Source organism: Mya arenaria, chromosome 8, assembly GCF_026914265.1.
Source record: "Mya arenaria isolate MELC-2E11 chromosome 8, ASM2691426v1".
NCBI classification, from domain to species: Eukaryota; Metazoa; Mollusca; class Bivalvia; order Myida; family Myidae; genus Mya; species Mya arenaria.
The window spans coordinates 32,471,125-32,523,696 of NC_069129.1; the positions used below are offsets into that span (position 1 = coordinate 32,471,125).

Genomic DNA, 52,572 nt, shown 5'->3' on the forward strand with positions numbered 1-52,572 from the left:
CACTTGACCGGCTTGAGGTCCACAAACCAAACTCACGTTACTCGGACAGATACGATACAAATAAATTCGACAGCAGGGCTGCATCGAAAGTTATATTCTGATACTCACATGCGACACAATCCGCTACTGTTCTTACATCCATTGACGAATGGAGTGTAGCGGAATGAGTCAGTCATGGGTATTCGACGATGTTCCAAACAATGACTTGGGAAATGTTTTGTCAATTCAACCATGTATGATATCAGTGTTTATTCCAGCGTTTGAGATGGCCGGGTGTTAAGTGTTTCGGACCGTCTTGATCGTATGGTTCTAGGTTAAAATCCAACTCAGAGCATCGTGTATACTTTATATTACTGGTTATCATACATATATGACGGTAGGTGTTTCCTTATCACGATGCCAAGTGCATAAGGAAATATTAAATTGCACACACTTATGTTTATCTCTATAAAAGCTATAAAATAGTAATATGACATTAATATGAAGAAATTATGAATTTTAGGTCTATATAACTGTTGTCTTTTCTTTCATTGTCTATTGAAAGTGTCCTATTGCACAAGGGATGTTATCCAAGCAGGTATACATTTTTCGCGTTGTATAATGGTGTATTGTAACCGTAAATTGATTTTTTTTATTTAAATTGCTTTATTATCTCTTTTCCGTCAAATACATCATTAAACTAATAGTTATCATGTGGCAAAATGGTTCATAAATGGTTAGTTTGAAATAAATACAAAAAATCGTATGTATCTTGAAGTCACGTGACATTTTAAGGTAATGGTGGACGAAGTGTCAAAATGGAGTAATCTAGTTTTCCACTTCTTTAAACAGTTATAACATTTATAAAGAAAAGTGAGTCAGATTATATTGGAATATAGCGTCTGATTTCACATCATATTCTACACACAATGTTGATTCTAATGATCTCACCAAAAACGTAGCTATATTTTTGTTTGTTTACGTTTGCCAAAACAAACCCACAAAATCATTGGTGTATGACGAAAACGTGATTTAACCAAGCAGGAAGCTTCAGTTCCTGTGGAAAAACATTATTTGTAGAACATGTTTTTTAAAGGAATCGAAATACATTTTAGAGTAATGACTAGTACAATAGCAGTTGTTAAAACACATGTTTATTTCATTTAAATGATTACGAAATAGCCATATTTAGACTATGTATGTATGTATGTATTTCTTTAGACCTTGCGGTCAAGGATAACACGTGAAAGTGCAAGCACTTATTTCCAACGGGGTCCTTTGTTTTTGCTGAAGGGACAGCACGCTGAAGAGACAGTGGTGGGATACAAGGAAGTCCGGGTGCGATACCCTAGCTCTTTTTCGAAGAGACCCCTTGGTTCTTTTACTTGCTAAGTGTAAAGCACCGATACATGGGGTACAACTTTCCTGGGTTAAACCAGTACTAATAAACCACTTTTCCATGCACTACCCTTTAAATGCCGTGTGCCAGGCAAGGGAGCTACTTGTACCAATTTTTAACGTTTTTGGTATGACGCAGCCAGGGATCGAACCCACAACCTCCCGGCGGAGGCTTAACCACTAGTCCACGGAGACGGTTATTTACTTTATTTCTACTTCTAGGCTTACAAGTTACATGGATTGTACAGTATGTTATTTTCTGACTAGCACGCATGGTACATTTAATCTTGTTCATTTATGCATACTAGAAGTTCATGATGTTCCAAATTCCATCACTAAACCAGCAGAAACATTGATACTGAACTGTGCCAGTTCAGGTTTGTTTGAAATTGAATGTCAAAATGCTGGTGAGAAGAAAAATGAATTTGATCTTGTTTTAAACTTCTATTTGGTGGGTGTGATGTTTACATTTACATTGTTGTAAAATACCCACATGTATAGAACTTTGATGAATATGTGGATTTGAAAATATCTACGTTTGGTGCGTTGTTTTTTTGTCATGACATAGACAGTGTCTGAAAATTAATTGGAATATAGCAGGGCTCTCACTAGGCTGGAAATTTTGGGAGAAGTGACTTCTCCCTTCAGCCAATTTAGGGAGAAGTGGGGAGACTTTAGGGAGAAGTGATACTTTTCGTAACACCTGATACAAAAACTATGCCATACCACTCACCTAAGTTTATATTCACATTAAAATTGATTGCTATAACTATATAAAATGTTCATTACATAATGTATCATTTTTGGCTCAGCAAAAGTGTATTCGTCAATGTCACATAGTTTATCTCAAAAAAGCATCTAAAATGAAACAAACAAAAAAAGACAGCTAAGGTTTCGAAATTATCAAAATGACCTTATAAATGAACTGTCAATATAGTAGGGGAACGAATGTTGTTTTGGTACATTCGGGATAGGCTACGAATGTCACATTCAGCTATGCTGTTATTTACTTGTCTCTTGCTAAATAATTTTAAATATACTGACATTTAAAAAAAAAAGACATTTAAATCAGTGTCCTTGATAATAAAAATTACCAATACATAATGGGAGGTTGAAAAATTAAATCGGAAAATTGTTTTGACAAAATGGCGATCTCGCCGATTTTTTTTGACATCGTAACTGTGACAGGAGAAAATCACTGTAAGTAAACATTTGTGTTTACAAATCAATTTTTATCATGGACATTTCACTAAAACCAATCAAATATTTGGTGATACGTCATGTTATTGATTTTCTTAGCCTACTTGCCGAGATGGCTATATGACCGTCTGCTTCAAAAGCAACAATGTTTAAATGTCTTGCATTGTTTGTTCAATACATATATATTAATTACTTTTTAACTTCATTAATGCTTGACTCGATTTTTCATAATTATGTCGCCTTTTCTATCTCTTTTTAACAAACTTATATCATTTGATCAGGGTCTTCTCAATGTACATTCTTATTGGTTAGCCTTCAATAGCTCCGCCTTCTGACGATGTTTTGGTAATTGGATGACACGGCCCAATTATCGGATTAGGAGATTACCAATTTGTACGAATGACTTAATTATTGTGATGTTTTGACTAATGGGACATTGGCCAAATACTCGCTGATTGACAGATTTACAATGTGCTAAAAGTTTCGGCGAAGTGAATGTCGCTTTGATGATACAAATGGGCGAAGTCTGGGAATTTTAGGCGACCACTTCGCCCAAGTCGCCCCCTCGCGAGAGCCCTGATATAGTCAAATACTGCTGCCTAAGATTTGAATACAAAACACCAGTTTACCAGGTGGGCTATAATGGCTTTTACTAAAAAGACATATAAAGGCGAAGTTATGCTTATATACATTCATATCAGGGCTTCTAAAACCGGCAATTTGCCGGTCTGGACCGATTTTGGCCAAGCCAGACCGATTTCAATTTAAAAAAGTGTAAAAAAAATATTTTCTCTTTTTTTTAGAATTTCGGTACAGTCAAAGTTGTAGAAATTGTAATACACGAACATTTACAGGTCATTCACACATTCAAATCTACCCCCAATAGGTCATAAAAGTGTCTTAGTTACCATGAGACCGATGCGACCAGCTGCTTTTTCCGCTACGCTGAACACTCTAAAGCCTATCTGTTAGCAGACGCTTGCAATCGGTCCAATCACGTGTTTTGGTATTGTCAAATCTTAGTTTGGTACGATTAGGATTGGGTACGAATGTTACATTCAGCCTGGCTGTTATTTAATTGTCTTTGGTAAAATAATGTTTAAAATACTGATGTTTTAGAATAAAATGACAAATAAAAATCACTGCCCTTGCTTAAAAAATCACTTATAAAACATAGAACATTGATAAAATAACTCCCAAATTCGTCCTGACAAGCGGTTTCGGCGAATTTTGACAAGATCGTGGACATGATAGGTAAACACTACATAGAGCATTAGCACATTTATGTGGGTTACAAAGAAATTTTCATCATGAATATTTTACAAATAAACTTTCAAAACATTAACTGAAAAAGTGATGTATTTGATTGTGTTAGCGCCACCTTTCTTATGTTTACAAATCGGCAGTGACCGTCTGCTTCAAATCAGCAATGTTTGAAATAGCGAGTCTCGTCTGTACAATACAATTAACAATTATTTTAAAAGATTTAATTGTGCTTGACAACATTTTTCACCATCCCTTCGCATTTTCTATCGCATTTTGCAAACTTTCATCATTGAATGAACGAATTCTCACTGTATGTTCTGATTGGCTGACATTCAATAGCCCCGCCTCCTGCCGATGTTCCCTATTTGGCTCTTCCTAATTATTAGATTAGATTAGATGACCGATTATGAATACACACTACACAAATACACAATTAGCTGTCATATGACTTGGACAAGGCACATGGGAAGAGGAAAGGACAGTATGGCATATTTTAAGCAGTCAATGGGGGCATGGGACACCAAGCGGGAACACTATTATCATAACTATTATGTAATTTGTCTCAATTATGACAGCGGATTAAGGGCTGCAAATCTTTTATAATGATTTCAATAGTAAAAAGGGCACTAACGGGATAATTGGCACTAATAGAACATTTGTGAAAAGGGCACTACTCAAAAAGGGCGGTAAGAAAAGGGGCACGGGCGCAACGCCATTGAAAAAACGGGCTAGCTGGATCACTGCAATGGAAAGTCCACTTGTATGGTTTCATGAGTTTAATTAAAATTGAGATTTTCTACCCCATGTCATTACTGCAAAGTGCTCTTTGTTAGGCAGCAAAACTCACTCTTGAGGGAAATTAAAAAGTCTTGTGTAACTAACTGTAAAGGAATTGGCTCTCTGGAGGCTGTTCAAACATCAATAAAAGTGTATGTTAATTTTATATTGTTGCATGATGTATCCAGATTGTATGAATGCATCAGGGGAGATGCAACACCAGGAGCAAGTTCCCAACAGTTTTCACATGGATGTTTTATTTTGTTGCAGGTGAACCCATATTGTTTGATTGATCAATGGGAGTGGCAACACAATTCTCACATGTTTACATTGTATTGTTGCATGTGAAGCCATTTTGTATGATAGGATATACTGATGCAGCAACAGTTTTGAATTGTATGATTGCATGATTGGAGAAGCAGCACCTGGAGTTCTCAACAGTTTTCATATGTTTGTGTTATGTTGTTGCAGGTGAACCCAGATTGTTTGATTGTATGATGGGAGAGGCAGCACCAGGAGCAAGTTCTCCACAATATTCACAGCTCAGTATAACAGGTATACAGTAATGTGTATATTTCTTTAGCTCCTCTGGGTTTTATCTAATAAGATTTACCACAATTAATACAATGTTTTAATATATATACCAAAAAGGATGAATAAATGTCGAAAACAATTGCTCTTATGAAGGATACCAAGTTAAATTTGAAAGAAAGGTATAGAAAATATGGTATTTCTACCTTAGGAAACTATAGTAGATCACAGTAATTCTTTTAGCACTCACCAATCATTTAATATTGTTGCATTTTCAGCTATTAAATACATGGTTAAAATCTTGTTATCAGTTATTAATATTTTCCATAAATGCATAATTTAGTAAGAAGTTAAATATTGATCACTCAAAATTTATGTTTGTTATACATGCGTATGTATTGATTTTGAATAAGACTTTAAGAGTGTCACTTTAATAATTGTAAATTGATTTTTGTTGTTTAAAGTTGCATGAATATTAGCCATCACTAATGGAACTGTCCGATGAATATTATAACACATTTAAGTTAAAACCAACCTTCAAGTAACATTCAAACAAGTTAAAGTGTTTATAAAGTAGTAGATTTCTTTTCCGACTTATTCATGTTACTTTGTTTCTCCAGATGTTTTTTTCATGATTGAATATATTGATTACCCCATACTTCTGGAACCATTGTCTTTTTTGTCCTTTGATCTTTCAATTAATTACTAATCGATGATTACTTTCATTTGTAGTTCATTCAGCAAAGCTGGTATCGGGGAGTGGGCTGTTTTCTGGCAATCCTGATACGTTTCTAGAACTGAGCATTGATGGTCAGCCCCCGAGAAAAACTGAAGTCTGCAAGAAATCTACCAGTCCAAAATGGGATGAACCATTCACAATGTAAGCTTAAAGACAAAACCGAAGTTGGAGCATTTACTTGGACACGTTAACATGAGTATTATGAAGCAAATAAAAGTTGTAGTTTTCTCTAGATATAAATCAAGTTATACAAATGTATTTTCTGTTTTTATGCCACCACAAAGTGGCGGCATATAGGGTTGCCCTTGTCCGTACGTACGTCCCGAAGATTGTTTCCGATCTAATTCTTGAAAACCGTTTGTCCAATCCTCACCAAACTTTAAACACATGTTTGTGACCATAATATCTTGATCAAGTTCGATAGTCATGGAAATCGCTTTAGTCATTTAGGAGTTACGGCCCTTTTTTGCCAAAAATTCCCGAAGATTGTTTCCGATCTAATTCTTGAAAACCGTTTGTCCAATCCTCACCAAACTTTAAACACATGTTTGTGACCATAATATCTTGATCAAGTTCGATAGTCATGGAAATCGCTTTAGTCATTTAGGAGTTACGGCCCTTTTTTGCCAAAAATACTTCAAAAATATATGTTTCCAATCTAATTCTTGAAAAGTATGTGTCCAATCCTCACCAAACTTTACATACATGATTGTGACCATAATATCTTGATCAAGTTCGATAGCCATGGAAATCGCTTTTGTCATTTAGGAGTTACGGCCCTTTATTTGCAAAAAAAGACTTGAAAAATATGTCCCGAAGATTGTTTCCGATCTAATTCTTGAAAACTGTTTGTCCAATCCTCACCAAACTTTTAACACATGTTTGTGACCATAATATCTTGATCAAGTTCGATAGCCATGGAAATCGCTTTAATCATTTAGGAGTTAGGGCCCTCAGATTATCCTGAATAATCATTATGGCTTATTTTCTGTGACAAAAAATCGAAGTGGGGGCATCCGTGTCCTATGGACACATTTCTAGTTTTTTTTATACAATTAAGTTGAAAATTGTTATGAGACTAAAAATCAATCTTAACTTTCTTAGTGTTCAGCGGAAAATGCCCCAAAATGCTATTATAGTACCCAGTGGGCATATGCGCGAAGTTCTAAATTACTCACTTAATAAAACTAATTAATGACTTAATGGAAACTGGTTATTTTCGTTACTAAATGGAAATTTGGCGGTTAAAATCTGCTTTATGAATTTTTGGTTGTCAGATCTCTTCTAAATAATTAAATGTGAATCTTTATGACGAACCCATTCAGGGGTCAAAATTTACACAATCCCAATTGTAAAATGTCTTTCGGGCTTGCTCAAATTCTGAATTTTATATAGGAGGGCTTGTTCAAAAGTTTGAAGCTAAGCAATAGTATAGAAAGTGGGGCTTGTTCATCCAAAAGTCTAATTTTGATCACTGCCCATTGGCAATGCCTGAATACGAAGGATGATTCTAGGACCATGACAATTGGATAGGCTTTGAAAAATTTATTACAATTGTTATGGTCTTAATTTTAATTGCTTTTCAACATATTAGTTACTCTTCAAATTAGGTTTAATAGTTTATATAATTTTTGTCACATAATCAGATGAATGTCTTGTCTGCCTTTGTTTAGTGTTCTATATTTTGTACTTTAAAGATCACATTTTATGATTTATTATATAATTTTTATTTCCATGAGAGTGATTTAAATGTTATCATTTTAACTCTATCAATATTAACAACATAACAAAAAAATGAGGAACGCTATTTAGAAAAATTAAGCAATCAATTCATTATTATGATATACTCATGATAAACTCGGTAAACATGTATATATAATTATGTTGAAATACAATGAAAATTTAACTCGTGGATTTTACAACTGATCTTGTGATTAAAATTACTTGTATATATAGTATATTTGATAAACGCAAGGCTTACAAGTTTGTGCTTATTTCAAACACTTTTGTAGCATTTTAAATTTTAAATGATTTCAAAATGATTTTCATACTAAAGAAATTGATATACGTTTCTATTTGTTGTCTATGTTTGGGTTCTACTTTTTAACCCCTATGTAACCTAATTATTTTTCTGTTGAAACCAGGCTCAACTTTTTTAAAGCTGTATAAAAAAAGTGCCTTTGAAAGATAATATACCAGTAACCTGAGTAAATATTGTGGTATGAACACATTTATGAATTGTTCGATTAGAATGATGTAAAAATTGATAGCCTTTCAGTAATTGTTGTTTTTGAAGGTAGTTTTTCTTCGGCCTACTTTTACTGTTTACATTGTTCCTATGATATTATATTTCCAATGATTGATCTTGCTACTTAATCAATGATTTATGGATTCTATATAATGGTAATGATATTCTAGTTGTAACAAGTGTCCCCATTATAAACTGTACTTAAAACTGCTGGCGATATTTGCAAACGCTGTTTAATATTTTGTGTAATTCTAGTGCATTTTTTAATTAAATGTGATACAATCATTTATGCATGACAGACTGAAATCCTTCAATATTGATTAAGATTATTTGATTTACATATTAAATACAGTAATTGTATAGGGTGAAGGGTTCAGCTTAAAAGCTGCACTCTCACAGATTTAATGTTTTTACAACTTTTTTTGCGTAAATATCTGCAAACAAGTGATTAAAGACTACTGACAAAGGATCACATCACAGATTTTCATATTCCAGTTTGAAAATTTATGTTAATTGTTTAAAAGCGTTACTGATGGTTTAAGAAAAAATGCAAAAAACATCAACTTTCGAACTTAAAAATTTGATCTAATTTTTTGTTAGTCTTATATGACTGGTTTACATGCATTTTCCCATAAATTGGCTCGTTTCAAGACAAAAAAATAAAAAAAAGTTCAATCTGCGAGAGTGCAGCTTTAAAAGAGGGATACCAGCCAAGGGAGTAAAGGGCACATTTTATGGGGCTGAATAGTATTTTGAACATTATCATTTTGACAGAAAATGTTATAAATTGTGTTTAATTGTAGTAATAGTAGGTTTCATCTGCCAAATATGTCAAGTTTGTATGTATTTATTGCCATCTTATTATATTCAATCAAAACAAAAGAAATATTTGATTATCTTAAGCATGGCATTCTATGAATGTAGAATGTACATATGCTGGTCTCCATGAAGGCAGAAGGGTAGTACCAAAAAAGAACAGGGTAAATCATCCTTCCTTTACCTCTTAGCTTAAACCGCTTTTATGTCATGCAAGTCAATAGTAGTGATTGCACTTGTTCATAATAAATTCTGTCATTATTTGTCCTTTCAATACTTTGAAATATGAATACACAAATGATCATTGAAAAGATAAAACGGTTTCATGTATTTAAAAAAAAATAGTATTGCTATCTCTTCTGTTTTAATTATTGATTTCATTATCCTAGGAAGATTAACTTTTATCTTTGAATGCCTATTGTGGGCTTTTCACTTTAAAGATGCACTCTTATTCCCAAATAAGATTTACCACAATTAATACAAATGTTTTAATATTCTAAAATGATGAATAAATGTTGAAAACAATGGTTCTTATGAAGGATACCGAGTTGATTTTAAAATAATGGTGCAGAAAACATGGTGTTTCTACCTTATGAGACAATAGTGAATCACAGTAATTCTCTTGGCACTCACCAATCATTTAATATTTTTGCGTTTTCAGCTATTAAATACATAGTTACAATCGTGTAATTAATCAGTATTTAATATTTTCCAAAAATGCATTATTTAGTAAGTAGTTAAAGGTTTATTACTCAAAATCTATGTTTCTAATACATGTCTATGTATTGATTTTGAATAAGAGTGTCACTTTAAAAAAAATCAACTGTACAGCAAACTGATAACTTTAATATAAAGATATGGAAGGCTGATGCACCCTCTCCTTTTTGGTTGTACTTGTTTGCTCTCATTGTGACCAGAATGGGCACCCTTCTGCCTTTATAGAATTAAATGCTTTTGCTAATCAAATATTTCTTTAAATCTGATTATAACTTCATACAAACTTGACATATATGGCAGTTGAAATCTAATATTACTTCAGTAAAGCACAATTCCTAACTTTTTCTGTAAAATTCATTATGTTCAAATTCTTCACCCCAAGACATTGTGCCCTTTTTCTCCCTTAGCACCCTGTCCCTTTTTGCAGCACCCCTGGTCTTTTCAAGACCTGGCTTAAACCTTACAAACCTTCAGCAGTGTGACCTCAAATTGTTCTTCTTTCTTTCAGCCTGGTGACCCCATACTCAAAAATCGAGTTTAAGATATTTTGTGTGAAGGCGTTACGTGGCAATGTGCTGCTGGGTGTGTACAACCTTGACATTCATGGTCTTCTCGAGGAACACAGGGGGAAGCGTATGTATTTGATGTTTTATATGCCAGATATTCTTATAACTCATTATATCACGCTATTAATGTGAATGAAAAAACGCCTTTGTTAAAACTGGTCATTCTGTGACCACGTCATATTTTTCCATTTTGGGTCATCTAACTTTATATCATACTTAAATGACATCTATTTTTCGATTCCTAAGAATAAATAAAACACTCCCCATAAGCCGATCAATGTAAAAGGTTCACTACGTGATGTATATGCTAGGAAATTTGGAACCTCATTATATTAATAGTCATCGAAATAAGACCTTTAGTTGGTTTATACTAATTTCTTTTGGCTCAGTTGTGATGAAAGTTGATAGCTTGTTGAATCAATCTCAAGCCTGTTTCTTTAGTAGAAACTAGTACTGGTGTCCGGTTTGAGAGGCCATGAGAAAGTACCCCTAATGGGGATTTATTCTGCGACCTATATACTTTGTAATAAACAAGTTATTAATCTTAAAATTAAGACATGCCATCAAATTATTTATCAAACCCTGCTATAAAAAAACTTATTGAAAAAATAAAAAATTTGGTTAAGGCTAGAAAGTATATTACCAGTGCATACTGCAGGGCTTGGGTGCGCGTGCTAATTTCAATCACTGTGCAAAGATATGAAATACATGATAGAGTTTTATCTTGAGGTTGGGGGAGGCCATGGACTTTTATCTATTGGAAAGTTTTCAATTTCTGCTGGAGAATGAAAGTTTTGGAGGAAGTAAAACTGCATGCTTTCAGAGATTTTTTAGAGGCTGAATACCTCAATGAACACCGGAAATAGGAACTAAAATACATGCATGTATTAGAAGAAAGTCATGAAGTTGAAGGCCATGATCAGTACTCCAGTTAGGCTAAAATAGCTGGGTGGGGAATCCCACTGCCCTTTTCCAGCACTCTACGGCTACATGTTGCTGTTCCCATTTTTTTGACAGAGTCAATTTTCAGAAATAAGTTTAGAAATTAAAAATATATATACTTTTTTTCACTAAAGTAAAGATAACAGCTTAAGTTTTCATAACAAACTATTAGTATTGAAAATAATTACAGCACCAACACGATAAGAATTGAATATTTGGCCCTTGCAAGTGTCCCAATTGGGCTCATTCAATGCGCATCAAAAGTGCCCTTTCTGACCTAGCACCCTGTCCTTTTCAAATCCTGGCTGGAGCACTGCATGAGGTTTACGGTACATAATTTGCTATCTTTATTGTTATAATTATACATTTTTTTATCCCTCCCAGTGTCGAATCTGCGTAAGTCCCTGCAGCTGACAGTGGAGGGGAAGCCAAAGACTGCTGACCTTACAGTGATACTGGACGGACTCAAGGTCTCCATGAGAAACTTCCCAAAGAAGTCACTGTCTTCAAGCTCTACATCTAATGGTGGGTAGTAGAGTTATTTATTATCTGCTTTTGTTATGTGAATTATATTATGTAAATTCACAGGAGCTTCCAGACACATAGCCACTACCATTTTTTTTCTCAGGTTTTTCAAAAATTTCAGCCTTCACCCATGTAATAAGTTATCCCTTTGAAATACTGGATAAACTTAATAAAATTCCCTTTTTAAATCTTAATCATAGAACAAGGCACCTCCTTGCGAAACATGCATTATTTACATTTGCCTAGACCTTTGTATAGATAAAACTTGACGTTCATATTTTATAACACGCTATGAGTTATGATGTCATTGTTATCACCCTTAAATGGTGGTTGTTGGGTTGTAATTTGATTTGATAGGTCAGGTTACAATTAATGATGTCAGGAATAAAATCATTGACATTATTATCCCCCGCCAAATCGAAGATTTCGGGAGGGGGATATTGTTTTGGCGTTGTCCCTCAGTCATTCCATCCGTCCATCCGTACGGTACCATATCTTGGTAGGCATTGATCAGAAAATGATCAAACTTGGTCAGAATGTTCCCCTTGATCATATCTCGACCACTTTTAAAAGTGGGTCACATGGGATCAAAAACTAGGTCAGAAGGTCAAATCTTAGAAAAATCTTTGGAACATACTAGAGGCATTATACAAGGTCAAATATTCATGAAACTTAATCAGAATGTTTCCCTGGATGAACTTTTGGTCGGAAATAAAACTGGGTCACATATGGTCAAAAATTAGGTCACTAGGTCAAATCTTAGAAAAATCTTGTCCGGAATCATATCATGGTAATGATTGCTCAAGTTATGTTCAAAATTGGTCATGCTGTTAACCTTGATGAAATATGGACTACTTAAAAAAGTGGGTCACATGGGGTCAAAAACTAGGTCAGTAGGTCAAATCTTAGAAAAATCTTTGGAACATACTAGAGGCATTTTACATGGTCAAATATTCATAAAACTTAATTAGAATGTTTTCCTTGATGAAATCTTGGACTTATTTAAAACTGGGTCACATATGATCGAAAATTAGGTCACAAGGTCAAATCTTAGAAATGTTTGGTCCGGAATGGAAATGATTGGTCTGATTATGTTCAAACTTGGTCATGATGTACCCCTTGATGAAATATGGACCGCTTGTAAAAGTGGGGCATATGCGGTCAAAAATTAGGTCACTAGGTCAAATTTTAAAAAAATCTTTGAAACACATTAGAGGCAATATGTATGGTCTTATATTCATGAAACTTGATCAGAATGTTTTCCTTGATGAACTCTTGGAGCTGTTTTAAACTGGGTCACATGTGATAAGAAATTAGGTCACTCGGTCAGATCTTTCAAAAATCTTGTCCGAAAGCTATTTTATGGTGGTGTTTGGTCTGATTAAGTTCAAAAATGGCCAGAATGTTCTCTTAGGTTAAATTTCGAATGCGTTTTAAAATTGGGTCATATGGGTCAAAAACTAGGTCACTAGCTCATATCTTACAGAAATCTTGGGAACACTCTAGAGGCAATACATCTGCTCTAATTTCCATGAAACTTAATCAGAATGCCTCGATGAAATCTTGGAATAGTTTGAAACTAGTAGGTCATGTGGGGTCAAAAATGAGGTCACTGAGTAACCTTGTGGACACTCTAGAGGCTATATTTATTGCATATATCTGGACCAATCTTCATGAAACTTGATCAGAATGTTTGCCTTGATGAAATCTTAGATTAGTTTGGAACTGGGTAACATGGAGTCATAAACTAGAATTCTTAGTCAATTCTAAATGTTACATTATTTACAATATTTTTATTTTATTTTAAACAGTTGCAATCAAACTCAAACTCATATATATATATTTCATCAACAATTGATTTCCATTCCTTGACTAAGCCCAATCAGGCGGGGGATATCAATATAACGAATTTGCTTGTTAACAATAACAGGGCTGCTATTCAAAATGAATTGATTAACATGTGAGTATTTACATTTTGAAAGTTATCATCAATAGTAATGTACTTTTTTTTAACCTAAGCAATGGCCAATATTATGCTGACAACAGATGAATTTAGGAAAAAAAGTATCAGGCGTCTATGATTTTATTATGCCCCTGGGTAATGAGTTATATACACATTATGATAATGAAAAAGGAAAGGAGTTCATGTTAAGCATTAAGATTCAACCACTTTGAAAAAAGTCATAATTTTTTGAAATAGTGAAATAACTATCCCAATTTATCTCTTGCATTCGCTTTCTAGGTCAAGTTGGTGGTGCCACAAATGCTGGCAGTGAGAGGTCAAGGTCAAGACCTGCCCCACCCCGTCCTGCCCCACCAGTGCCGTCGCAGGCAGCCAGTAACAGCTCAAACTCACAATCAAATGTGGCTACAGGTAGGAGCTTATCTCTGTTTATTATATAATTTCAGGTGGTTTATTGAGATTTATCAGTGAACTAAAATTGATATTTCACTGTTTAAAACTATGAAAATATCAAATAGATATGTTTCCTTGTTTGAAATTGTACCCTCCTCTCAGTTCCAAATCAATCATCTTGTATTAAGCTTGATTTTGATAAAAAAAAATTTTTAATATTCACATCATTCCCTAGCTCCTCAAACTAGAGAGTTTAAACTGAGGGAAAACACAAGTTTTGTTTGGTATGATTTAAAATAATCAACATAATGAAAAGCCAGGGCTCCGAAATAAATTGGTTTATATGAATAATTATAACTTAGTAATTGTCCTCTTTAGTCAAGCTAATTTGGCATTTACAACTATAATAATTCTTATCACACAGGAGACACAAACACAAGCACAGCCCTTCCCACAGAAGCACCCCCGTCTATCGATGCCACAAGCTCAGGCAATGTCGATCCTTCTAATAACAACAATGAGCCTCTTCCTGCTGGCTGGGAAATGAGGACTGACCCCCAGGCACGCTGTTACTATGTTGATCATAACACGAGAACAACCACATGGGAAAGGCCGCAACCATTGCCACCTGGGTAAGTGACCTGACTTTGAGGCATGAGTGATTTCATAGGAACGTAATAAAGAGAAAATTTTAAAGTGACACTCATGTTTAAAACGAATATATACACATGTACAGCAAACATAAATTTTGAGTGATAAACCTTTAACTACCACTGAATAATGCATTTATGGAAAGTATTAATTTTTATTAAAAAGTAACCATGCTATTATTATGTGAAAATGCACAAATCATTTTTATTAAATGACTGGTAGGTCCTTAAAGATTAAAAGTAATCAACAACGTCTCCTTAGCTAGAAATACCAAGCTAGAAATACCAAGCTAGAAATACCAAGCTAGAAATGCTTGGGCACTTTTCTTTCAAATAAAACATGCTATCCATCATGAGAACCATTGTTTTCAATTTTTATTCATCCTTTCGGTAAATTAAAACAATTGTGATACATCTTATTGAAAAGTGAGAAAAGTGAAAATAATTTTGAAGATGCACTCTTATTCCCAAAGATGTTTCTATTCTTGTTTGATCGTTATCCGAATTGTGTAGAAAAATGTTGTGGGTAGTTGTGATGATGTCATAAATAGGGGCAGTACAAGTTTTCAATGTCCTCATACAGTAAAATCCCTATGTACGACCACCTCATTTTCTCGACCATCGGGCTAATGAGACTGTTTGTTTTTAGAACCCAACTTTTTCCTCTGTAATTCAATGGTCTTAAACCCTTATAAAATGGCTACCCCATTATTCAGTAATACGACGACATAATCCAGTCCCTTATATATAAAGAAGTTTACATCACCTGTCCAATTTAAGGATAATAACTGAACACTTTACAACAGCTATGTAGCTGCTTAATGATAGAGCTCATGGTTAGAGTGGAAACACGGAAGTGTTTGATAACTGATGGGTTTTTGATTGATTTTAATGCTTTGATTGGATTTTCCGGGAGAATTACTTTGCCTTTGATGAACGTTACTCAGCCATTGTTGATAAACACTCACTAGGATGCACTTAAGTGTTTTTTTTCAATTGAAAATGTACAGAACGAGTTAGGACTAAGGGCTATGCGTAAATTGCAACTGTGTTCAACTTACTGTTGTTTTAATGCAGCGTTATTCATTGAAATTTGAATAATGTATGATGTAATGAATAAATGACAGAACTTTTAATTTATTTTGTCTGCTTGAATAGTATTCACTCGGCCACAATTGCAGTCCCAAATTACAGCTCCATATTTGTAAAATAAAGTGGCACATGTTGCCTGGTACATCACTTAAGATTAAACCAAAACTAAAATATGTACTGTGCAATACCATTACATAGTAAGAATATAAGGTATTCCATCACTTGACCATGCACAACCCTTATCAACACAAACTCCGTTATGAGACCAACCCACTATTACACCATTTTCTCAAGGTCCCATAGGTGGTCTGAATAGAGAGGTTTTAGGGTATATAAAATTTGAATACTGGTCTTAAACAAGTACCTTTAACATATTGATGATAAATTCACAACACCGACATATCAGCTTGTCCGCACAAACAAGGAAATTAAAGCCTGCATGTATTCAAAACATGTCTGTCGATTTGCTATTCAACTTGATGATTAATGTGGTAGGTGATACCCCATCAGGGATGGTATGCAATATTGGTCTTAATTGGATGTAAGAATGATGTAGCTAAGCGGATTACTCAATATTAATAACAGACTTGTACAGTGAATGAAGTCAATGATGTATGACCATAAGACTGACATAAGTTGAATATTGAATACCACCCAAGGAATGATTTAATTGTGATTGTGAATGATTTCGGATCTTAAAGCTGTAATTTTACACATTGATCATTTTGACAATTGTCTTGGAATGAGCCAATTTTTGTGTAAAACTCTGGAAACCTGTGATATCAGAAGGCTGACTAAACTTTGGATCGTAGTTGTTTTTAGTAATGGTCGAAAAAAATTAATTTAATGGCTATAAGTGTTACTAATGCTTTAAGAACATTGAATTTTTGGGCGGTGTTTCAAACAATTGAGATCTCTTGTATTGTGAGTAACCTTGTATGACTGAATTGAAACCAAATCAGCTGATTCTGAGACCCAAAAAAACAAAACTGACAAAACTATCTATCTGTAAGAGTGCAGCTTTAATGAGTGTTTGAGCTTAAGAGTTATGAAAGAGTGCAATATTTCATTGTTTATTAAAAGTTATAATATAACTGTTAATACATACTAAACATATTAGGCAGTTAAAACCTTCAATTACAGGAAATTCATTATGTTCTTCCCTGCGAGATACATCGAGCCTTTTTCTCTCTCTTCTGGACCAACCTACTCTTTATAATCTGGCTTAAACCCTACATTGTATCTTATTGAAATTATACATTATTTTAACAGCTGGGAGCGGCGTGTTGACCAACGAGGCCGTGTCTATTACGTGGACCACAATGCACGGACCACGACATGGCAGAGACCAAGCATGGACTTCGTACAGAACGTGCAGAACTGGCAACAACAATGGAATAATAATCGAACACAGGCGTATGAACAGCTCCAAAATCGGTCCCTCTTTAGCAGTGTAGCACCTGAACAACCCCAGGAAGATTCATTAGGGGCTTTGACTAAGGGATGGGGTAAGAGCAGAATTATTGCATAAACTTAAATTTCATTTTTTATTAGCTCTACTGGCCATAGAGCGTATGCCATGGTGATCGTGATACAGTTGTCAGTTTTGATTCAGTCAAACTAATACAGTTGTTAGATATCCATTAGAGCTTGTTCCTTTCTTAAACATGCCAGATCTGCCTAGCATGACTGCATTATAGCCCTTTAAATGCTACAGATCTAGCAAAGTTTTTTTTCTGATGGAGACAACTTTGTATAGAGTCATGTATTATTGTAGTGGACCTCTTGTTACGAAATACTGTAAGAAACTGTGTGCTTATTGGTCAGTAGCCACGGCTTATTGTCCGTTTTAAAAGGGCGGATTGCATTATCCAATGAGGCACTTTTTTTATTCTTTCACTAAGTTGTTTCTTAACTAAGAATAATACTTTTATTGGTCATTATAATAAGCACATGTAATTCTAAATATCAATGAAACTTCCAGAAACATAATTGTTTAATTTTGTTTTTGATCATTTCAGAGAAGAGGGCTGACGCGAATGGGCGTGTGTATTTTGTGAACCACAGGAACAGAACCACTCAATGGGAAGACCCTAGAACACAGGGGTGAGTGACATTTATCCAAATACTGTATTCTGATGTTAATAGTTTTCGTGAGGATTAGATAATCATAAATTTTGTCAAATCAATCTTTTAGTGAAATTAAAACGTAGAAAATATTACTTATCTGATGTTTACGGATGATATGATGATGTATTTGTGAATCTAAACCAAACAAAACAAAAAATGTCAACGAAGAAAGGGTGTCGCAAAATTTTTACAAGCTTCAGTGATTTTGGCATAACTAATGATATAATAATGGAATAAAAGATATTTTGTTGATATATTTGTTATTAGTATTAAACACTTAAGTTTGCTTCAATTTGGAGTCCATTGAGCCCTAGAAAGGGTTTCTCAAACGCCAGATTTCCTTCTGTGGCAGGGTAATTTATCACATTTGACCTCCATTGGGGGCCTTAAACACAACCTTAAACCCATCATCAAAATGATTTCAGCCCATCAGCTGCCTGGGTAGTCACATCTCTGTATACATGTTCACGAAGTGATGTATGTATGTACCCTTTTCTTTAGGATTACACAGGAAGATCCTCTACCAGAAGGTTGGGAAATGCGATATACATCAGAGGGAGTGAGATACTTTGTTGACCACAACTCAAAAGCAACTACATTCCAGGACCCCAGGGGCGGACCTTCAAAAGGGTGTGTTGTTTGATTATCTATCGAGAGTTTAAATATATCAAAGGTTGGGAAAGTGTCAAAGATGTAATAACATTTTTATTTTAATTAGACTTCAGTGGGTATATGTGTACATGTACAGCATAATACTATCGGTATAATATAAAAATGGATACTTAGTTTTAAATTAATAGTGTATGCGTTTCTAGAGCATGTTTAAAGGAAAGATATTGTGTTATTAAGCTAATTTTAAGCATGTTTTGTGAACAGATTGGGATCTCTTAATATATTGCCACAATATCAAGTAATAATCTATCATTCTCTTCACAGTCCGAAGGGAGCGTTTGGTGTACCCATCCAGTATGAACGGAGTTTTCGATGGAAGCTTGGTCAGTTCCGCTACCTGTGTCAGTCCAATGCCTTACCTGGTCACGTGAAAGTCACCGTTTCTCGGGATAACTTGTTTGAAGACTCGTTTGCTCAGGTAGGCCGTGTATGTTGAGGTTGATTATCATGCAATTTATACTACTAAATGGTCCAATGTTGACATAGTTATAGGGTTGATTGCTCGGAACATTGTTAACCTTGTTAACTGGATCATTGTTAAATTTTAAATCTTTAATACTATTTAAGTTTCATGGTCAAACAAGTGATTTTGCAGACATTCGCAAATCTTTACCAAATTCATCTGCACATAACAAAATATTTCACCTTTCAAAATTAACAATTATGCAGTTTACAACGTTGTGAACAAAGTTCTGAAAAACGGCCCATTGTCTCTTTTGTGTTTAAGGCTATTCAACTCCTGAGTTCATGTGAATAACACAGTCATAAACAATCACAGAATTTTACATTTGCTTTCGATCTTAAATCAATATCTTGCTGGAGCAATCTGTATTTCTAATAATAAATTACTAGGTCCTTTGATAGTATGCCTCATCTCAGGATGTCTGTTTTTGATCTCATCAGATCTCGCATTTTGTGCTCAATTGTGGTCGGTTTGTTATCTGTCATCTGTTGACATCAATTGCTTCCAACAACTTCTTGTTCTATACCACTTGATCAAATTTCACCAAATGTCACACAAATGATCCTTGGGTGATAATGTTTTAGTGTTGTACAATTAACAACATTGTTTTTCTGTTTTGAACTGTGTTACATTAATGTTCTTATTATCCTGAGTTGTGACAATTTCTTTTGTAAATTTGCTTTCATTTATTGCATATAAGCCAAACCTGTGTGATTCATGCAGTATATTATGTTTTGATTTCCAGATAATGCGCCTCCAACCGTTTGACCTCAGACGGAGATTGTACATAATATTCAAGGGTGAAGAAGGCCTGGATTACGGTGGAGTTGCCAGGTATGTAAAACTAGGCAGTGTTGCCAGTGTCTATATAACTAAGACTGCTGTTTACAGACTGCTGACAGGATAATGTACCTTTTTAAGGATCTCTCTTTCAAAACTTTTGACATGAAAATGAAATTACAGGGTCATTATTTGCAAGAAATCTTTTGTCTGACTTAATTTCACATCTAAACATAATAATTTATTATTCAAATAAATGTTACTCACATAATTTCATTCATATATGGTAAAAATGGTAACAAAATATTGTGATAAATAGTTACTGTACAGTGTAATTTGAATCTTCATTTCCAGGAAACATACTGTACAGTGTAACATGAATCTTCATTTCCAGGAAACATACTGTACAGTGTAACATGAATCTTCATTTCCAGGAAACATGATTCAAGAAGGTTACTGTGTATATCTTGCAAAGCATCTAAGGCTCAAAATAACATTTTTTTATTGGAGGAAAAATCTTATATTAGGTTCATTTTCTGTGGCCTTTATTTTGTTACCGTTGGCAACATATGGCAAGTGATTATTTTTATCCAAGAAAAGTCTGCAAGCTCAGACTTGTTCATGATTGCTGGTTACTGAAGACTTAAAATGATTATGACTTTAGTATTAGCCTTTGTGCATAATCGTTGGCTACTCAAAACAGTTAAAGATAATGACATGAAACATAGGCTGAAAAAAGTATATATAAGATGAGAGCAACAATCTCAAAAGTGGGCTTAAAAAAGTATATATGAGATAAGAGCAACAGTCTCAAAAATGCTAGTCAGGGTAGGGACAAAGATTGTTTTTGTTTTTTTTGTTATAAGTCCAGTCAAAACAGAAAAGCAAGTCGCGAATGCTTAACATTATATTTTTAGGCCTTAAAGCAATAAGCACATGTCCATGCGCTCATGGCTTTTTGAATTGATGTGTTATGCTCATTATTTACTAAAAACACAAACCCAGACACACTTAGGAATCTGCTTGAGGTCATCTTGCTATGCTCTAAGCAAAATACTTATGAATACCGTAATCCTATTTCCTTCATTTACAGAGAATGGTTCTTCAATTTATCCCATGACGTGTTGAATCCGATGTACTGCCTGTTTGAATACGCCAGTAACAGTAATTACAGTCTCCAGATCAACGCAGCCTCCGGTGTCAACCCAGACCATCTTGTATACTTCAGGTTTATCGGACGATTTATCGCAATGGTAAGATAACTGTAGAAGCATAATTATGCATATTTTCCTGAGACAAATATCATGTCTATTCACCTCTGTTAAAGTTTATACATGAAAATGAGGCCAAAACATGAAGTGAATACTTCATGAAAGCACAATCCCAGTATTTTGATAGTCCTACAGTTCTGTTCCTCCTATGATGGTGTGTTCAGTAAATTTTGTAGGAAATTTATCATTTCAAGCAGTGGTTAATATTTGTTAAGGACTGTTAAGACACAATAACGATGAAAAGTTTGGGATTGAGACCTACATGAAAAAAATGCTGAATTTCATCAAGCACATGGAGAAAGTTTTAGTAAGAATTGTGGAAGAAAAACAAATGACACAAGAGATGTGAAACTAATTGAATTTCCATGTCCTCACCCGTTGTGTTTCCATTTACAGGCATTATATCACGGGAAGTTTATTGACAGTGGTTTTACCTTGCCCTTCTACAAGCGAATGTTGAACAAAAAGCTGATTTTGAAAGATCTCGAATCTATAGACTCCGAGTTCTTTAGCAGTCTAGTCTGGATTAAGTATGTATACCCTTGTTTTATACTTTACACTTCAGCACACTTAATCTTAAAAAATACAGCTGACATTAATGGTACTGGTTTGTTTCCTGTTAATATCATATGTCAGGTTTTAGCCAGGTTTTAAATGGGGAGGGCGCTGTAGAAGATGGACAGGTTTCTAAGGGTGAAAAGAGCACATTGTTATCAGGCTGTGAAGAACTTTCTTATAAATTTGACAAAAAATGTGGTGAAGTAGTTTTAGATTGCTGCTTGTATGTATTTGCAATTATATAATAAACCAAATAATAAAAGATATTATATAAAGATTTCTAAAACTGCATCAGGGTGCAGCACCCTGATCATGATCTTAAGATGATAGTGGGTCAGGTTTAATGATAAATGATATAGAAAAATAATCATGTTCAGAGATGAATCAATCAGATCGACTGGAAAGTATTTGATTAAGAAAGAATGAAGGTAAAGATGTGTGCTCATCAAAAATAATATTTCTTTTCAGGTTTAAAATTTTAGACTTGCTTCTTAATATGCAATTTAATGACTTTTTGACAGATTTAAAAATTGCAAAGTCAAAAAATATTTTTCAAAGAAACCCCCCAAATTAATATTCTCTCATGTGTGTATTTTACAGGGATAACGACATTGAGGAATGTGGTTTGGAGTTGACGTTTTCTGCTGATTTTGAAGTCCTCGGGAAAATCTCTCAGCACGACTTGAAAGAGAATGGCGCTGATGTAGCAGTTACAAATGAGAATAAGGAGGAATATATAAAGTAAGAAATCTAGATTTTAAAGACATAACATGTGAAATCTAGGATTCAAGATTTTTTTAATATATTTTAAGTGTAAGAAATCTAGAATATAATAATGTGTCTAGGGTTCAAGTGTGAAATATATGGTTCAAGGACAAATCTAGTTGTTAGAGATCTAAGTCTCAAGCAGTTTACTCAAGATTTTTTTTGGCACGCTGGGCATTTTGTCTGTAGTATATGAGGCTTACCCAGGATATTTTTTTCATATGCATGATATTTTACAATGTATAGTAAACTCTGAAATATTCAGAATTTGTGTCATTATGTTAATCTTTTTCCTTGTATTTCAGTTTGATGACAAACTGGCGGTTTACGCGAGGTGTTGAAGAGCAGACAAAGGCTTTCTTAGACGGCTTTAGTGAGGTTGTTCCTCTTCAGTGGCTCCAGTATTTTGACGAGAGGGAGATTGAGGTAGGGGCGGAATTTAGATGTATGCAAATTAATTTGAAACAATAAGATGATGATGATGATGATGATGATGATGATCTGAGAAAAATTATCTGTCATTTCCTTTAAAGATCTTGCCTTAACACGAGACATGTTCTATACTATGTTGTATTAAGTTTATTCAATATAACAAAATCACTGATATAGTATTTAAGAAATATAACACACCACTGAGGGTCATATGACATTATAAGGACTGACTGACCGGTCCTTATAATGCCATATGGCCCGAAGTGGTGTGTTATATTTCTTATATTATGCCGAACACTTTTCATTACAATTCAATATTTTTAAAGCAATTTAAATGTGTTTTATTGAACAAAGCTAATAATGTTTACTTGCGACAAGTTTTCGCCGTTGTGAACCGCCAAATGTATGACGTCAGCGGTCCATATTACATTTTTGGCGAGGTCCGGACCGGCCAAAAATATAATATGGACCGCTGACGTCATTAAACTGGATTTTCATCAAAATACAGTGATATACGGACCGATTGAGTTTATATATACAAAGAAGGGACAGATTTATGTAAGGTATCATATATAACTATATAACATCAACTATCAACAAACAGGGCAGCTTCTCCATGTTGACCAGAATCTGTAAACCTTGTCACAATCAACATCCATAAACCATGGCTAAATGAATGGAAAATTTCCAAACAAATCTGTTCCAGATTCTAATGTTGATTCATTTTGGAAACTTTGTGCTGTTTTGTGGATAAATAACATGACAGTTTAAAATAAAAAAAATGCTTTTGATAAGAAAATATCTGCCTTGATTCACAGTTGACATTGCTTTATTTAGATACAAAAATTGACTTGTAATTTGGGATACAAATAAATTGGCATTGCGTTCCTTGTGTTTCATATCAATAGTAAGAGTAAGCAATACAAAGATTATAATTAAGTTGTTGTTTCAAATTTGTTTGGTGCAAATATTGAAATATCCTTGTTTTCAAGTATGCTACTTATTGCATGAAATCTTGCATACCATTCTCATATGAGAATGACAAAGAAAACTCTCCAATATTGTAGAAGTAATTCACAATGTTAATGTTTGTTCCAGCTGATGTTGTGTGGTATGCAGGAGGTAGATGTTGATGATTGGGAACGTAACACGATCTACCGACACTACCAGCGGAACAGCAAACAGGTCGTCTGGTTCTGGAAGGTATGTATGCACAGTTTATTGCTCTAAGAGATAATGTACGCTTATACGCATTTATTTTAGCTGATATGATAACTTTTGAGTTATTTGCTTGGGTAGAAACCAGTACTGGGGTCCATTTTGAGAGACCATGAAAAGTTACCCCTGATTGAGAACGAACCCACAACCTCTTGGGAGAGGGGGGATACCTATTATACCACAAACGCACTCTCACCATCCTTCTTGATTAACTGTAGTTTAAGTCTGATTTTGATTAAAAACAATTGGCAGAAAGTGTAATATATATGGGAACATTAGATTTTTCCAATGTGAAAGATTTCAATGGAAAATGATTGAAGACAAGATTTTTTCTAAATATTTACCAGATTCTTTTACTTAAGAAATCCTGTTCAAAAAAGATAAATTACAAACAGATTCACATTGTTAGGTTGTACACATGTATATAGATACCTCCATTTTCAGTTTGTTCGTGAGTTGGACAACGAGAAGCGAACACGACTGATGCAGTTTGTGACGGGGACGTGTCGTCTTCCGGTCGGTGGATTTGCTGAACTGATGGGTAAGCTTTGTCTTAAATAATGACGAAATTTTACTAAGCATGAAATGGTCCATAACCATACCAGTAAAATTCTGTTTGTCAAAGGTTCTTTGGCCAAGATGATAAAAGTTTGGACTTCTTGGTAAAGCAGACAGATGTTTTCCAGTTATGTGAGCAGTGCTGAAAAAATCTTTAATGAAGACCCCATGGAAAATGGGTCACCTGCAAAACATGTCCAAGTTCATAATATTTTAGTGGAAATATATTTTCATAATAGGAAGTGTTCTATATTAACTAATTGAAATCAACTGTGATTTAAAATCGCCGGGCGTATTACATCAGTCAGCAACAGTCTGGTTAATTAGGACAGCAGTGAAAGCAAGTTATGGGCTTAAAGTGTCACTAGTTTAGTTTATCTTATAACACTATATTTGTCAGACAGACCTTTCAATGGGTATGACCTAAGTGCAAAAAGCTCAGCTTTTCTCAGACATGATATATACACATACTTTCAAAGTTCAGTAATGTAAGTTTTATATTATATGTATTAAATAATTTTTCAATTGTGAAAAGCTCAGTTATTACAGCCTACTGGCTTTTAACTTACTTTACAAAAAACAATCATGCATGTAATTTAAATTTACTAGACTTAGAAGCTTCTTGGGTCTTTTGTGTTTTAATTTTTAGTGTAAAAACGTCATGCTTTATTATAATTTATTACATGTCATTTCAGGGAGCAACGGTCCTCAGCGATTTTGTATCGAGAAAGTCGGAAAAGAAACATGGCTGCCTAGAAGTCATACATGTTTTAACAGAATAGACTTGCCACCGTACAGAAGTTTCGAACAACTTGTGGAAAAACTAACAATGGCTATCGAGGAAACAGAAGGATTCGGCCAAGAATAGCACTGGCTTGGGTTACGTGTGAATATTAAGAAAAGCTGTGATTTAATGTCATTCAGAGTTACTGATTTCATGTTTATTGTTATAAGTGATTTGCAGGGTGTTGAAGTAATACAGAACAATGCCAGATTCTGTTAATTTTCATCAAGCGTTGGAAGGATCAATTCTCAGTTTGTGATAGCATTAGATTACTGTAAAAAACCGTTAAGGGTCTAAAAGGATTGTTATAAGGTAAAACAGTGTTTTTTTCACCATCTTTGAAATGGGACAAGGATCATTCTGATTTGGAAATTGCATGATTTTGACTCAAATTGGGAAGTAAAATTTGCCTTAAAATAAACAATTTTATAAGCAGGAATAAATAGAAAGTGATAAAAATTGTTTTTTTCGGATGAGAACAACCTTTACAGCTTAGATTCCACTGTTATATTAAAAAAATAACATTATTTTTTTCCAAACATAAAATTTGTAATTTTAAGTTTCATATTTGATGAAAAGGTATTTTTAGCATTGTGAGTTGGGCTGAATTTTGGCCCCAAAATGGTCCCAAAAACCCACACTGTAAAAGTGCCCAACTGTCAGATGATCAAATTGACTTCTTTTACCAGTCCCCCTGTACAAATAATATAAAATAAATACAACATTTTATGATACAAGGAATACAGAAATCTTTTTGGTCACTGTTGCGTAGCTATTTCATTTCATTGGGTACCAGAATTCAATGAAAGCCCCTTTATTTAACTTTAAATTTTTATTTAATTTTTCTCGTTTAAAGAAATTTTGACAGTTTCGCAACTTCAAATAAATGAAATTTAAATAAGATCTGATTGAAATCAATAAATCATACATGTATCTCAACAAATTAATAACTTTGTGATTAGATTTAATTTTAACTGCATAAAAATGTCATTTGTTAATGGTATTTTCTAGTCTTGAATGGCTCCCTGTAGAGTCAGCCTTTGGCAATGTTATATTGTTACATTAATTTTTTTTGACAGCATGTTCATTCTAGCACAGATAAAAACGTTGAACATAGAAAAAACCTTATTTTCGTAACTCGAAATGGCGACCATTGGCCTCTTATCAGCTAGTGTATGACAGATTGCTTAGTTAACAAGAAGTTTCACAATTATTAATGATGCTTACTCAAAAGTTATAGTTATCTCTTCAAGATGGTGTAGAATGCTTATCTTTCAAAACAGTTTCTTTTCTTCTAAAGGCACACAATATAGATTGATGCAAAGAAAACATATTTAATTTTAATGCATTTTCATGTTTAACTCGTATGTCTTAAATGATCAAAACAAAACAAAAACCATATGATTTAGGTACAGATAAAAAAATATTAACCTTTAAAAATGATTTCTTTTTTAATTAATATCTACCAGGGTACGTGGCCACAAATTCCTTGGTTAAAAAACTGCTAAAACATCAAGTATTTAAGGGCATCAAGCTATATAATGCTCCTTGGATTGAGGAAATGTAATCATTCTGTAACTTCAGATGATTTGTCATATACTTGTAAGTAAGATAGGCTATAAATACTTGTAAATTTTGATTTACCTTGTACAGATGTATTCAGTTATACATTTCATGTATACATTCGTATTTAATTATTAAAGTATTTGTTTGTTATATTCTCTGCCCAATGAGGATACTTGACTCAACCATTTTGTGTGCAGTATATAATTGTTAACATTGCCTTCTTTAAGAGTATCGAAAAATATGACTATTAATTGGGCTTTGGACAATTTAAAAGAAACAGTGCTCTGAATATCTTGTTTGCGTGGCTTGTTTAGATTTTTCAAATCAGCAGATGGTTTTATTTCATATGCCATGCGTAAAAATATTATTTTAAAACTTGATCAGTGTGTTTTCGCTCTCGTTTTATTACCGGAATTTGATAAGGTGATTAGTTTCTGCAAACACTTTGAAAAAGCTGTTACCGCAATAATTTTTTGACTGTGCTCCATCAGGTGGCGGTTTTGTGAAAAGGTTTGTTAAAGTGTTGTTAAGAAACTAAACTCTCACTCAAACTCCCGTAATTAACCAAAGGCCTTTAAGCAGCATAGACTGCGCTATGTTTCATTTAAAATGGTTAATAAATAGTAAAGTTATCTTTGTTTGATGTCTTTATTCAAAGCAAAATGTTGCATTCCAATGTAGCATTTATGACACAATTTATCACATGGTAAACACACACATCTTTCTATAAAATATTTCTGCAAAAATTGCACTTTTTTTCTTTGATAATTTCTAAAATACTAGGCAAATGTATATATTGTACACGAAATGTGTTCTTGTTAATAGTTATTGTTTAATATGATGTTCTTAAAGGAAAAGAGAATTGATAGAATGTATCACGATGTCTCTGCTGGCACAGTTTTTACTACTGATTAACTTCATGTATTTATTATCATTAATTTGTGTTCATCTTGGTTAGCTTATAATGTTTCTGTTATATTCCTGCTTTATTCCTGCTTCTGATATCTGAACTGGTTGAAACTTGACTGGTTATCAATGAACATTTTTCAGCGCTTTGAATCTTAAAGCAAAATAAAAACGAAACAAAGTATGAATTAAAAGATCAGCGCCCATTTTCATAAACGTCTTCGACTCAGAAAAGTGAATTTTAAATTTTCATGAGTAAACTTTGATTTAGTTATTTTTTACATAATTATTTTAAGTAATTGTTAAACATGGTACATGAAGCATATATGGTAAGTTTAACCTTTCTTACTCTTCTAAGATCAACTCTACAATGAACTTAAGATTGCAGTTTTGAGTTTCGGTATGGAATTCATATTGGACGTTAGTGATTATGGATCGGGGCTTTGATTACAAACTATCTCAAGTCAGAGTCTAGACTGACTCTGAAAAGCACTTCATTAAATTACAAAGAATCATCTTTATTCCATTTTTTTTCAAAAAAAAAATACTGTCAGTTTCAATTAAGGATAAAATTCAGCAAATAAATGACAAGAAAATCTTCAATTTTGCCTCTTGAGTCTGAACTAAGACTTGAGACTGTTCGTAATCATTGCCCCTAAGCTCATACACTTTATGTGTGGTAATAGAACTCATTTACAGAGCTACCAGTATCGTTATTTTTAGATTTTAAATGTTTAAACCAATATAGGTTATAACCTACATTTCCAGCCAATCAGATCACCCATTGGTCTCTAATACTTACCACGCTTACTCCTTAAAGCTGCACTCTCACAGATATACCATTTTTACAACTTTTTTTCTTTTTTGTCTTGAAAAGAGCAAATTTTTGCGTCAATATCTGCAAACCAGTGATATAAGATTGCTGACAAAAAATCAGACCGTAGATTTTCATATTTCCGTTCGAAAATTGATGTTTTATGGCTTAAACCAATACTAACGGTTTAAGAAAAATGCATAAATCATCAATATTTTAACCTAAATACAAAAATCTGTGATCTAATTTTTTGTTAGCACTCTTATATAACTGGTTCTCATGGATTTTCACAAAAATTGTCTCGTTCCAAGACAAAAAGTTGTCAAAACGTTCAATCTGTGAGAGTGCATTTACTACTTAACAGACATGACATCATAATTTGGTTACCCACCTGCTAAAAACAAGCTTACATCTTAAGTCAGTTGGAACATGTGTTCTAACTATTATTTTCTGAATATTATTTGAATCATTTTTTTTTTTTTTTTATGAAATTTTTAATTATTCCGTCAATGTATTCTATATTGTGTATACAGTAAATTTTGTTCCTCTCATTTTTGTAACACATTTTTGATTTGTTCTCAGTACAAAAAAATAAGATATGAAATATTTATATATATCTCCAAAAGAAGTTAAGCAGTGAAATTCCATGATTAAAAAAATGTTTATTTTATATAAGTTTCAGTAAAAACAAAATATTTTAAACTGTTAGTTAAAATCTTTAATAGTACGTGTATGTTTGTATTTAATTTTATAAATCTTACAGTTGAAGAAAAATATATTTCAGATTCTTATCCATGGAAAATTATATGAAAAGCAAAATTTATTAAAATTTAACATAAAATTGGGCTTATTGTTAAGAACTTTTTTAAAGTTAACAATGTGATTAACGAGATTGTTGTTAACAGTTAAACATGAATTATTTTATGATGTGCTTCTATATTTAGATAAAACAGAAACAACTGTAATAGTTGTCTGAAATCTTGTAAGAACAACTGAGATCACAAGGGTATCCATTAAACTTCCAAAGCAGTAAAGATTTCAAAGTTAACAATGATGAAGTTAACAACTTTGTTAAATTTAACAAAATTTCCAACAATCGGCTCAATGTTTGTGTTTGTAACTTTATGCATGTTGCCTGTAAAAAATATCTCTTCATTTTCTCAATAAGTATTTAATATTGTATGTCATATTTGCTTTAGAACATCTTGTTAAGCCAAAGTAAACATGATTGGAAATCTTTACCAGAAATGAAAAGTCTTAGGCTTATTGTAGAATAGAAATATTGTTTTAGAATTAATGGTATTAGAATCTAAAATGTATTTTTTTCAGCTGTGTGTAATATACCGGTATAGGTCATACTTTCCAAGATTAGCCCCAATGCTCTGAACTGTTGTTGCCAAGTGTTATTGTGAATGTGTATGATATCATTGTTTTGCAATACTGTGCTTTTATAAAGATTATTAAATCATGGAATTTTATGTTTTTAATGTTGTGTTTGTTTTCCCTTAAGGATGAACTATTGTCTGAGAACTTTTCACCACTAGTGACAAAAATCCACAAGACCCAGTAACATGTTTGCCACATCTTTACATCTGACTGTGCCGGGAAATAGACTGTGGCAGCATAGATCTAAATTCAATGTTATATTGATGTTGGATACTCTCATGATGGTGACACAAATGACAATTTATAAGTAGTGTAACAAGAATGGGAGGGAGAGAGAGAGGATTGAGTACAAAACGCGGTAGGTTACGAAAGAACGTAATTCACTTACGAAGGCCCACCACTTACTGCTTACTTTCGATATCAATGTAATGTTGATGTTCAGTCTTAATTGAACAGATACCAGTTCAAGATTTATTCGTAAGCTTTTTTTCATACACCAAAACACAAAAACCCCTTATTAAAGGAGGTATGGAAAAAAGAGCCAACGAATGAATACAGGTTGAAAGGAGTAATTAATAAGGCACGGTTGTGGTTGTCTTTATTAGCTAAATTATGCAAAGCTCTTCACACAGGAAGATCGTTTGGGAGTATATACATTTGTAGGCGAGGCATATCAGATACGATACTATAACCAGGGACGGATCCAGGATTTGACGTAAGAGAGGTGTTTTGGGTTCGTCTGAGGTACAACAGTTGTGAAGTTTCTATTCTGAGTTTATTATAGCGACTAAATACGGTCTTGCTGAAAGCCACCAAGAGCTACTCAGAGCTACTTAAAGGCCTAGTTTAATCCTATAAGTGAGAATGAATCAATACATAAATAAAATAAATTGAACGTCATTACTTTACCAATCAACACGTGAGGACGTAAGTCATCGGAAGATTCATTATATGCACGTTATGCAGTTGGACTCTAATCACGCTCCAAAGCATACTGACGCGGCCTTACTTCCTAAGAACACAATGTGCACAGAGTATTGAGATCGTTGACGTTAAAACGAAGAGAGTACAGTGACGCTCGTTCTGTTTGTGCCTTTATTTGACAACGTGATCCTGAATTCTGGACGTAATCATGGCTACAGAATTATGCGACAACGGTGCTTTGCGAAAAAATGACCGTTAAGTTTGAGTTTACCATCCATGTCCAAAACCATGACTCGCCACCATGACAGTGTTCCATCGTCTTTCTTCTTCCTATTGATTCCATCGGAACTACATAAGGCAGATCTGTACAGGCGAAATATACGGGGTATCCATAGTACGTGCCATACTATCACCGGTAAAAGCCACAACGAGTCAAAGTTGTCACAGCTGTTTTGATTGGCTAAACTAAGTTGTGGCCACAAGTTACTAAGTCGAGGCCACGATTTAAGAAGTCGTGGCCACAAGTAAATAAAGTGTTGCGTATGTCACCTCTGTGCTACCGTAGTTTTCTGTGCAACACTGCGAACATTTATACAACAAATAGCATTTCCATGGAAAGGGATTTTGAAATTTGACATTTAAAGTTTTAAAATTTATAATAATTTTCCAGGGTTTTAAATCTTGGACGAATTTGTTCCTATAACTAGCAGTGCTAGTTTTCGAGACTGGCTCTCCGAGCCACAATTCGTACGTGTGGTCGTGCATGGTACGAGATCTGTCTTCTCTTTTCCCTGTCCATTGACTCTCACTGGGTTAATATAGCGACTAAATACATATGGAGTAAATATATCTGTGCAGATCAGATTACATCTACAGCTATAGACATATGCCAGAACAAAGGGTTGCACTTTAGGGGCGCGAATAAGGGTGTGTACCCCTCTCCCCAGGACCCCGAATTAGTTCTAAACGTGGTATGGAGACTTAAGGTTTGATGCTAATTTAAGTATTAGTGGTGCATATTGATGTAATAAATGCACATTATTTTTACCACATTCACATGACGTTTACTTGGCCAAGATGGACAACCTTTCTTTATTATTTTTTGCGGGGTAATGGGGGGGGGGTGTATGCACGGAGCTGCAGAATAACCCATCTTGGAGCCACTACTGATACCTATTTCCAACAACACTTGTATATGTTTAAGAATATTATTTATTCTTTATTAAAATCATGATTCATATGAAGCATATGTAACACTATCTCATACAAAACTTTATTTGCACCTTTTAGAGTTGTGCTACTAACACTTCAATGTTTAGTGGCTAATTCTTTTCGCTGTCTAGTGTTGAATTATCGTAACGGCAGGTTTTACAAGTAGACATGCATGTGATTTGAGTCCACGGCGGTGTTTATAACCGAACTTTGTCCAAGAACCATGTACAAGTTGAAGTCCGAGAACTGGTTCCGTATGTGTTAAATCGGCATAATATATTCGCAGTAAGTAGTACATGTTCAAAATTCAATAATTGATATCATCGAAGGAGTTTAAGAATGTAAACAAACTATTTGATAACAGCCATAGTTTATAACAAATGAGATAGGGTGTAGGGAATCGAAAGTAGATACAACTATAAATAAAACGGCTCGACTGACCTCTAAATGAGCCTTACATGATATGTGTATTTTAAAGCCTTAATATTTTATGGACACAACTTACACCGACCATAAGAAATTGGTCTAAATGTGGTCTATGGATTATACACGTTATTACCTCAAGTTTGTAGCAATTTTTGCAACTCTGTTTCATAGGACGGAATGTACTCATAACATTTGCTGTATTGTAAGTCTAAAACACACAAAAGCAATGTATGTTTGTGCTTTCGCAGTTACTTAATTCTGCTGAAATTATCCGACATAATCTTAATAATAATTTTAACATAATCCTGACCTTTTGATATGCATAAACATTTTATAGATTCTTAGCGAGAGATCATTATAATGCACACACAAGGTATCCCCAACGTATGAAAACAGAGGTCTTGGTTTGATTGAAGCTTATCATAATGATAAATGCGACATAGTCATCACCATCTAGGATAGGCTTAAGCGGTTTTTGATTTTCAAGAATCATACAGACAAATGTTCAATTTTTGTTTTCATAGGTATCCATCTCTCCATGGCAGACTATTCAGACTCCATCAGCAATACGAGTGAATCCGTGGAAGCCGGTATGAATGATAGTTTAAAAGATGCAGAGACTAAAATAAGCGAAAATGAAGAAGATGAAATTTCTGCCAATTGCGATGTTTGCCTTCAAGAGGGAAATAAAAGTAATTGCAGAGGGGTACTGTGTCGATTGTGAGGAATATCTATGCGCTGTTTGCTTCTCTTGTCATTGTCGACCAAAACCAAGTAGGGGTCACGTCTTGCAATCAAAAGACGAAATGCCAAAGCCAGGATCACCGAAAAGGACGCAGCATAAGTCTGCAAGTCCTTGCCTTATTCACCCCGAGAAAGATGTCACACATTTCTGCAAGACGCATGACCAGTTATGTTGTGTCCTTTGTATAAGTATTGGGCACAGCATATGCCCTGATATAAAAGTGATAGCAGATGAAGCGAAGGATTTTGAACAATCTGAACAACTTAAAGAACTTAAGGCGGATTTGAGTCGTATTGAGAGTACTGTTACATCAAGAAAACAGTTGGCAAAAAACAACGATAAAAGGCTTTCAATCATGAAACAAATGGCTGTAGAAGCTTTTAACGAAGAGCTTGAAAAGCTTTCAATACCAGATAACCAAAAATTAGATGGAATTATTGAAAAATGTGACACCATTGGAACAAAACTTTCTTTGTGGAAAAGTAGATTGCAAACTCTTCTTGCAGATAAGAACTCCCAGCAGACATATCTGTTCTTGAATCATACACGAAAACAACTGAGCTGTGTTGATAGCGAAATACAACAGGCGGGTTGTGATTGCAGTATTAACCATTTCCGTTTTGAGAAAGTGACAGAAGAAATTGTAGATGGAAAAGTTATCGGTAAACTTCTATCTTATACACCTGGGAAGGCCAGATTTATCGCAAAAATAAAAATCAGCCATGCCGACGACAAACAGAAGTCTCTTTTTAGGGACCTTGCTGTTTTGGACAATGATTGTATCGTTTGCGCAGATGAAAACAATTCGTGTTTAAAAGTTGTAGACGTAAGGCAAAAGAGTATTTAAAGTAAGATAGCACTTCCAAAGAAACCTTTTCAAATTGCTCTTGTTTCTGAAGAAGAAGAACTGTTTGTATCAACATCGTCGGAAACAATAATCAACGTTCAAACTCTAACAAATCTCGCGACACACACGTCTTTAAAAGTGCAACAAAGTTGTCGGGCAATTCAATGGTAGGACGACATACTGAATGTAATTTATGTAGATGGGTGTGTAGTTGGTTATGATCGAAATGCCAAACTGCTCGATGTATTGGAAAAACGGAAAGCGACCAGCCCAGAAAGATATTCTACAATAGACCTGAAAGATGGTTCAATGTACGTAGTGACTCAAGCTTGCTGCACTGTGTCAAAGGTACAGAGAAATGGAGTGAGAACGGTTATTGTACAAGCAAAGGAGTTGAATACACCAGCTGCGATTGTCTATGATGATGAGAACGATGAATTATTAGCAGTCAGCTTTTCAGGTCAGTGCGTATTTCGCGTGACGTTGGAAGGCAAATTAGAGGAAATCATTTCGTCGCTCGATTTCAAACCTCTTTCCCTTGCTATCGACAAACAACGGCGAGTTTTGCATGTAGGGGGTGAAAGTGAGTTCATTTACCAGTACCAGCTCTGTTAAAATATACTTAAATACCACCACACCGTAGAAACTGTATAACGGAGCTTTACATGAACCAGTTAAAAAGTTTAAAGTGAGATTCAAAAGATGGAACTGACACCAGTGAAGCGCCTGTATTTCTATATGTCAGTGCCAAATGACAGACACATTCACGGAAATATCACAATCAGTTTCCCGATAAACGTCAACGGACAAAACGCATATATAAGAATCTGTAAAACGTTAATAACACTGTTGTGCGAAAAAAACGAGCTACGTTATTTTAACTGTTCCAGGGTTTTGGCTCTTATTTCAATCCCATTATATGTGTTGGCCAGTGACGAAATTCTTAGACGATATCGCTCAATTGATTCTAGATTTATAGCACATATTGTTCAAGTTGACTTTCATGCTTCGACCGGGGCCATATATTACTCATACTGTCCATACATCAGTCCGCAGCGATTTTTTGGAATTATTTTCATCGCCTGTGCCCACCAAGTTGGGAAAATATTGACTATGGGAAGATACACAATTATGCCAAAATAGCTAATATGATAGCAGATATATACATTATGCTGTAAAAGAGATAGTATTGTCAAGATTTTGTTATCCCCCGCCTATGAAATAGGGAGGGGGATATTGAAATGGCGTTGTCCGTCCGTCCTTCCGTCCGTCCGTCCGTGTGTCCGGCTCAATAACTCGTGTCCGGACTGTAACTTTCCCTTGTATGGACAGATTTTAAAATAACTTGCCACATGTGTTCCACATACCAAGACGACGTGTCGCGTGCAAGACCCGTGTCCCTACCTCTAAGGTCAAGGTCACACTTGGTGTTTATTCACAATGGAGTGCTGCATATAGGACATAGAGTATAGGTTGTCGTGTCCGGGCTGTAACTTTCCCTTGTATGGACAAATTTTAAAATGACTTGCCACATGTGTTCCACATACCAAGACGACGTGTCGCGTGCAAGACCCGTGTCCCTACCTCTAAGGTCAAGGTCACACTTAGTGTTTATTCACAATTGAGTGCTGCATATAAGGACATAGAGTATAGGTTGTCGTGTCTGGGCTGTAACTTTCCCTTGTATGGACATATTTTAAAATAACTTGCCACATGTGTTCCACATACCAAGACGACTTGTCGCGTGCAAGACCCGTGTCCCTATCTCTTAGGTCAAGGTCACACTTAGTGTTTATTCATAATGGAGTGCTGCATATAGGACATAGAGTATTGTTGTCGTGTCCGGGCTGTAACTTTCCCATGTATGGACAGATTTTAAAATGACTTGCCACATGTGTTCCACATAACAAGACGACGGGTCGCGTGCAAGACCCGTGTTCCTACCTCTAAGGTCAAGGTCACAGTTAGGTGTTTATTCACAATGGAGTGCTGCATATAAAGACATAGAGTATAGGTTGTCGTGTCTGGGCTGTAACTTTCCCTTGTATGGACATATTTTAAAATAACTTGCCACATGTGTTCCACATACCAAGACGAGTTGTCGCGTGCAAGACCCGTGTTCCTACCTCTAAGGTCAAGGTCACAGTTAGGTGTTTATTCACAATGGAGTGCTGCATATAAGGACATAGAGTATAGGTTGTCGTGTCTGGGCTGTAACTTTCCCTTGTATGGACATGTGTTCCACATACCAAGACGACTTGTCGCGTGCAAGACTCGTGTCCCTATCTCTTAGGTCAAGGTCACACTTAGTGTTTATTCATAATTGAGTGCTGCATATAGGACATAGAGTATTGTTGTCGTGTCCGGGCTGTAACTTTCCCATGTATGGACAGATTTTAAAATGACTTGCCACATGTGTTCCACATACCAAGACGACGGGTCGCGTGCAAGACCCGTGTTCCTACCTCTAAGGTCAAGGTCACACTTAGGTGTTTATTCACAATGGAGTGCTGCATATAAAGACATAGAGTATAGGTTGTCGTGTCTGGGCTGTAACTTTCCCTTGTATGGACATAATTTAAAATAACTTGCCACATGTGCTCCACATACCAAGACGACGTGTCGCGTGCAAGACCCGTGTCCCTACCTATAATGTCATGGTCACACTTAGTGTTTATTCACAATAGAGTGCTGCATATAAGGACATAGAGTATAGGTTGTCGTGTCTGGGCTGGAACTTTCCCTGGTATGGACAGATTTTAAAATAACTTGCCACACGTGTTCCACATACCAAGACGACGGGTCGCGTGCAAGACCCGTGTTCCTGCCTCTAAGGTCAAGGTCACAGTTAGGTGTTTATTCACAATGGAGTGCTGCATATAAAGACATAGAGTATAGGTTGTCGTGTCTGGGCTGTAACGTTCTCTTGTATGGACAGATTTTAAAATAACTTGCCACATGTGTTCCACATACAAAGACGACTTGTCGCGTGCAAAACCCGTGTCCCTACCTCTAAGGTCAAGGTCACACTTAGGTGTTTATTCACAACGGAATGGTGCATATATAAAGACATAGAGTATAGGTTGTCGTGTCCGGGCTGTAACGTTCCCTTTTATGGACAGATTTTTAAATGACTTGCCACACGTGTCCGACATACCAAGACGACGTTTCGCATGCAAGACTCGTGTCCCTACCTCTTAGGTCACGGTCACACTTAGGTGTTTATTCACAATGGAATGCTGCATATAAAGACATTACAGTGTAGGTTGTCAAGTATGGGTGGTATTTTTATGTTTAGAGGCAATTTAAAATACCTTGCCATATGTATTTGACATGTAAAGGCAAGATCAACTTTTCATGTACTGACCTTGTTCATAGGTCAATGTCACATTCGGGGGCATTCGTCACATACTGTGACAGCTCTTGTTTAAAGATAAGATTTCACATGCGAGCATAGCCATGTTTTTATATTATGTTTACAGAATAATTAAGGCAACATTAACGCAATCACTGATAAAATAAATACAAGTTTAAATGTGCCTTTTCTATTGCACTACCCCATTACTAATTCAAGCATTATTGTAGTTATTTTGCATGAAGAGTATACCATTTACTTTGTTTGATACCAAATAACGTTGAAGAAAATATAAATTTTGTGCGTAAGTTATTCAGCTCATACATGTATATATGGCGCATAACTTGTTATTATTATGTATGTTATGCATATCAACTTCTATAGATACAGTTGTTAATACTGAGATACAAATGCTTTAGTTTATAGTTTACTTGTTCGATATTTGTATATGTATGTAAGCCATTTTATTCTATGAATTTGATCATGAGTCATGTTGGCCTGTTTCAAATTTGTATTGCGTGTTATATTTCCTTGAATAAACATTCTTCTTCTTACACGTTATGATATGATTGAAGCTATCGAACATTAAGGGGCTATTTCTTTTAACCTTATTACTACTTCGTAAAGAAGTTCTCAATTGATCTATACATATAGCATGAGTTCATAATGACCTGAAAGTTCCAGAAATATTCATAATTGCCGAATAAATACCGCTCGCCAGGGGGGGGGGGGGGGGTGTATAACACTTGTATCTGAAATAGCCTCGCGAAAACTAACTTATTACCCTTGACGAGCACCTTTGGCATATCGTTTCCTCGTTCTCACCTTATCTCATTATCCTTCTCAACTCATACTCTTGTATCCTACCTTTTAACTCTGTTATCTCCTTCTTTTCAGATCTATTCTGTACCAACATTCCTTCTTTCCTCTTCTATCCCCATCCTTCCCCACGTCCCCCCCCCCTTCTTCAACCATTCTGCCCCCTCTATTCTTCCCAATGTTCTATCCCCCTTCTTCACCTTCTCTATCTCACCTTTCACCCTCTTCTATCATCCCCTCTATCTTTTTACTCCAGTTCTTTACCCCCTTTCTCCCCCTCTCTTATATCTCACCTTCTCTCCCTCTTGTATCCTCCCTTTACCCTTCTCTATTATTTCTTCCAGTTATTCCAAATATTCTATATCCCCGTCGTCCCTTCTCCATATCCACTTCTCCCTCTCTTCTATCCTCCCTTTATCACACCCCTTCTTTACCTCTTCTTTATCAATTTCTCGCCTTCTCCCCCTATTGTTTCCCCCTTCTTCTACCTCCACTTCCCCTATCTCCACTTATCCCCCTCTTCTATCCTCCCTTCTCACCCTCTTCTATTCAACTTTTCTCGGATCCTCTTGTAGCCTCTCTTCTTTCGCTCTTTTATCACCCTTCTCGCATATTCTATCTATATTAAATGGACTTGGAAAATTTATTAAATCAACATGCTGATCTCATTTCTTCTACGCCCCTGAGTTATTGGAATTTTCCCAATCCATCGCTGGCTGTTGAACACCTGTTAAGTCCATGTCGATACTATGTTTTCTGTCTTTCATATAGGTACAAGTATTTAAAAAAACGATTAAAATAATTATTACAGAGATCTTTTCACAATTTTACAAATCCCTTTATTCAGCTACACTTCTGACACCATGTTTTGGGTTCGTCAGTGTGATGTTTCTGTATTGAGTTTATTATAGAGAATCCATATGGAGTAAATAAATATGTGCAGATCATATAATGTCTACAGCTATAGAAAAATATACCAGAATAATAATATCCGTCATGTATTCCCGACCCGAGGGCACCTGCGTTGCCTGGTAACGAGGCTTGCCGAGTTACCGGCTACGCAGCGTGCCCGAGGGTCGGATTTTTCTATCCGGAACGGATACACATGATAGATATTTTTTCTAGCATACTTTAATTATTTTGTGTGTGAAGAAACTGCATAAAAAAGCTCAGTTTTGTACATTTCACCAAAAAGTGCGTGCGATAATGTTTACTGACGTCATGACGCGCAGCAATTTTTATTCACTGTCAACGTCAATAAGTTCCTTCGATTTAAAGTCTTTGAAGGGTTATTTCGTTTTGTTGTGAAGATATTTTTGCAAATTTAATGTATATGAAACTCATCTATTGAAATCTCATAATTATGGTTACTTTAAGTATAATATAATAAAAGAAATAAAAAGTATTACGTCACAGCGCGTGACTCATCTGGCATGGGATTTTCCAGCACGGCTGACGTCACCGGAAATGCCTATCCGGTGTGCTAGAACAAGGGTTACAATTTAGGGCTGCAATTTAGGGCGTGTACCCCTATCCCCAGGACATTCATTCCTGATTGTTTCTAAACATGGCAAGGGTGATTGTTTTGTGTTTTTTTGCAAATTTTAGTTGAAGTGGTGCATATTGGTGAAATTGATGCATATTATCTACCACATTGCCATGTAAAATTCACTTGGGCAAGTTGGAGAAATGTTAATGTGAATTATCGTTACGGCATAGGTTTTGCAAGAAGTCAACACTATGGTTACGAACAATAGTTGTCCTCACGGCAGATCATTGTATATATAATTCTGCTCCGACCGAGATACATATACAAGTTGAAGTCTGACAACAGGTTTCGTACGTGTTCAATCTACATAATATATTCGCAGTAAGTAGTACTAGTTAAACATTCAATGATTGATACCATCGAAGGAGTTTAAGAATGTAAACTAACTATTTGAGAACATTCTCATAGTTTAAACCATATGACCGTGTGTAGTGAATCGAAAGTAGAAACAACTGTAATTTAAACGTCTCAAATGACTTCTAAATGAATGCGTCATGCTCTTTCATTTTAAAGCTTTAATATTTGTATGGAAATAACTTATATCGGCCATGTACGACAGGGGCAGGGTGCGTTGTTACGCTACAATCCTCGGCTACCCAAGCCCTTGCTCGTATATAAATTACAAGAAGGCAATAATGTACCCAGGTCCATGAATAATCAAGGAGGAACTGTACTGTAGCTGGTAATAAATCACAATATTTATTATTATTATTCTTTAATATCTAAAAGGGAGAACAACTGCCCCTTTATTTTCCTCTTTTTTACTGGGTCGTTTTTTGCCTTTTTAGGTTATTGATTTTTGTGTGAGTTTGAAGGGTGGCGTGTCATTAGAGGTGTGGCATAACCACGCAGGTTACGCATGTACAGTGTACGTTTTACTTTCAATATAGTAAACAGTCTTCGAATATTGACTTTAAGCATATCCTGGTAAGTTCTACAGTTCAGTGAAAAAGAAAGTGACCGTTCTTTAGCATTTACAATTAAATGTATATGTCAGTAAAGTCTTACGTATAATATTAGTATGAAAGTCATTTCTTGAGAAAAATTGAAAAGGGATCTGTTTTCAAAAAGGTTCTTATAAACTACGAATAAATAAAAACAAGACATCTAAAAAACACATCTATATGTCTAATTGAATGATTGCATAGCAACTACAAGGAGTTGCCGCTCATGTGATTCTATTTAAAAAGCATCCTTGAATATTCTAGCGAAAAAAATACCTGCATGATAAGAAGTTCGTTGTCATTTCCGAAGTAGTCAATTACGCGTTAACTTTTTAAGTTATCGATATCATGCTTTTGTATTTCGAACTATAAACGAGATAAATAATTTCCTAAAAAGTATTATTACCAATGGTCAAATACATTCGTAACTTAACGGCCATCTCCGGCAAACTCGGGAGAAAATATTTCAGACAAGGAGAACAAATCGTTTTCAGAAAATATGTCAGGCAATGAAGAACACATCTGAATGGTTCTAAAATAAAATGTAAAAGGGCTCTAACTTGACAACCTCGAAATTGTTTAAGGGCATAGGCGAGACGACATATCAATATAGGCAGATGACCGCCGCTTCATTTATTATATTAATATGTCAATGAATTAAATATTTAAAAACATAAAAAATAAATATATGAACTTATATATAACGATGACAAAATGGAAAAACTTTATTATTTTTTTTTAAAATCATCACATGCGGGGCTCGAACCATTGATAAGCTAATTGTATTGAATTATAATACAACCTGGTAGTGATTAGAAGCTATGCATCTTGCGGGGTTTTATGATATTCACTGTCCGTGGTACAAACTACAGAACAGAACATATATTCATTTCAGTTCAAACATTCAACATAATTACATCAAATAATATAGATCAAAATGACCCTTGATCATTGACAAGAAATAATAAATAATTCATATAAGCATGGAGATCGGCAAGTCAATACATGAAACGTAGAAGCATTAAGTATTCAAGAGAACAATATGGCTTATTATAATAAATACATTAATTTGTCTCCAAAGAAAATAAATATAAGTGTCAAACCGTATAATTTATTACGCTGAAATCCGAAGATAAAACTAAAGAACTAATAGGCCGTGCAATTATCGTAAAAGAGGTCACGAGGATCACATTAATTTTTTGTTTTGTGTTTCCACATACATTTCATCACTATAATCCAATGTTCTTTGCCATTGTTTATTGTAAAGGTTGTCCATACATATCGCCATATATCATATAATGGCTTATTAGATACTTTCTTAACGTGATATCCTTATAATGCACATACTTGATTTGATTAAGGCTTATCTCAATGATAAATGCAACTTTGCCACCCATCACCTACAGAATGCCGTTAGGGCCATCGCCTGTGAATGTGTTAATCTAAAACGCGATACTCGATAGTACGATGATGAAAACGTGCAATCGCGACAGTACGATGGTGAAAACTCGACATTACGATGATGAAAACGCGACAGTACGATATTGAAAACACAACAGTACGATAGTAAAAATACGACAATACGATGATGAAAACGCGACGGTACGACTCTACGATAACGAAAACGCAAAATCACGACATTACGAAGGTGATAACGCGCCAATATGATGGTGATAACACGAAATTATATCGCATTATCATCATCTTACTGTCGTATTATCGCGTTTGCGTTAAAGTACTGTCGCATTTTCATCATCGTTCTGTCGTGTTTTCACCATTGTACTGTCATGATTTCGCGTTTTCATCACAGGCATCTAGTACCGTCATAAGTGTTTTTTTTTCAAGAACCATTCAGCCATATATTCAATTTTTGTTTTAAAGGCATCCAACTCCCTATGGCAGACTATTCAAATTCCATCAGCAATACCAGTGGAACTGTTGAAACCGGTAAGGATGATATTTTAAAAGATGAAGATACTAAAATAAGCGGAAATCAGCAAGATAGAACTACTGCTGATTGCGATGTTTGCCTTCGAGAGAAAAATAAAGTAATTGCAAAGGGGTACTGTGTCGATTGTGAGGAATATCTTTGCGCCGGTTGCTTGTCTTGTCATTGCCGACCAAAACCATGTAGAGATCATGTTTTGCAATTATTGCGAGACGAAATGCCAAAGCCAAGTGCAACTTGCATTATTCATCCCGAAGACGATGTCACACATTTCTGCAAGACGCATGACCAGTTATGTTGTGTCTTATGTATAAGTACTGGCCACAACAAATGTCCTGATATTAAAATGATAGCAGACGAAGCGAAAGATATTGAACAATCTGAACAACTTAGAAAAATTTTGCGGGAATTGAGTCGTATTGAGAGAACTGTTACATCAAGACATAAATTGGCAAAAAAAGAAGCCAAAAAGCTTTCAGACACGACACAAATGGCTGAAAATGCTTTCAACGAAGAGCTTGCAAAGCTTTCAATACCAGATAAGCGAAAGTTAGATGGAGTGATAGAAAAATGTGACACAATCGGAACAGAACTGTCTTCGTGGAAAAGAAGACTGCACACTTTTCTTGAAGAGAAGAACCCGCAACAGACATTTCGGTTTTTGCATCATACACGGAAACAACTGAGCTGTATTGATAGCGAAATGCAACAGCCGTGGTGTGGTTGCAGTTTTAAGCAATTCCGTTTTGAGAAAGTGACAGAAGAAATCGAAGGTGGAAAGGTCATCGGTAAACTTATATCTGACACACCTGCGTACGCAATATTTATCAACAAAATAAAAATCAGACATGCCACCGACGAAGAAGAATCAAGGTTAAAAGACCTTGCTGTTTTGGACTATGATTATATCGTTTGTGCAGATGAACCCAATTCGTGCTTAAAAGTAGTTAAGGTTGGGGAAAACAGTATTCAAAGTAAGATAGCACTTACAAAGAAACCCTTTCAACTTGCTCGCGTTTCTGAAGATGAACTGTTTGTATCAACATCATCGCAAACGATTATCAATGTTCAAAATATAAAAAGTCTTGCGACACAGAAGTTTTTAGAAGTGCAGCAACCTTGTTGGGCAATTGAGTGGTATGAAAATATTCTCAATGTAGTTAATGCAGATGGGGGTATAGCTAGTTATGATCGAAATGGCAAGCTGTTAGATGTATTAAAATTGAAAAGTAAGGCAACCATCCGATGGAGATATTCGACAATGGGTAAAGATGGTTCAATGTACATATTGTGTGGAGGTGGCTGCAATGTGTCAAAGGTACAGAGAAATGGAGAGAGATTTCCTATTGTAGATACAAAAGAGCTAAAGTTTCCATCTGCGATTGTCTATGATGATTGGAACGATGAATTATTTGTAGCCAGCGATCGTGGGATGTGCGTTTTTCGTGTGACGTCAAAAGGAAACTTAAAAGAAATTATTTCGTCCCTCGATTTCGTACCTCTTTCTCTTGCTATCGACAAACAACGGCGAATTCTGAATGTAGGAGGTGATTGTGATTATATTCACCAGTACAAGCTATATTGAAATGTACTTTAATACCACACTAAACAGTGAAGATAGAGTATAACGGAGCGTTCCACGAATCAATTAAAGCTGCACTTTCACAGATTGACCGTTTTAACAACTTTTTTATTTGTGTCTTGGAATTGCGAATTTTTGCGTAAATGTCTGGAAACCAGTGTTATAAGACTACTAAAAAAATCGAAGGTTTTCCTATTAGTGTTAAAAAAATAATATATTATGCATTTTTCTTAAAGCGTTAGTAACGCTTTTAGCCATAAAACATTAATTTTCGAACGTAAATATGGAACACTGCCATCTGATCTTTTGTCAGCAGTCTTATATCACTAGTCTTCAGATATTTGCGCAAAAATTGGCTCATTCCAAGACAAAAAATAAAAAAAGTTGTCAAAACGGTAAATCTGTGAGAGTGCAGCTTTAAAAGTGCAATTAAAAAGATCACACTTGACTTGCAAAATGTCAGTGCGAATTACAGGGACATTACTGCAATGACACAAACAACATCTCAGTAAATACCAACAGAAATGTTACTGGACACAACTAATATATACGAGTTTGTAAAGGGTTAATAACACTGTTTAGCGAAAACAAAATAAATTATTATAGTTGTTACTGTTCCAGAGTTTGGCTCTTATTCGGATTATATTATAGTTGTATGTCAATGACGAATTGTTCAGGCTTTATCGGACAATTAATTTTAGATTATTTGCACAAATTGTAAAATTTGGCTACATATATATATATATATATAGTTATATGTTATAGTATAGTATAGATATTGTGAGTAGAAAATCTGCGTGCTTCAGTCATATTTCCATTTACCTTTTATAAATTTTACAGTGAAACAGTTTTTAAAAATACAGCTATGCATGAAAAATAGTATCAAAACAACAATATTGCGACATATCTATATTATATAAGCCCTTCTAATTTTTCGTTTTAGAAATTTAGTGGGTTGGGAATAGGACAAAATTATTAAAGTTAATCATGTATGTGGTATAGTAACATCAATACAAATACATACAAATAGTGCATGAGAAGTATTTAAAATGGTATCACATTCGGTACATAGCTATATTTTTTTTATATTATCCTTACAGAATAACAAAGGCACACTAACTCAATCTTTGATAAAATCATGATATAATCACTGCATATTGCCAGTTTTAATGCGCTTTTTCCATTATACTACCCCATTACTTATTCATGCATTAGACTTATTTTGCATGAAGAGTATACTATTTATATCGTTTAATACTAAACATCATTTTATGAAATTAGTCATGGGTCATGTTGGCCTATTTCAAACATGTTTTGTGTGTTATATTTCCTTGAATAAACTTTCTTCGTCTTCTTCTTTTATGTTATGATATGCTCGAAGCTTTCGAATATTAAGGGACCATTTCTTTTAACCTTTTAACTCCTTCGTAAAGAGGTTCTCAATTTATCTATACATATAGCGTTAGTTCATTATGACCTGAATGTTCCAGAAATATTCAAAATTGCCGGATAAATACCGCTCGCCAGGTGGGGTATCACACTTGTATCTGAAATAGCCTCCTAATATTGCAACTGCTAAGCGCGATATAAAATCATAATCTCCGTTGAACCTTACCATACCTATTTCAAAAATAAAATAATACTCAAATCAATCTGTCTGCATTTCTGTGAAATATGCCATAGTTAAAGTTAAAACTCAGAATGGATAAATTATTCATGGGCAGACCCAGGATTCGACGTTAGAAAGGGCATAACTTAGTGGCGTAACATTTTGACTTGCGCCTCTCCCTCAGAACCCTCACCACTGCAAAAACCGCAACTTCTTCCGCATGATTAAGACAAATTTATCATGCGATTTAGTGGAAATTCTCATTTTATTTCTATTTCCAGTGTCAATGCACGTGTATAATGTTCAACATTTTTTTTTTAATTTTGCGGATTATAATTTACGACATTTGTCTCAAGGCTCGCTATCAATATAGAGTCTCTTTTTTCAGTCCTGGGATGATTTTATTCAGTCATGTTTTTTGATAGGTTTTTATTTTGATTTTTTTTTCTTTTATTAACATTTTTACTTCCGATATGCAACTTAAGATTTAAACCTTTTCTCATTAATGGCCATTTTTCGGACCTTTTATTGTAATGGCCAAACGCCTTACAGTACAGCATTGCTATTATAATAATACAATTATTTAAGGAGTATCTTTTAAATTTATTAATACTATAAATAGACTTCAGAAAATAAAACCAGAAAGAATAAAAATATTACTAAATCGCTGAAACAGGACAAAATAATCAATTTTGAAGAATAGCCGCCCAAGAATGAAGTTCTAAAAATAAGATATCATAACATGTAGGTTTTCTATGCATCACTGCGAACATTTATGAAATAGCATTTCCACGGAAAGTGATTTAGAAATCTATCATTTAAACCCCAAAAATTTATGTTATGGCATAGTCTCCCAGGGTTTTAAATCTTGGACGAGTTTGTACGATAACTACCCTCTTTTATCCCACATTCTTCACCATATTCTATCAACTTTCTTCACCTCCCTTCTTCCCATCTTCTATCCTATTTTCCCCCCATATTATATCCCCTTTCTCCACCTTTCTTCTAACCCTCATTCTTCACCATGTTCTATTCCCCTTCTTCCAATTTGCTATCTCCCCTTTCTCCCTCATCTATCCTCCCTTCTCCCGTCTGTTTCTTCTCTTTCTCATGTTCTACCCTCCCTGCTTCCCCTCCTTTATCTCAACTTCTCCCCTTCTTCTACCATCCCTTTTTCACTTGTTCTATATTCCCTTCTCCCCCTTTTCTATCTCCGCTCCCCTCTCTTCTTTCCTTCCTTTCTTCCCTTGTTCTATATCCCCTTCTCTCCCTCTTCTATTTACAATTCTCCCCTCTTCTATCCTCCCTTCCTCCACTCTTCTATCTCAACCTCTCCTATTCTCCCTTACCTTTACCCTGCCTCCCCCATGTTCTTTTCCGCTTAATCTCTTTCCTTCCTCTTTTCTTCTATCTCATCTTCTCTCCTTCTCCCGTCTTCTATCCTTCCTTCTCCTAATCCCCCCCCCCCCTCTTATATCATCCATTCTCTCCCCTCTATCATCTTACTTAAGTTCAATAACAATAAAATATTTCAAAATGCCTGGTCTACGATGTGTTAAGGAGTGGAAAAGATCGAATAATAATCAATCATACAAAACGATCAGAACCGGGTTGCACTTTGGTTCTAAACATGGTATGGGGGTTTAGGGTTTGGTGCCAATTTCAGTATTAGTGGTGCATATTGGTGTAATTTATGCTCATTATATTTACCACATTAACATGAAACGTTGACTTCGCAAAGATGGACAACCTTTTTTTTTTATAAACATTTGGCAATGTGGATGGGGGGAGTAGTGCCCGGAGGTGCAGAAGAACCCATCGTGGAACCACTAGTGTTAACTATTACATAATGCTTTGCAACCGAGTACTATTTTATTCTTAATTAAAATCATGATTCATATGAAGCATATGTAACACTATCTCATACAAAACTTTACTTGCACCTTTTAGAGTTGTGCTACTAACACTTTTTCAATGTTTAATGGCTAATTCTTTTCGCTGTTTAGTGTTGAATTATCGTAACGGCAGGTTTTACAAGTAGACATTTTGATATGAGTCCTCACGGTAGTGTTTATAACTGAACTTTGACCAAGAACCGTTTACAAGTTGAAGTCCGAGAACTGGTTCCGTATGTGTTAAATCGGCATAATATATTCGCAGTAAGTAGTACATGTTTAAAATTCAATAATTGATATCATCGAATGAGTTTAAGAATGTAAACAAACTATTTGATAACAGCCATAGTTTATAACAAATGGGATAGGGTGTAGGGAATCGAAAGTAGATACAACTATAAATAAAACGTCTCGACTGACCTCTAAATGATTGCATTTTAAGCCTTACATGATAAAAATTATGTGTATTTTAAAGCCTTCATATTTGTATGGACATAACTTACACCGACCATTACCACAGGGTCAGGGTGCGTTTTAATAATTGCTATGCCACACACCTACCGCCCCCACCGCACACCATCAGTTTGAAAAAGGCAAGCATATAACCAGGTCTAGGAATAATCATTAGGGAACTATCGCTGGCAATAAATCACAAAAAAATATTTTTTAGTTTTATTATTCTACAAGATTTAAAAAGGTGACCAACTCACCACTTTATATTCCAATATTGGCATATAATTCTTCTGATTTCGTACTAGTTATTGTTTTTCCAGTTCCGCCATACAGTAGTTACATGGATACATGTTTGCCTTTTTAATAATTGATTTGTGTGCGTGTGAGTGTGTGTTGGGTTGCCTTTCATTAACATTTAAAATATGTCTTATAAAGATCTAGATTTTGTTAGGGATTTTATTTAAAAAGCATCTTAGAATTCTCTAGCGGAAAACATCATAGCCTGCATGAAAAGAAATTTGTCTAAATGTGGTCTATGGATTACATGTTATTACCTCAAGTTTGTAACAATTCATGCAACTCTGTTTCATAGGATGGGATGTACTCATACGATTTTCTTTTTTGTAAGTCTATAAAAAAACACAAAAAATGTTTGGTTTTGCATTCGCAGTTTCTTAATTCTGCTGAAATTGTCCGACAATTTTAACATAATCCTGGCATTTTAATATGCATGAACATATTATAGATTCTGAACGAGAGATCATTATAATGCTCGCACTAGGTATCCCCAACCTATGGAAACAGAGATCTTGGTTTGATTGAAGCTTATCGTAACAGTAACTGCGACATCGTCAACACCACCTAGCATCGGCTTAAGTAGCATTGTACTTTCAAGAATCATAAAGCCATCTATAAAATCTTTGTTTAAACAGGTATCCGACTCTCCATGGCAGACTATTTAGAGTCCATCACCAATACGAGCGAATCCGTAGAAAGCGGTATGAATGATCTTTTAAGGGTTGCAGAGACTAAAACAAGAGCAAATGAGGCAGATGAAAGTACTGCTTATTGTGAAGTTTGCCTTCAAGAGTACAAGAAAGTTTTTGCAGAAGGGTATTGCCTCGATTGTGAGGAATATCTATGCGCCGTTTGCTTCTCTTGTCATTGCCAACACAAACCAAGTAGGGATCATGTCTTGCAATCAAAAGACGAAATGCCAAAGCCAGGTTTACCAAAAAGGACGCACCATAAGGTTGCAAGTCCTTGCCTTATTCACCACGAAAAAGATGTCACACATTTCTGCAAGACTCATGACCAGTTATGTTGTGTCTTTTGTATAAGTATTGGACACAGCATTTGTCCTGATATAAAAGTTATAGCAGATGAAGCGAAGGATATTGAACAATCTGAACAACTTCGAGAATTTCAGGCGGAATTAAGTCGTATTGAGAGAACTGTTACATCAAGAAAACAATTGTCAGAAAACAATGCTAAAAGGCTTTCACTCATGAAACAAATGGCTATAGAAGATTTAAACGAAGAGCTTGAAAAGCTTTCAATTCCAGAAAAGCGAAAATTAGATGGAGTGAAAGATAAATGTGACACAATTGGAACAGAACTTTCTTTGTGGAAAAGTAGATTGCAAACTCTTCTTGAAGATAAGAACCCCCAGCAGACATATCTGTTCTTGAATCATACGCGAAAACAACTGGGCTGTGTTGATAGCCAAATGCAACATGCGGGTAGTGATTGCAATATTAACCATTTCCGTTTTGAGAAAACGACAGAAGAAATCGAAGGTGGAAAGGTTATCGGTAAACTTCTATCTTACACACATGAGAACGGAAGATTTATCACAAAAATAAATATCAGGCACGCCGACGACAAAGTAAAGTCTCGTTTAAGGGACCTTGCTGTTTTGGACAATGATTTCATCGTTTGTGCAGATGAATGCAATTCGTGTTTAAAGGTAGTAGAAGTAAGGCAGAACAGTATTCAAAGTAAGATAGCACTTCCAAAGAAACCTTTTCAACTTGCTCGCGTTTCTAAAGATGAACTATTTGTATCAACATCATCGGAAACGTTAATCAATGTTACAAGTTTAACAAATATCGCGACTAGCAAGTCTCTAGAAGTGCAGCAAAGGTGTCAGGCAATTGAGTGGTATGACGACATGCTTTATGTCGTTTATATAGGTGGAGGTGGAGGTTGTTATGATCGAAATGGCAAGCTGATATGTGTTTTAGAGAAAGGGAAGACAACCCAGACCTACATTTATTCGACAATTGATATAAAAGATGGTTCAGTATACCTATTGTATGAAGATGGCTGCATTGTGGTAAAGTTACAGAGAAATGGAATGAGGACTATTATTGTACAAGCAAAGGAGTTGAAAGCACCAGCTGCGATTGTCTATGATGATGAGAAGGATGAAATATTAATAGCCAGCTTTTTAGGTCGGTGCGTATTTCGCATGACGTTGGAAGGAAAATTAGAAGAAATCATTTCGTCGCTCGATTTCAAACCACTTTCCCTTGATATCGACAAACAACGGCGAATTCTGTATGTAGGAGGTGAAAGTGAGTACATTCACCAGTACCAGCTCTCTTGAAATAGACTAGAATACCACCTTAAACAATAGAGAACGTGTATAAGAGAGCGTTCAATGAATCATTTAAAAATGAAATTAAAAAGATCAAACAGATACCAGAGATGCGCTTGACTTGTCAAATGTCAGTGCCGGAATAAAGGCACATTATTGCTATTACACAAATATTATCTCAGTATCTCAGTACATGCCAACGGGAATCTTACTGGACAAAACTGATATCTAAGAATGTGTCAAGCGTTAGCAACACTGTGAAGCGAAAACAAATTGAGAAATTTCCAGGCTTGATCGGACAATTATATTATGATTTGTTGCACAAATTGTAAAATTTGACCTTTATGCATAGTTCTCAAACTGTACGTATACCCGGCCGTGTGTCCATCAGTCCGTTAGTCCGTTGCGTCTCAACTGTAACTATTCAATTTTCTATCAGATTTCGATTACATTAAACAAAATTGTAGAACACCGGTGGTAAGGTTTGTTGCGAATAATTTTCGTGGTCTCATCTAAATGATCAATGTCACTCTTGGAGGTAAATGTTCTCCAAGATGGAGTTCTTCGTGTCTCTGTCACAACTTCCTAATTGTAAATGTGAATAAAATCTGACTTCCCAGAATTGTAGAACACTGCTTTGTTACAATCAATGAATAAAATTGTAATCATTTTTTTATAAATTCCCCCTCCCCCCCCCCCCCTTTCCATGAAAAATAAAAATAATTAACCCTTGAAACATTATCAGTGAAAGTCACCTCATTGAAACTTTCAGCAAAATTATCATTAGACCGACATTGTTGATATTTTAATAGTAATTAATCTCATAATTTATTTTGGGTAAGCTAATGCATTCACTATGTTAAAATATCAAACATTAAAATAATTCAATAATCTAAAATTATAACCACCAATTATAAACAATTCCAATACTTCGTCAGATGCTTGAAGAGATGTATAACTTTCATTTGTAGGATGCTTTGAATATGTCATATTTGAAAGTGTTTTCTATTCCATTTGATTTTGGTCAACAAGACATTAAATTTTTGGTATTTTTCAATTTATCAAAACTTAATGATTTTTTGTATATATATAATTATATGTTAGTTATATGTTATAGTAAGGTAAAAATATCTATTGAGTAGAAAATCTGCGTGCTTCAGTCATATTTTCATTTCACTTACATAGTTCAACAGTTTATATAAATATACAGAATTGCCTAAATAATGGTACCATAACAACAATAGATCGACATATCTAAACCATATTAGCCCTCCTAATATTTCGTTTTCGACATTTAGTGGGGTGGGAATGGGGCATAACTGTTTAGGCTAATCATGTGTTTCTAATTTTAAAAGATGCCAAATTCGGTGCGTAGCTATGTTTTTTATTTGATTTTTACTGAATAATTAATGCACAATAACTCAATCATTGATATTATCACTGCATATTACCAGTTTAAATATGCCTCTTTTATCTTACTTTCCCCATTACTAATTGATACATTATTCGTTTAATACTAAATTTCATGGAATAAATACGAAATATCTATACAGTTCA

General features: G+C 34.9%; 3 protein-coding genes across 3 annotated transcripts in view; all 3 read left to right on the top strand.

Moving 5' to 3' along the window:
* Positions 1-759: 759 nt before the first annotated feature.
* On the top strand, positions 760-30,197 carry LOC128242200 (E3 ubiquitin-protein ligase Su(dx)-like). The gene is made up of 19 exons (XM_052959278.1): positions 760-852; positions 5,092-5,175; positions 5,884-6,031; positions 10,180-10,304; positions 11,564-11,704; positions 13,947-14,078; positions 14,485-14,692; positions 17,075-17,310; positions 17,824-17,908; positions 18,434-18,562; positions 18,869-19,022; positions 19,813-19,901; positions 20,941-21,100; positions 21,515-21,648; positions 22,277-22,417; positions 22,747-22,867; positions 23,972-24,076; positions 24,536-24,632; positions 25,345-30,197. Exons 2-19 carry the CDS (start codon positions 5,115-5,117, stop codon positions 25,515-25,517), a joined length of 2,439 nt encoding a protein of 812 aa, XP_052815238.1. The 5' UTR covers positions 760-852; positions 5,092-5,114; the 3' UTR covers positions 25,518-30,197.
* A 2,193-nt stretch (positions 30,198-32,390) lies between these two features.
* LOC128242214 (uncharacterized) lies at positions 32,391-38,183 on the top strand. Its single transcript, XM_052959298.1, has 2 exons — positions 32,391-32,526; positions 33,192-38,183. The coding sequence occupies exon 2, from the start codon at positions 33,303-33,305 to the stop codon at positions 34,257-34,259; it is 957 nt and encodes a 318-aa protein (XP_052815258.1). The 5' UTR covers positions 32,391-32,526; positions 33,192-33,302; the 3' UTR covers positions 34,260-38,183.
* Positions 38,184-48,093: 9,910 nt separating this feature from the next.
* Positions 48,094-52,572, top strand: part of LOC128242204 (uncharacterized) — a 4,697-nt gene continuing 218 nt past the window's right edge. Inside the window, exons 1-2 of the mRNA XM_052959283.1 lie at positions 48,094-48,224; positions 49,346-52,572. The exon at positions 49,346-52,572 is cut by the window's right edge and continues 218 nt beyond it. Coding sequence (XP_052815243.1) covers positions 49,360-51,024 — 1,665 coding nt within the window. The 5' untranslated portion in view covers positions 48,094-48,224; positions 49,346-49,359 and the 3' untranslated portion in view covers positions 51,025-52,572. The remainder of the gene's footprint in view (positions 48,225-49,345) is intronic.

What these genes read in the sequence shown, in the direction of transcription:
- LOC128242200 (XM_052959278.1), top strand. Translation starts at nt 5,115, where the DNA reads ATGATGGGAGAGGCAGCACCAGGAGCAAGTTCTCCACAATATTCACAG. An exon ending in ACAATCAAATGTGGCTACAG is followed by an intron (nt 14,079 to 14,484) that starts GTAGGAGCTTAT and finishes CTTATCACACAG; the next exon opens with GAGACACAAACACAAGCACA. An exon ending in TTGACGAGAGGGAGATTGAG is followed by an intron (nt 22,868 to 23,971) that starts GTAGGGGCGGAA and finishes TGTTTGTTCCAG; the next exon opens with CTGATGTTGTGTGGTATGCA.
- LOC128242214 (XM_052959298.1), top strand. Translation starts at nt 33,303, where the DNA reads ATGAAGAAGATGAAATTTCTGCCAATTGCGATGTTTGCCTTCAAGAGG.